Here is a 72,089-nt window from a genome sequence, read left to right on the forward strand (position 1 = left end):
ATCTAGAACCAGAAATACCCATTTGACCCAGAAATCTTATTACCGGGTGTATACCCAAAGGAATATAAATCATTCTATTACAAAGATACAGGCATGTGTATGCTCATTGTAGTGCTATTTACAATAGCAAAGACATGGAATCAACCCAAATGCCCATCAATGATAGACTTGATAAAGATAATGTGGTACACCATAGAATGCTATGCATATGTAAAAAAGCAAATATATGTCTTTTACAGGGATATGGATGGAGCTTAAAGCCATTATCTTCAGCAAACTCACATGGGAATAGTTAAGAACACATGGATATTGGGAGAGAAACAACACACACTGGGGTCTGTTGGGTGGTGGGGTTGTGGAAGGGAGAGCACTAGGAAAAATAGCTAATGCATGCTGGGCTTAATCCCTAGGTTATGGGTTGATAGGCACAACAAGCCACCGTGGCACACATTTACCTATGTAGCAAACATGCATTTCCTGCACATGTACTCTAGAACTTAAAATAAAAATTACAATAAAAAATAAAGAATAGTCTGGAAAAAACAGAAAAACCAACAATGAAAACAGACCCTCAACAACACTGAGTTTGCTGGCATCTTGATCTTACACTTCTTGTCCTCCAAAACTATGAGAAACAAATGTCTTTTGTTTATAAAGCATCCAGTCTACAGTATTTTTTAATAGCCTGGATGGATTCAGGCAGTGAGTAAAATAAACAGATGAGAGGCAGTGTTTGAAAAACAAGATAATTTAATATTTTGTAAGCTATAAAATTACTGGAAATAAAAAATAAAGACACATTAGTTTGAGGACAGGTGAGTAAAGAACATAGAAAGTGGAAAGCCTAAAGACCTAAAAGACCATATAATTGGAAAGAGAGGGAGAGAAATATTCGGGAATTAGACAGAATCCGAAGTGGTATCTATCAAGGTGGGATAGCAGGTGATATTGCCTGACAGACTTAGCTTGAAAAGGAGATGTTAGGAAGGAGAGAATAACAGTACTATGCACATGTAAATAAGGAGGTATATGACACTTTCCTTACAGTGAAAGATTATCAAGTTGTACTATTGTGCAATGCAATATTGTCACAGGACAGCTAGATCCCTGTTAGAGTGAGAAAGTTAAGGAAAGATTCAGACAAGACATTAGGATACAGATAACGTTGGTAAAGCCGTATTATGAGGTCCAGAGGTCACATAGGAAAAGTTCAGGTCATTGGGAGATGGGATATGGAAACAAAAAGTTTTTAGAGACGAATGAAGTATAAACTATAAGCAATGAATTTTCTGTGGCTACATGATTAGCATGGATATAAGGCAGAATAAATTCACCCTTAAAGTCTCTTAGAGAGGGGCAATGATCCATTATAATTATAACCTCCTTCCAGGAAATGGTCTCCTACAGATTTCAATAGTTATGTGTATAGTATTGGGAGGGAAAAAGGGAAGTCTGCCAAAATTTGCAGACTTTATGGGTTCTTTTTTTATACTTGCCAGTAATATTGTCAATGCCAAGCAATTAAAATATTTCTCAAATGCAGAAAATTATAATGCATTTGCTATATTTATGTTTTTGTGCATATTTTGAAATATCTAGCTAAAGAATTTCAAATATTCTTCCATTAAGTATTTTTAAATCACAGTGTAAAGCACTTAAAAATGATAACTGTTCATTTATTTGCCTGTCCATTGAGATAATTCATATCGGTGTTTCCTAGCAAGAAAAATCTAAAGGTTTCCTTCGTATTTTCACTTCTTCTACCTTCTTATCATTTGATTTAGGTTGAAATAAAAAAAAAGATATCTCATCCATGACCAGAAACTTCAAACACTTATTATATTATATATCATAAAAATTTAAAGGTCTAAAGAGAAAATACGATGTGTATACTAGATCAGATATTCTGAAAATATAGCACCTGAACCATCTTCATCAGAACCATCTAGTTTGTTTATTTAACATTCAGATGTCTCTATACCTCAAAGCACTTCCTGAATCATATTCTCAATGTAAAGGATGTCAAAAATCTAAATATATATGTATGTATATACATTAAGTATTATATATATATATATATATATATATGTAATACATTTATTAAAGTTTTGTATGTGTCCTAAACTACATCTATTGCAGTTTCAGAAAGTCTAGAGTTTGGAAGATAAAGGGCCACATATTTATTTTAACAATCATCAAGAAAGATTGCTCTGACTAGAAGTATTAATATTTTTTTCATTTTTACTACATACTAGGTAATGTTATTTAAAAAGTAGGTCCAACACTCAGAAAAAAATATTCAATCACAAATAACTTATTTTGACAGTGAAAGAAATACTAGCCAGGGTAAACAAAGTGTGGTGATTTTTGTATCATGTCAATGACACTTCCCATAATTATCTTCTCTGTGTGTTTTTAGGTTAAATTCGTCGACAAGGTAAATATTTACAAGATTGTGAAGGCAGAAGTGAAATATCAGCTTTAATGCTTAGGGGTCAGGTTAGAATGCCAGAGATTTATGTTGCTTAAGCACATTTCATTGATCTTTTGACTCACTTTGCTAGAGTGTGAAAGCAGCCAGGTCTTTCCTGGATGAGCACATGTACAGTTCTGTGGCAAATAGCTGTAAACCTTTTCGGAAGATAATCTGCGGCATTGGGGATAGAGACAATGAGAGACAAATGTGAGTTTCTGTCTATATTCATGGGTTCCAATCAGCCTTTTTTCTCTCATTTCCTGTCAGGCTTCTTTTCCTGACCTCCAAACCTGCAGAACTAGGACAAATCAGGCTCATCACACAGTGCAGAAGCAATAGCATTCCATAGGCTTTTTGGCCAGTTCTCACAAGGTTATATATTCTAAAATAATAAATCTCTTATTTCCTGTGAGAAGATAAGGCTCATAGTGGTCTTATCTTCTTAACCACACCCTAACTCATGAGACAGAAGAGAAGAAAGGCAGTGTATTAGTTTCTTCTCACACTGCTATGAAGAAATGCCTGAGACTGGGTGATTTATAAAGAAAAAAGTTTAATTGACTCACAGTTCTGCATAGGTGAGAAAGTCTCAGGAGGCTTACAATCCCAGTAGAAGGCACCTCTTCACAAGGTGGCAGGAAAGAGAATTAGTGCCTAGTGAAGGCAGAAGCCCCTTATAAAACCACCAGATCTTGTAAGAACTCACTCACTTCATAACAACAGCATGGGGAAAAACCACACCTATGATTCAGTTACCTCCATCTAGTCCCACCTTTGACATGTGGGGATTATTAGGATTCAAGGTGAGATTTGAGGGAGGACACAGAACCAAACAATATCATTCCACACCTGGCCCCTCCCAAGTTTCATATCTTCACATTTCAAACAACAATCAGCCCTTCCAACAGTCCCCCAAAATCTTAACTCATTCCAGCATTAACCCAAAATTCCAAGTCCAAAGTCTCATATGAGATAAGGCAAGTCCCTTCTGCCTATAAGCCTGTAAAATCAAAAGCGGGTTAGTTACTTCTTAGATACAATGGGGGTACAGCCATTGGGTACATACACTGTTCCAAATGGGAGAAACTGGCCAAAACAAAAGGGCTACTGGCTTCATGCAAGTCTGAAATTTAATAGGGCAGTCATTGAACCTTAAAGTTTCAAAACAATCTTTTTTGACACCATGTTTCATATCTGGCTCACACTGTTACAAGAGGTAACCTCCCACGGCCCTGGGAAGCTTCACCCCTGTGGCTGTGTAGGGTATAGCTCCCCTCCCAACTGCTTTCATGGGCTGGCATTGACTGTCTGCAGCTTTTTCAGGTGCACAATGCAGGCTTTCAGAGGATCTACCATTCTGGGGTCTGGAGGATGGTGACCCTCTTCTCATAGCTTCATAGAGACTATGTGTGGAGACTCATAGACTCATACCCCACATTTCCCTTCTGCACTGCCCTAGCAGAGGTTCTCCATGACAGCCCCACCCCTACTGCAAAGGTCTGCTTGGACATCCATGCTTTTCCATACATCCTCTGAAATCTAGGCAGAGGTTTCCAAATATCAATTCTTGACTTCTGTACACCTGCAGGTCCTACACCATGTGAAAGCCTCCAAGGCTTGGGGCTTGCACACACTGAAGCTGAGCTGTATGTTGTCCCCATTTAGCCACAGCTGGAGTTGAAGCCGCAGGGATGATGTCCTGAGGCATCAGCGAGCAGGGGCCCCTTACCCACAACACCATTTTTCCCTTCTAGGCCTCCAGGCCTGTGATGGAATGGCTGCCACAAAGGTCTCTGACATGCCCTGGAGACATTTTCCCCATTGTCTTTGAGATTAACATTTGGCTCCTTGTTACTTAATGCAAATTTCTGCAGCCAACTTGAGTTTCTCCCCAGAAAATGAGTTTTTCTTTTCTATCACATTATCAGACTGCATATTTTCCAAACTTGTGTGCTCTGCTACCTCTTGAATGCTTTACCACTTAGAAATTTCTTCCAACAGATATCCTGAATCATCTCTTTCAAGTTCAAAGTTCCACACATCTCTAGGGCAGGGAAAAAATGCTTCCAGTCTCTTTGCTAAAGCATAGCAGGAATCAGCTTTATTCCAGTTTCCAACAAGTTCCTTATTTCTCTCTGAGACTATCTCAACCTGGACTTCATTGTCTGTGTCACTATCAGCATTTTGGTCAAAGCCAATGAACAAGTCTTTAGGAAGTTCCAAACTTTCCCACATTTTTTGTTTATTTTATAGAAATACCCCACCCTCTGTGGTACCAATTTAGGCATTAACACCGAAATTATCAAATTATTGCTATGGGTGACAGAAGCTGAATTCTGTGGAGACTTTGGGAGCCAGTATCTAACACATGTCTTTGAGTCATCATACCCTAGCAGACAGCACAGAATTATTTGTTTACCAACTTCCATCAATCATTAGTTAACAGCTACTTGCAAGAATGATTCACCAGATCTTTTAACCTCCCACCTCTATAGGTTAAGCAGGCTCTAGTGGCAAGATAAAGGCCTCCAGCAAAGAGACAAAACTGCTCGCAGACAGAAGTTGAGTGACCTGAACAGAAAGGTTGGAGTCACAAAGATATATGGGTCATTGACAGAATCATTTATGATAATGTAATAAGCACTATCTCATTTGTCCTCACAGCAGCTCTGCAGGTATTCTATATTATTTATACTTACCTTATAAGGATAAAGAAAAAAGAGATTTAGAAATTCTAGGCAAATTTTCCAGAGTCACAGAGCTGTTAAGCGAAGAAGTTGAGTTATTAAACTCAGGTGTGAATGATTTTAAAGTCTTTGCATTTAATGCAATATGGTAGCTGTCAAATATATATTTGGATTCTTTATTTCAGTATGGCAGCAGCTGTAATTCTACCCAATTGTGGCAGAACGGCTTTCACATTGGGACTCATTGCAGATTATTTTGAGTTGATTAATTCCTCTGATCCTGTCTACACTATAGAAACACACTGCAAAATATGTGGGCCTCCCATTGAAGATTTTGCCTAGCGTGAGCGCAGAAAATGGTGTGCCTAGAAAACCAGCTGATGCATAAAATACAGGACATGGAATATGTTTAAAGCAAATTACTTCTCCTTTTTATTAACGCTTATTTTGTTTCACCACAGGATACATCTGCATGATGGGACAACTTAGAAGATGAAAGACTCTGATCAAAAGTTAAAAGCAGCTGTGTGTTTGAGCCAAGCTTACAAGATAGGACTGAGATATATAAAGTAAGAGATCATAGGTGAAGACAAGGTCCACCAACAAAGGGAGAATTTATAGGAACTATTGAGTCAGAAGTAAATCTGGTAATTGAACTAAGTTATGTTCGGCAATTAAGGCAGGGACCGAAAATAGAGACAATTCAAGAAACTGACTAAAGAGACTATATGGGGAACAGACACTGAAGAAGTTCTCTCATGTCTGGAAATACTGTTTGACTTCACATCTCTTTAATCTCTGCTTTACACTATCTGCTCTGACTTTATTAAACCTTCTGAAGATTCATCATCATAGTGTAGAATACACTCCTACCTCTGAACCTCTGAATATATTAATCACTTTACATAGAAAACACTTCTTTCTACAACTAATAACAAACCCAATGATAAAATGTTGGATGCTCGTCTCCTAATATTCGGAACAAGGTAAGATGTCCACTATTATCTCTTCCATTTAATCATATAAGGAAGTTCTAGAGAGTGAATAAAGCAAGTAAAATAAATAGTATAAAGATTAGAAAAAATAAAATAATACTAACTTTATTTCAGGTTGTGATTGTTTATCTATAACATAAACAAATACTAAAATAATTACTACAACTAATAAGTAAGTTTGCGAAGTTTGAATTTTCAATATTAAAAAGTCAATTACATCACTTGCATGCTTGGAATACAGCCCACTCGATAATAGGGTATTAATGTTTCATTTGCTGCTGTATTCAACTTGCTAGTATTCTGTTGAGGATTTTTACATCTATGTTCATGAGGGATATTGGTCTGAAGTTTTATTTTTTTTGTTGTGCTCCTGCTAAATTTTGATATCACACTGATGCTGGCTTCATTAAATTAGTTAGGGAGGGGCCCTTCCTCCTTAGTATTTTGGAATTGTAAAATAAGATGGGTATCAGTTCTTGTAGAATTTGTGAATCTAAATGAATGACCCTGAGATTTTTTTGGTTGCTTCTTCATTATTGACTCAATTGTGGAAGTTGATGTTAGTCTATTCAGTGTTTCAGTCTCTTCCTGATTCAGTCTTGGAAGATTATGTGCCTCCAACAATTTATCCATTTTGTCTAAATTTTTTGATTTGATGGTATAGAGTTGTTCATAGCAGTCTCTAAGGATCTTTTATGTTTCTGTGGAATGAGCTGTAATATCATCTTTGTTGTTTCTGCTTATTTGAATTTTCTTTGTTAATCTAGCTAGGGGTCTATCAATCTTATTTATTTTTTTGAAGAACAAAGTCTTACTTTCATTTATCCATTTAATTGATTTTTGTATGCCAAGTTCATTAAGTTATTATCTAATTTTCAGGTTATTTTTTTCTTCTACTTGCGTTGGAATTGGTTTTTTTTTATCCAAGTTTCTTTGATGCAAAGTTAGATTGTTAATTTGACATCTTTCTAACTTCAAGATAAAGCCATTTAGGGCCATAAACTTTCCTCCTAAAACTGCATCCCAGATATTTTGAAATGTTGTGTTGCTATTTTCATTACTTTCAATTTTTTTTTAATTTCTAACTTTATTTAGATATTCACCAAGGGAGCAGTAAATTGTTTAATTTCCATATAATTGTATAGTTCTGAGAGATCTTCTTGGTATTGATTTCTATTTTTTTTACACCATGGTTTAAGAGTGTGCTTGGTATGATTTTAATTTTTTTGAATTTATTGAAACTTGCTTTATGATTAAGCACATGGTCAATCTTAGAATATGTTTCATGTGCATATGAGAAGAATGCATATTCTGTAGGTGTTTGGTGGAATGTTATGCAGATGACTATTAGGTTTAATTGGTTACATGTTGAGTGTAAGTCCAGCGTTTGTTAGTTTTTACCTCAGTGATGTGTCTAACACTGTCAGTGCAATGTTTAAGTCTCTCACAATAATTACGTAGTTGTCTGAGTCTTTTTGCAAGCCAAGAAGTTGATTTAGTAATGTGGCTGCTCCAATGCTGGCTGCATATATATTTAGTATACCTAAGACTTCTTGTTGGGCTTGCATCCTTTATCATTATGTAACGTTCTTTGTTGTGTTTTTAAATTTTTCATTAGTTTTAATCTGTTTTATCTGATTTTATCTGTTTTATCTGATATAAGAATAGTGACCCTGCACATTTTTATTTTCCATTTGCATAAGAGATTTTACTCTACCCTTTTACTTGGAGCTTGTGGATGCCATTCCATGAGATGGGTCTCTTGAAGATAACAGGTGGTTTGGTCTTGCCTTTTTTATCCAGCCTGCCACTCTGTGGCTTTTAAGTGGGGCACTTAGCCCATTTATGTTAAAAGTTAGTATTGATACCTGTAATTTTTTTCCCTGTCATCATGTTGTTAGCTGGTTGTTACACAGACTTGATTGTGTGGTTGCTTTATGGTGCCTGCAGGGTATGTGGTTAAGTGTGCCTTTGTGGTCACAAGTGTCATTCTTTCAAGTCTATATTTAGCACTCCTTTAAGGACTTCATGTAAGACTGGTCTAGTTGAAATGCATTCCCTTAGCCTTTCCTTGTCTGAGAAGGATTTTCTTTCTTCTTCACTTGTGAAGCTTAGTTTGGTAGGTTATAAAATTTTTGGTTGGAATTTCTTTTTTAAGAACACAGAAAATAGGCCTCCAGTCACTTCTGCCTTGTAAGGTTTCTGCTGAGATGTTTTCTGCTAGTCTGTTCGGGTTCTCTCTGTATGTGACTTGTCCCCTTCTCTGTAGCTGCCTTTAAGATTCCTTTTTTTTTCATTGACTTTGGTGAATCTGGTGACTATGTGCCTTGGGGTCATTTTATATATTATTTGACTGGGATTCTCTGTATTTTGTTTTTGCGTGTTGACCTGTCTAGCAAGATTGGGGAAATTTTCATGGAGTATATTCTCAAGTATATATTTCAAGTTGCTTATTGTCTTTTCACCACTCTCAGGAATGGTCATGAGTAATAAATTTTGTCTCTTTACAAAATACCATACTTCTTGAGGTTTTGCTAATTTTTAATTCTATTTTCTTTATTTTTGTCTGACTGTTGAATTGAAACATTGGTCTTTCAGCTCTGAGATTCTTTCCTCAGCTTTTCTGTTCTGCTGCTAATATTTCTGATTGTGTTATGAAATTCTTGTACTAAATATTTTAGCTAAAGAAGTTCAGTTTGAGTCTTTCTTAAAATTAGTATTTTGACTTTCAGCTTTAAATAATTTTACTGGATTGCTTGGCTTCTGTAGATTGAGTTTCAACTTTCTCCTTGATCTTGATGAGCTTTATTGCCATCCAGATTCTGAATTCCATGTCTGTCAATGCAGACAATTCAGACTGGCTACAAATCATTGTTTGGGGAGCTAGGGAGCTCCTTTGGAGGTAAAGGGATATTCTGGCTTTTTGAATTGATAGTTTTTATGCTGATTTTTATCTGGGAGGGCTGATATGCCCCTTTAATTGTGGTATAAAATTGGGTATTGTCAGTTGGCTGTATTTCTGGACATTTATAGAAGGCAAAGTCTCTGTTCAGGGACTTTTTTGTTGAATTCTTTCTCCTTGTTTCTCAAGGGGTGCAGATTAGCAGTGATTTCTGGTGTGATTTGGGCTGTGATCCAGTGGATGGTATTTGAGAGCAATGGGTTGTAGCTAGACTGTTAGCCAAGAGGTTTATTTATGCATCATCCCCTTTACAGCTGTGTTCCGTGGTACAAAAAGGAGAGAGGTGACCTATTAAGTAAGTTTGTTTATGGATCTTATGGAAGCCATCTGAAATCACCGGCACTGTTCCTGCAATGATTAGTTGTTATTGTTAGGTCTTTTGGGCCATGGGTCCCATGGGGAAAGGTCTGGTAAGGAGATAGGTCATACCCTTACTAGAATAACCCCATGAAGGGAGGCATGCCTGGATCCCACACCAGCCTATAAATCTGTGCGATTCAGCCTTTTCAGTTTTCTGAGTGTGAGATCCTTATCCATTTCGATGAGGAGCCAGATCCCAGCTCAGCATTCCTGAGCCACAGGCCACAGCCCTGGAGCTCCAGGACATACCCATTGCATCCTCTTTCAGATGCACACGGTTGGGTTCCCCATGCAGTGGGAGAACCAAATGCATTGAGGTGGAGCAAAGCACCCAGGCTGGGCAGCAGAAGCTGTATCAAGTACATGCTCCTAAGGGGTGGATGTACTGTGTACATGCTCCAAAGGCGTGGCCAGGCAGGATTCCTAAGAGGGGTTGGTGGGCAGGCAGGCCTGCAGGACAGATGCTCCAGTGCTATGGGGAAGCAAGCTGACTTTTTCCCTGTGGTTAGCTGGGCCCAGAACCTCTCAGTGCTAGAGGAGAAGCACTGGGATGTGGGCATTTTTGGCGGTGTTTCACTGGAGCTGACCTGCACTCAAAGGTCCCTGGCTCTGTGCCTGCTGCAGCTCCATCTCTGCCTAATCTCTTGAGAGTCCCCATTGTTAGCTCAAACATCCATAGGGGTATGAAGTCGCCTACAGCTATGATCCCAGAGTCCCTGCAGTGAGAATGAGCACTCCCCCAAATCCTTCACTCACCCCTTCTCCAGGTGCAGTTTGGAGCCAGGAACCAGCTGTAGGATTCAGGCACTGATTCTAAATTTTTTATGTGCATACAGATGTTCCAGAAGACCTAAAACAGTGAAAAAGAGAGCAAAGTTGAAGAATGTACACCTGTTTCAAGATTTAATAAAATCAAATAAAAATCAAGACTATTAATGGTATAAAGATATACCTATAAATCTAGAGAAAAAAAAATAGACTTCAAAAGTAGACTCACATATACATGGTCAAATAATTTCCAGTGAAGGCATCTAGGTAACTTATGGGAAACATGACATCTTTTTCACAAATTACGTTGAAATAATAGTCTTAATGGCAAAAAATTAAAACTGTAAAATGTCTCGAAAAAAATAGAAAGTCCTTATGAAATTGAAAAAAGAAAAGACTTCGTAGATGGGCACAGACACAGAGATCATAAACTAAAAACAAAAAAATGCATATATCCTGCCTTATTAAAAAAAAATCTTCCAGAAACACTATGAGGAAACAAAAATGACAATTCACCTTAGAAGAAAATATTTACAAAATATATATCCAACATGTGTTTCTCTACAGAATATCTGTACCTATATGTGTGTATAAGTTTACCACTCAGTAAGGCATACCAAACATGAAAAACAACCAAATATAGACAGTCAAGTAAAAATATGCAAAATATGTGAGCAGACAGTCTGCAAATGAAAACATATAAATGAACAATTAGCATTATAAGGACATACTCTAAGTCAGTAGTTATCAGAAAAATTCAAATTCAAATTCAAACTCCCAATTGTTTAAGTGTTTATCAAGATATGGATCAACAGCAATTATCACACATCATTGATAAGAATGCAAGATAATAAAAATAACATTAGCTTCATAACATTTTAAGATATATTTACACCACAATCTAGCCTTTCCAGGTATTCTTAGCTATTTACCAAGAGAAATGAGAACATATATCTAAATAAAGACATGTATTAATATTCTCTACAGTTTTATTTACAATAGCTCAAAGCTAGAAATTACTTAGATGTCCATCAGAAGGGGAATGATAAGTTCAATTTGGTTTGTTCATACAATTAACTACTACTCAACAATAGAAAAGGAAGACAATACTGATACAGAAACATACATGAACTCCAAAATCAGGATGCAGTATAAAAGAAGTCACAACTTAAAGAATACATGCTATATATTTTCACTTATATAAATGTTTAAAAATAAAAAATATTATAATTTATGGTGACAAAATTCAAATCAGTGGTTTCTTGAGGCTGGGATGGGGAAACAACTGGATTTCAAAGTGGAATGGGGAATATTTTGTAGATGACGCGATTGTAGTTCATCTTGATTATAGTGGTAGTTTCATGATTATATACAACAGCTAAAATTCATCATGTTGTATACCTTAAGTGGATATAATTCCTTATATGTAATTTATATTAAAAAACTTGTTTAACTCTCAGTGAATAAAATTTTTATTTTCAATTCAGCCAAATTATTTTTATAATAACAAAGGTCTTTTGGAAGTATCTAAATTGAAATTATAAAATACACCATTACTTGGCATTGACAAGGTCTGATATATTTAGAATTAAACTTCATGTCATTAGTAGAAAGAGTAATACTTTGCTCAGAGTGTTTACTATACCACACATAAACACAAATAAAACAAATTAAAATCTCTCAATCACCTTCCTAAATAAGTCTAACAATACTCTAATAATAAAAAATGGTATTATACAATTATACAGTGTGTCACACCAAAATAACACTATTAAATTTGCTGCACTCTTAATATCTATGCAATTATAATTATGCATGCTAAGGTTGCTAAAGTTAATAAATATTTGTTAATTGCCAAAGGCAATTTTTCACATTCCACCTGACAGTAACGTGTAGCTATGCCAGGACAGATTTTGCAGCATTAAAACTTCTGCTATAAAGAGCTGCTGAGCATGTCATTACACTAATAATTAATTTTTTCCTTCATTTTCAAATTCCTTTTGGTTGAAGAAACATTTATGAATAAATTCATGACACCACCGGTAGAGATCTTTTGGGATGTTTACTTGTGATACTGAAATCCTTTTAGACTTTATCTAAATAACTCTATGTATAATGCCATATGTCTCTAAGAGATCTAGGTTTTAAAAACATAATTTTCCTCAGTGTAAGAAAAACAGTTGCTGATTTTAATATTATTTTTCATTTTATTTTATTTATTTATTTATTTATTTTTTAATTCTTATTTTTTTTATTGCATTTTAGGTTTTGGGGTACATGTGCAGAGCATGCAAGACAGTTGCATAGGTACACACATGGCAGTGTGTTTTGTTTGCTTTCACCCCTTCACCCACATTTGGCATTTCTCCCCAGGCTATCCCTCCCCACCTCCCCCTCCCACTGGCCCTCCCCTTTTCCCCCCAATAGACCCCAGTGTTTACTATTCCCCTCTCTGTGTCCATGTGTTCTCATTTTTCATCACCCGCCTATGAGTGAGAATATGCGGTGTTTCATTTTCTGTTCTTGTGTCAGTTTGCTGAGAATGATGTTCTCCAGATTCATCCATGTCCCTACAAACGACATGAATTCATCCTTTCTGATTGCTGCATAATATTCCATGGTGTATATGTGCCACATTTTCCCAATCCAGTCTATCATCGATGGGCATTTGGGTTGATTCCAGGTCTTTGCTACTGTAAACAGTGCTGCAATAAACATTCGTGTGCATGTGTCCTTATAGTAGAATGATTTATAGTCCTTTGGGTATATACCCAGTAATGGGATTGCTGGGTCAAATGGAATTTCTATTTCTAAGGCCTTGAGGAATCGCCACACTGTCTTCCACAATGGTTGAACTAATTTACACTCCCACCAACAGTGTAAAAGTGTTCCTTTTTCTCCACATCCTCTCCAGCATCTGTTGTCTCCAGATTTTTTAATGATCGCCATTCTAACTGGCGTGAGATGGTATCTCAATGTGGTTTTGATTTGCATCTCTCTGATGACCAGTGACGATGAGCATTTTTTCATATGATTGTTGGCCTCATATATGTCTTCTTTTGTAAAGTGTCTGTTCATATCCTTTGCCAAATTTTGAATGGGCTTGTTTGTTTTTTTCCTGTAAATCTGTTTGAGTTCTTTGTAAATTCTGGATATCAGCCCTTTGTTATATGGGTAAACTGCAAAAATTTTTTCACATTCTGTTAGTTGCCGATTCACTCTAGTGACTTTCTTTTGCCGTGCAGAAGCTGTGGAGTTTCATTAGGTCCCATTTGTCTATTTTGGCTTCTGTTGCCAATGCTTTTGGTGTTTTGTTCATGAAGTCATTGCCTACTCCTATGTCCTGGATAGTTTTGCCTAGATTTCCTTCTAGGGTTTTTATGGTGCCAGGTCTTATGTTTAAGTCTTTAATCCATCTGGAGTTAATTTTAGTGTAAGGTGTCAGGAAGGGGTCCAGTTTCTGCTTTCTGCACATGGCTAGCCAGTTTTCCCAACACCATTTATTAAATAGGGAATCCTTTCCCCATTGCTTGTTTTTGTCAGGTTTATCAAAGACTGTATAGTTGTAGATATGTTGTGTTGCCTCTGGTGCCTCTGTTTTGTTCCATTGGTCTATATCTCTGTTTTGGTACCAGTACCATGCTGTTTTGATTACTGTAGTCTCGTAGTATAGTTTGAAATCTGGTAGTGTGATGCCCCCCACTGTGTTCTTTTTGCTTAGAATTGATTTGGCTATGCGGGCTCTCTTTTGGTTGCATATGAACTTCATGGTGGTTTTTCCAGTTCTGTGAAGAAAGTCAATGGTAGCTTGATGGGGATAGCATTGATTCTGTAAATTACTTTGGGCAGTATAGCCATTTTCATGATATTAATTCTTCCTAACCATGAACATGGAATGTTTCTCCATCTGTTTGTGTCCTCTCTGATTTCGTTGAGCAGTGGTTTGTAGTTCTCCTTGGAGAGGTCTCTTACGTTCCTTGTGAGTTGTATTCCAAGGCATTTTATTCTTTTTGTAGCAATTGTGAATGGCAGTTCGTTCTTGATTTGGCTTTCTTTAAGTCTGTTATTGGTGTAGACGAATGCTTGTGATTTTTGCACATTGATTTTATATCCTGAGACTTTGCTGAAGTTGCTTATCAGTTTCAGGAGTTTTTGGGCTGAGGCGATGGGGTCTTCTAGGTATACTATCATGTCGTCTGCAAATAGAGACAATTTGGCTTCCAACTTTCCTATTTGAATACCCTTTATTTCTTTTTCTTGCCTGATTGCTCTGGCTAGAACTTCCAGTACTATGTTGAATAGGAGAGGTGAAGAGGGCATCCTTGTCTAGTGCCGGATTTCAAAGGGAATGCTTCCAGTTTTTGCCCATTCAGTATGATATTGGCTGTTGGTTTGTCATAAATAGCTTTTATTACTTTGAGATATGTTCCATTGATACCGAGTTTATTGAGGGTTTTTAGCATAAAGGGCTGTTGAATTTTGTCAAATGCCTTCTCTGTGTCAATTGAGATAATCATGTGGTTTTTGTTTTTGGTTCTGTTTATGTGGTGAATTACGTTTATAGACTTGCGTATGTTGAACCAGCCTTGCATCACTGGGATGAATCCTACTTGATCACGATGAATAAGTTTTTTGATTTGCTGTTGCAATCAGCTTGCCAATATTTTATTGAAGATTTTTGCATCTATGTTCATCATGGATATTGGCCTGAAGTTTTCTTTTCTTGTTGGGTCTCTGCCGGGTTTTGGTATCAGAATGATGTTGGTCTCATAAAATGATTTTGGAAGGATTCCCTCTTTTTGGATTATTTGGAAAAGTTTTAGAAGGAATAGTACCAGCTCCTCTTTGTGTGTCTGGTAGAATTCTGCTGTGAACCCGTCTGGATCTGGGCTTTTTTTGTCTGGTAGGCTCTTAATTGCTGCCTCGACTTCTGACATTGTTATTGGTCTATTCATAGTTTCAGCTTCCTCCTGGTTTAGGCTTGGGAGGACACAGGAGTCCAGGAATTTATCCATTTCTTCCAGGTTTACTAGTTTATGTGCATAGAGTTGTTTGTAATATTCTCTGATGATGGTTTGAATTTCTGTGGAGTCTGTGGTGATTTCCCCTTTATCATTTTTTATTGCATCTATTTGATTGTTCTCTCTTTTCTTTTTTATCAATCTGGCTAGTGGTCTGTCTATTTGGTTGATCTTTTCAAAAAACCAGCTCTTGGATTTATTGATTTTTTGAAGGGTTTTTCGTGTCTCTATCTCCTTCAGTTCAGCTCTGATCTTAGTTATTTCTTGTCTTCTGCTGGGTTTTGAGTTTTTTGATCTTGCTCCTCTAGCTCTTTCAATTTTGACAATAGGGTATTAATTCTGGATCTCTACATTCTCCTCATATGGGCACTTATTGCTATATACTTTCCTCTAGAGACTGCTTTAAATATGTCCCAGAGATTCTGGCATGTTGTGTCTTCGTTCTCATTGGTTTCGAAGAACTTCTTTATTTCTGCCTTCATTACATTATTTACCCAGTCAACATTGAAGAGCCAATTGTTCAGTTTCCATGAAGCTGTGCGGTTCTGGGTTGGTTTCTGAATTCTGAGTTCTAACTTGATTGCACTATGGTCTAAGAGGCTGTTTGTTACTTCTGTATTTCTGTTACTTGGTTTTCCTTCTACCAGTCTAGCCCCTTCACTGAACGACTGCTGAGGTCCACTCCAGGCCCTGCTTGTCTGGGGTGCACCTATAGCAGCTGCAGAACAGTGAGGGATGCTACTAGTTTCTTTTTCTGCTATCTTTGTCCCAGGATGATGCCTGCCAAATGTCAGTCTTCAGGATATAGAGGGGTCAGGGAGCTGCTTGAGGAGACAGTCTGTACTTTATAGGAGCTCAATTGCTGAGCTGTAAGCTCTGTTGTTCATTCAGGGCTGTTAGGCTGCTATGTTTGATTCTGCTGCAACAGAGCTCATTAAAAAACCCCTTTTTTTCTCAAATGCTGTGTCTTGGGGGGTTGGGGCTTTGTTTTTGGATGTCTGTTGAGGAGTCCTGCCCAGCTAGGAGGCAGTCTAATCACTATTTGACTGCCGAGGCTCCACCCTGCTGTTGTGAGGTTCGCCCTGTTGCTGCAGGCTCTTGCTCTTCTGCTGCGGTCTCCGCCACGGGCTACGCCCTGCAGTGGAGTCTCTCTGTTGTAGCGGGTTGCCTCGGCAACAACAGGCTGCGTCAGCAGTGGGCATGTATCTCAGTAGGGGCAGGTTGCCTCAGCAACTTCAGGCTGCATCAGCAGTGGGCGTGTGTCTCAGTCGGGGCAGGTTGCCTCGGTAATGGTGGACGCCCCTCTCCCATGGAGCGCCTCAGGGACCGTCTCCATGGCAAGCGTTTGGAATCGCTGTTTTGTCTGTCCCACTGCACTATCCCACAGGCTGTGTCCCTGCAATCCCCTGGCTGGCCCACTGCCCAAGTCCCTTTCAGTCTCAAGTTCAGCCCTCTCAAGTCTCAGGTTGCCATTTCAACAGGGCACCCGGACAAGCGCGCCCTGTGGGGATCGCTGGGTAGGGCCGGCCGCCGCCACCCCGGCTGCCAGCTTCTCCAGGCTGAGCCTCTGCCTGGTGTCCCGTGTCTCCTTTATACTTGGGAATTTCCTTGTTCTGTGGGGAACAAAGATCAGTCTGAAAATGCAGCTTTGACTCACCTCTCTACGGATTAACCGAGAGCTTCAATCCTGGGTTGCTCTCACAGCGCCATCTTCGATTTTAATATTTTTAGAGCTGATTACCTTCTAAACTATTCACTCCTTTTAAAATAGTAATTTCTGAATTTTCTTCTTCTTCCAAGAGTTTAAATGTGAGAATTCTGTGAATATTTAATTAATTGCTTGATTAATTGGGTTTGCTACTCTCATGTGTCACCCCAGAACTTATAATGATAATAGAAATAATTACACATATTTAACTAATTTTATATCCATGTTTTTACTTAAATGAATTTATTAAATTTTGTACATGATACTCAGTTAAATTTAGAGATATTTAAGAGACAGTTGATGTTACAAAGTATTCTGATAAGGAGAAACCAACACAAAATTATATATGCAAAATTTATACTGGGAAAATGGCTTTTGAAGATAAAGGAAGAAAGCTTGAAAACACAAGAAAAGCATTTAGACCATCGTATATTTCTAACAATTTTGAAAAAGAAAGGAAAGGAAGAACAATTGAATAGGAAGAATCACAATCTACTTCACAGTTCTAAGAAAGTTTGACCAGGTAAATGGATGGTTCTTGAGCCAGTTACATGTCAGAAGTACCTTGTATTTGCAGGGATGTCCAGAATTAGTGTGGCTACCATGCTCAGTCCTCAAAGGATGATCCTGGCACAAATGCCATTCTGATTTTATATGGGAATCTCTCGGAGCTCTCAGTCAATGAAACAACTCATATAGATTTAAACAGTACATTTTCAGGACCACTGCCTTTCTCATCCCCTGAACTACATAGATTACCTCCATACCGTCTAGAGCAGACCTCCTAGATGATTTCTGTTGGCCTCTTTTTCTTAGGGGGAAATTTGGAAAAGGGAGAGGAGAGAGTAATAGGGCAAATAGCTTCCACCACTGCTGTTAGTCTCAAGCTACAAATGATTCTCATTCTCTCCAATCAATGGATTCTACATCTGAAAATTGGAAAGGGCTCATAATTGTGTACTGAGCTGTCATCCTCAAAGTCTCCTGTTTTGTGATTCTTCTCATTTTCAAGTTGTAGTTATTAAGTATGATCTTATCTGACTGCTCATTTATTTTGCCCCTAGGGAGGATGTGCTCTATTAATCATTTCCACAACTTCTTGCAGATCAAGGCCCCTGAGCTTCTTCTCAACATTGCTGGTAATTGAGGCCTCCAGGCTTCCGGCCTTTAAGCAATTCCATGTGACCTCTATTACATGGGGTCCCACAATTTCACTGGTTAAAAATGAGCCCAATTCTGAGGCACCTTTCCTGCAGTGAGCACTGGCCTACACTTGAGAGTTACCATTAACATTTTTTTTTTTTTGAAAGATACTCCTTTCAACAGAGCATACCTGATGGCTTCAGTGCAGGGTGTGCTTTTTGAACTCCTTAATGGATATACTACTCTAGTGGGTCTTCTCTTCTTGGATAACTACTTATTTCAGCAGCGCCACTCAGCCTCTTCAGTTCTCCCTCTACAGTATGCCAGGGCAATTCAGACACCGCTTCACTCATTGTTGGCCAATTCTCCTGGCTTTTAGGATCCACCCAAGGAACAAAAATTTTCCATTCCTTGAGGTTTTGCCTGGACGTTTGTTTAGATCCTGTATGCTGAGACATGCACAAAAGTCAATGGATTCTGGCTGCTTCTGGCCTGCTTAATTAAACAACCTCAAAATCCAAACCTAGGATATTTTTATGGTGCTGCCAAAGCATGCAAACTAATTTCTTCAGTTCCTTTGTTGTATAATGTATTTCTTCCCTAATTACAGCCAGCCTGCTCCTGGACAGTTTATGCTGGGACTTTGCCCAGATCAGCCTGATTGTATAGGGTGGGGAGATGCAGGCAGCTTCTAAGGGAGACATCTGTCACTTTTCAGTGGAGAGGTTTCTGAAGAGGGGTCTCTTAGCAGAGGGGTGGCACTAATGATTATTAGAAAAGGGTTGACAGCCTCTCCAAGCTGAGATTTCACGGAGATCTGCTGAGATTATATCATTGGGGATTCCACCCAGATATTTCTATGTTTCAGGGACCCAGGTTTTCCCAAACAGATTCCTGAACTTACAATAAGAGATCTACCCTGGCTGAGCACTTATACATTTTAGAGTTCTGTGACTCTAACTATTAGATCTTTGATCTGCTGCTCACCTATTCTGGCTTTTCTACTTCAGGAAATAAAGAGTTATTTTAAGCTATCAAAGAGCTCCTTTGGCTCTCGCGTTTAGGTCTTGACTTCTTTTTGAAGACCCCAGTCTCTTATTAAAACAATTTAGTAGTGACTAGATGTCTCTTGCCTTTGTCTGTATTGCCCTCTTCATACATTTTAACTGCTGGATTCATTAAATCTATAACATGCTTCTCCACATCACCACCAGTGACTGCAAGGGTTCTGTCACCTTGCTTCAGGGGCCATATAACTCAGGATGGTGCTCTCTTTGCATGGGGATAGGTATGTGAGCAAGTCACCAAACCCCGTCTTGTTGCCTATCTTCCTGTACCACTCCTGGCTCCACTCATTTTACTTCAAGTCCTCTGAAAAGTCAATGATAAGGTAAAATTATACAGGCAAGAACTATATTGAGAAAAAGGTTCATGAAGAATAAAGGGGAAAAAGCATGAGAAGGACTGGAAAACCCATACTCCACACTGCCATGCTGATAGCTGTGAAGAAAAGATGCGGTGAAGGAGGATTGCATAGGAAGAATCTCAGTTGGCAGCACAGTTATGAGAAAGTTTCAGAGGGGGCAGCATGTAGTTCTCCAGCTTGTTTCCTATCAGAATAATGCCCCATCTTGTAGGAACAAACCTCTCTTAGGAGCTTTGCCCAGTCAATGGTTGAGAGTGGAAGATGAGAAGCATAATTGTTGCATGGGCACATTGATAAATCTAAGAGAGCATCAGCTGGAGCTTTCACATATGCTCCCTGCAGTAGAAGATCTGAGTGACACATTTTTATGGCCATCACATAGAAGAAGTAATTTATGCAAATAAATTTTCAACTACACGGTGTAAATAAGAACCCCAAGGGAAGTACAGATGAAATTAACTGCCTGTTTAGAGAAGTAGAAATTATTTGATGATTGAACTCTGGGGAAGGATTAGATTGGAAGGAAGCGAAGTTTACAAACCATTTTGTATAGTGGTAGCATTGGAAATGAGACTTAATGTAAAGAGGAATGGGATTGGATGTGGAAGAAAAGCATGAACAGGCATTCCAATCTGAGGGAAAGGTCAAAGCAAACCTTAAGTTTCTTTGGAAAATGGCCAGAATAGGGCTTGAAGTGTATGAAGTGGCATCCCAGAGGATATGTATGAAAGAGAAGTTGTGAGTAAAATTTTTCTTTTTTTTCTTGCATTTTAGGTTTTGGGGTACATGTGAAGAACATGCAAGATAGTTGCATAGGTACACATGTGGCAGTGTGATTTGCTGCCTTCTTCCCCTTTACCCACATCTGGCATTTCTCCCCATGCTATCCCTCCCCAGCTCCCCCCACCCCACTGTCCCTCCCCTATTCCCCTCAATAGACCCCGGTGTGTAGTGCTCCCCTCCCTGTGTCCATGTGTTCTCATTTTTCATCACCTGCCTATGAGTGAGAACATGCAGTATTTCATTTTCTGTTCTTGTGTCAGGTTGCTGAGAATGATGTTTTCCAGGTACATCCATGTCCCTACAAAGGACATGAACTCATCATTTTTGATTGCTGCATAATATTCCATGGTGTATATGTGCCACATTTTCCCAGTCCAGTCTATCATCGATGGCATTTGGGTTGGTTCCAGGTCTTTGCTATTGTAAACAGTGCTGCAAATGAACATTCGTGTGCATGTGTCCTTATAGTAGAACGATTTATCTATTGTTCATTCTGGACTCTGAGAACACTTCCTAGAGCACTCAATCACTTAATTTTTGAGACTTTTTTCAACCAATCTTCTACTGTCAACACTTTAAGATAAAAAATTTGATTTAGATATTTAAACTCTTGCACCTAAGGCAATGCCTAACAATGAATAACATTCAATAAACATGTGTTGACTGAATAAATGATCATATACTAATGAGGATAAATGCTGTTGGATGACAGGCTCAGTTTGTTCTTTTTTGGTTGTTGCTACAATTATTTATTTTTTCTCTCTATGAGTTAATTCAATACTGAATTAAAGTTATTTAGATAAAAATGTCTCGGATAAGTCTTAATAATTAATTTTTCTAATTTTTAACTCAAAAAGTAATGACTCATTGTAATTTTAATTCACTTCCTCCCATTACTGTACTGATGTCTCTTAAATTAAAGTCTTAGCTACTTCTTAAGTATATATTTGATTTAAAATGTAATATTCTTTTACTGATTATAAATGTAACACATTGAATTAAATGAAATCACCATAATATCACTACTGAGAAATAATCATTTATATTTTAATAAAGTTTCTTTAATATTATATTGAAAAAATTCTTATTCTCTAATAAGACTTAATTAGGTCAAGCACACTTTTCTTTATATTAAAAATATAGTATAAGCATGAAGGCACTATATTAAATATGTGATACTTTTTCTAAAATTAATAAAAGGCAAATTATAGCTTTTCCTTAAGTAACTTGCACAGTTCTTCCATTTTTATAAACAGATGCATGTTAGCTTATAATTTTCTTTTTTCATATTGCTTTTTGAGGAAGCTCGAAACAAATATGATGCCAATATTATAGCATCTTCTCTTCCTCATTCTTGAATTTTTACCTAATTAGCCTCATTATACAAGCTTTATTCTTCTCTGAAGGTTAATTACATAGCATAAAGGATCTTTAATGTGCTCACTTCTGTTTGCCCAGAATCATCCTGGAATAGCCAGCCCTATGCTAATATCCATACAATGTCAAATGCAAACGCAAAACAGATTCTTTTTTTTATTATTGCATTTTAGGTTTTAGGGTACATGTAAAGAACATGCAAGATAGTTGCATAGGTATACACGTGGTAGTGTGATTTGCTGCCTTCCATCCCTTCACCTATATCTGGCATTTCTCCCCATGCTATCTCTCCCCAACTCCCCACCCCCCGTTGTCCCTCCCCTATTCCCTCCAACAGATCCCAGTGTGTAGTGCTCCCCTCCCTGTGTCCATGTGTTCTCATTGTTTGACACCTGCCTATGAGTGAGAACATGTGGTGTTTCATTTTCTGTTCTTGTGTCTGTTTGCTGAGAATGATGTTCTCCAGGTTCATCTGTGTCGCTACAAAGGACATGAACTCATCGTTTTGACTGCTGCATAATATTCCATGGTATATATGTGCCACATTTTTTCTGTCCAGTCTATCATCAATGGCATTTGGGTTGATTCCAGGTCTTTACTATTGTAAACAGTGCTGCAATGAACATTCGTGTGCATGTGTCCTTATAGTAGAATGATTTATTATTACTGGATGTATACCCAGTAATGGGATTGCTGGGTCAAATGGAATTTCTATTTCTAGGTCCTTGAGGAATTGCCACAGTGTCTTCCACAATGGCTGAATTAATTTACACTCCCACCAGCAGTGTAAAAGTGTTCCTGTTTCACCACATCCTCTCCAGCATCTGTTGTCTCCAGATTTTTTTAATGATTGCCATTCTAATTGGCATGAGATGGTATCTCAATGTAGTTTTGATTTGCATTTCTCTAATGACCAGTGATGATGAGCATTTTTTCATATGTTTGTTGGCCTCATGTATGTCTTCTTTTGTAAAGTGTCTGTTCATATCCTTTGCCCACTTTTGAATGGTCTTATTTGTTTCTTGCTTGTAAATTTGGCAAAATAGATTCTTAATAAGTGTTCACAGTGTTCAGAAATGTTTTACTATCTTACTTTTTACGCAAAATATATTTTATTAAATTATCTGTTTTTAGTATTTTCAAGGTAGAGTTAATTGCAAAAGCATGTAGCTTTAACTCTTAGAACTTTTATACAAAGTATTGATTTATCTCTGCCTCTGTATTGACTTTAACGAATTGTTAACATTTATTGAGTCTCCAGATCCACCATTAAAGCAATATTATCATTTAAGAGAATCATGACTTCTTGGGGTTAATCCATTGAAAGGAAACATAATTAACACAACTATGGAGTACTGTTTCCTAAGTATTATTAAAAGAGTACATGGCATTTGAGCTTATAAAGTGACTTCTGTTCACATCAATCAGAAAGCTCCAAGTTTAGTTGAAAGAATGCAAAGAGAATTGTTTTAGATGTTTTCTCAAAACCACACAATTTGAACCATAGAGAACATTAAACTGTAGAATTAAAACAGATCTTGGGAATATTTCAGTATTTAATGCCAAACTGAAATGTCAGTTTTATCTCAACTGACAAATCTACCTCATTATTAGAGCCCAGGTAAAGTTCTATGTTAAGAATAATTTTAAAGCTGATATTGACTTCAATGGAGGAAAAACTATACTATAATTACATAGCAAAACCATATTTAGTAAATGAGAAATAACTAGATGCCTCCTGGGTATTTGACAATTTTAATTCCCTTCAACCATTGAAGTAGAGAAAATTTGATTTTCCAAAGTCATACAAATGGACCAAAGATAAAATTTAGGGCTCTCAGTTCCCAGATTACTGCTGCTTTTTCTTTCCTGTATTTCCTTCTAATAATTTTCCATCAAACTAGTTTGATAAACTGCCTGCTTAGAAAACCTATGTGTGAGGGGAGTGAAGTTTTAACATAATTTATGTGATTAAGTATCCAAAGCTAAGGTTTTCATAAATGTACTTATGAAACTTAAATGTTAGATAAATTAGTGATGACATACCTAAATTAAATATTATGGCATTGAATTTTTTGGCATCTCATCTATACTTAACATTTTTGAGTATTAAAACTGAAAAAGTTTTAAATAATTCATTGCTCAAAAGCCTTAAAATATTTTATATTTATTGATAACTAATTGGTGAATTCAACTATGTCTACATATCAGTAAATAATTAATAAGTTGTTTAAAAACCCTTGCTTTATAAAAATGTCTTTTAAACTAATCAAGATATTTTGGATATATTGATATCTATAGAGGCTACTGAGACATTTCCTATGCTATTGTATTAATCCATTTCCATACTGCTAGGAAGAAATACTCAAAACTGGGTATTTTTAAGGAAAAAAAGGTTTAATGGACTCACAGTTTCACATGGTTGGGGAGACTTCACAATCATGGTAGAAGGTGAAGAAAAAACAAAGGCACATCTTAGATGGTGGCAGACAAGAATGCATGTGCAGGAGAACTGCCCTCTCATAAAACCATCAGATCTTGTGAGACTTATTCACTTGATCTTAACCAAAAGACAGAGAAGTGATGGATATTACTCACATCAAGAGAACAGCATGAGAAAAACCCTCCCCAATGATTTAATTAACTCCCACCAGATCCCTTCCACAACACATGGGGGTTATAGGAACTACAATATGAGATGAGATTTGGGTGGGGACAAAGCCAAACTATATCAACTATATTTATAATGTTTCACTTTAACATTAAATCTTTGGCACATAAATTTTTATTGACCTTGTTATTTTAAAGCACTGTTTTTATTACTGAGCATTTTGAAATGGAGTAAACACTTAAAACTGCTATTATTGTACTTTTCAATTGTTCTGTTCTCTTTATAAATGAAGAAAAAATATTAGGAAAGCCAATGTTTTTTGGTAGACTTTGAAATCAGTTTTCCAGAGGAAGCAGCAAATGTACTCCCCTTTGTTCTTATGTATTTACTATAATACGAACACATTATCTGGGAAGTATTTTCACTCACAATCAAAACCTGTAAAATTAAAACAGAGACAATTACATCTCCCAGATGGAGAGAGATGGGAGGGGCATGGCACTGGGAAGTTCTTGCCCTTAGTGATACCTTGGGCCAGTCTCCTTAAAATTGTGGCTAGAGTGATGTGGGAATGGAAGAGAATGGTACAATAGGAGGTTGGAAATGTTCTTGGGTTTCTCTTGAGAAAAATATAATAAAGGAGATTTTACACAGATACCAAAAACAAATTATACTTCAGACAGCCAAATAATGTTTCATTTTATGTGAAGGTTACAAATTTTTTGTTCTAAACATTTTCAAGTTGTGAAAGCCTGAAAAAATGATCATAGGGCCTGTACTTGGTGGTCACTTGGGCTGAATTTTTGCAACAGATGTCTGAGAATAAAAGGGGCATACAGGCAATATTAGCAATTTAAAATATCAAAAGTTCTTAATATCAAATTAAGAAATAAATGAACACCTAATAGAAGACTAAAGGAATATAGTAGTAATTTGTAGCATTTTGATTTTTTTCTTATTCTCTTTTCCTGTGTAATTTTTTTAAGTAAATGTGCATTGATATCCTCTTAGAGTCTATGAAAAACAAAACAAAGAATTTAAGAGAAAATCAGAAGCCAACTCTGATGAGACATTTGTTGGCCAGCTGTTTTGACAATAAGATAAATAAAAAAGGCTGTGCTTGGTGCTGCACTTATTCTATTTCCCAGAAACTTTTACAAGGTCCCTTACTCATCACTTCAAATGGCCTAGCTGGGAAAACTGCATTTTTACACTACAATTTGGATGATGAATTTAAATTGCTTGTATTTTATTATTCATTTGTTACTGTGGCTCTGCATCATTTAGCATTATTTTCCTGACTTTTCTCCCTGAACATATGTACGTGTTTCATTTTCATTTTTAGCTTTTCCTGTTTAATTCTGCTATATCACTTATGGGAAAATGTAGAGAATTAACATTATAATAAATATATGTAGAATTACAAATAATTCAGACCCTTTATTCTTTTAACTTAAATCCTATTGTATCATGTTTATTTCTCCTTGGAAATAAATGAAAGCTCTGAAGAGCTCTGTCTCCTCAATTTCTTTCTTTGAAAAAGCATTACTGTGTTTTCACAAATGATTACAAAAGATTATTTATTATAAAAACATAATATTTTAAAGAATTAGGGAAAATGTAATGAAATTTCTACCACATGCTAATACTATCTCATATATTTTTATATTACTTCTTTCTCCCTTTGTCTCTCTCTCCCTGAAAATGTAATCAAGATGTCCTGGAAAATTTTTCATGGTAGAAAACAAAAGCCTATCAATTATATTTTATTAGAATTTGAATACATTTTTAACAGTTAATATAAATTTTCTCCTTTCAAAAGAAGAAAAATTATATCTATGTAGCTCATTTTAGAAGAGGTAGTATGCCTTTAAGGCATCTAATTCAGAGATATAAACACAAATGTATGGTAACTTTTTATGAATAAGAAATATTAGAATTTAGTGGTTTTCAGCCAGAGAGAGAAAAGGTTCCCAACAACATTAGAAGAGGCAAGAGTCTCTGGAGAAAGATGACTTCTGTGAAATTCCTGCTTCCTGGTATAATTCTAACTAGTTTGGGATTTATGTGACATTAAATGAATTTTAATCACAGTTTCAGGTTCTGAGCAAATAGAGTAGACTTCGCTCTCACAAAGCTTACATTATTGTGTATGTTTTTGACTGGGTTCAAAGGATTGTGGAACAGGGAGAAGTTAAGGTAAGAGAAAAATAGGTGACAAATAATGTTCATATAAACAGTAACAAATAAATAATTGGCATTTGCAAAATGATATCTCATTGCATTGATTGTCCTTTTATTTTTGAGAATGATTTTTCAGAACCTGCCACCTTTTTGCAACAGTAATTGAATAAATGCTCTATTCTTGCTGATCTCAGTCCCAGCCCCAAAAATGCCACCCAGGAAGAACACTACATGCCCTGACTTTATCAAAGCAGCATTCAAATCTCTGAGTTCCTTCATAATTCAGTGAAGCTTGGCTCTGTTCTATCATAGTCTCTCTGGGAATTTTCTAACAAACTGAGAAGATCGTAATACAAAACTATACTCAACAATCAAAAGTGCATCTGCTCTTTCCTTTATAAACTGAAAGTCCTTTTTTCCTTAGTGCAATTTGTTGCCCCTTATCTCTGCAATAATATGTCTAATTTCTTGCCTATTGAACATGAACTTCCTTTTATGCAAGCTTGCTCTTAATTAAACTCTGATTTTTATGATCGAGATATTTTATCAATTATATTAAATCATGAATTTTAACCACAAATGGAACTACATCTGAGAAGCACATTCTTTCCATACTAGAGAGTAGATGAAGCTAATACAATAATTAAAAACCTTTTTATTACTACTTCATTTATCAATTTTCCTCATCACTGACTAGTATTGCATATTAACTTAAATTGTTATATTAAATAATTACTAGTGGAGGCTGTCTTTAAAAGTTTGATTGCTGGTTTTCCATATCTCACTTGTTATGAAACTCTTTTGTATACCAAATTATGACTTTAGATTAGAAAACTAAATGTAAGTATGATTCATAAATGCTTTAGATAAATCTTCAGATAAAAGAACACATTAATTAACATTTGTTAAATATTCACTGTGGTCTATATACTGCTAAAGAAACAGTATAGGATCAATTTCATGTTGTTGTGTTCTTATGGTTTCTTTTACATAGTGAGCTTGAAGTGATAGCAGTTACTGTACATCTGTTGATTGGTTATATTTCAAATTTTAGCATATACACACTTAAAAATGACACTACTTCTAAAAATGACCTAAAAGCTAATAATTCAGATTTTTACAAAATACTATATGACAGAAGAAAGAAAAACATCTCACTAAAAAAATCAGCTGAGTGAGTGAAATCTAATACTTATAATTTTAATGTTAAACATGTTATTACTATCTGTCATGCATAAAATTTGACACAAATTTGATTTTATTGTCCTTTTTATTTTTCAACATGCTATTTTTTCCTTGACTTATTTTATAATATAAAAACTTTTAAACAACTTATCAAACACATAAAAGAAAGAAACACTTTCCTTTCAAATGTTATACTCTTGACAACACGTGTTTCTTTTCAACATATTGTCTTCCAGGATTTTGTCAAAAAAGAGAAACATATTTTTACAAGATGTAATGTTGGCAATTGTTTAACTTTCTATTTATTTCTTTATACATATTACTTAATATTTCATCGACAGTGTATGTATTGTTAAAGATTCTTTAAAATAAAAACAATAGATATGTAAGAGGAGATTTATTATGGGAACTGCGTCATGCAAGTAGGTCAAGAAATCTCACAATATTCACTTGGCAACCTGGAGAATCAGATAAGCCATTGATGCAATTCAGTCTGAGTCCAAAGGCTTGATAGCCAGTGGGACCCATGAGATAACTCCTATCCCCAAGAAGGCAGTGAGATAAGGTGTTAATCCCAGAGTCTCAAGTCTAAAAGCCCAAGAACCAGTAGCTCAAATATTTGAAGGTTTAGAAGAGAGAGAACTCACCCATCCTTCACCTTTTAGTTCTACTCAATAGCCCTCAATGGATTATATGGTGCCTGCCCGCAATGGTGAGGATGGATCTTCTTTATTTAGTATACTGATTCAAATGCTAAGAGTTTCAGAAACACCCTTACAGACACTTTCAGAAATGTTTTTTTAAATTATTATCTGGCATCTCCTAGCCCAGTAAAGTTGATTCATAAGGTTAAGTATTACCTTAGCTTGTAAATGTAATGGCTGAATGATCTTCCAATATAGTGACAGAATAATTTATTTCACCATTATCTAAATGTAACATAATAATTTATTAGTTAATTAGCACTAAAATAAGTATGAAGTAGGCTATGATTTTTTGCTTTTCTCTTATGATTTCCTTAGGATAGATTCCTAGAGATGGAATTACAGTTATCCAGAAATTCAAGTGGATTGAAGGATTCAACTAGGTAAAGGATTACAATTTACCCAATTTGGTGCAGCCATAATACATAAAATATTATTTGACAGATGAATAAATATATAGAATCTCTCATTCTAAATAAGCATTATATCTTTTAAAATTTATTTTTTACTCCAAAAAGTTATATGTGTTATATTAATATCTAATTTTATCACATTAAAGGGATTTTACTAACATTTTCAGAATAATCCAACAGCTATATGACAGAATTATATCTTCTGTTTTTAAATATCTAGTAATATTTCTATTGTCTTAACATGATCATTCTATTTTCTCAATGACACTTTTGAGTAAAGTAAAATGTGTTCAAGAATTAGAGAAGTTGTAATTTCTAGTTTGTTTATTCAGATAATAACAATATTTTTCAGCACTTAATATTTTTCATACTTTATGGTAAATATTGGAGAAACAAAAAAAAAGACATAAAGCTTATGATGTAGGGGTGATGTAATAAAAAATAAAAGTTCAAATTTCTCCAGTTTAAATAGAATCAGTAGAGTCACAGTGAAAAAGTACTAAAAGCAAAAGAAAAATTTCTGGTTATGCTATTTAATAAGTGGCCACCAACCATAGCTGGGTATATAAATTTAAATTCAAATAAATTAATCTAAAATAACATTTAAAATTTAGTTCTTTTATTATATTAGACAACTTTCAAGTGCTGTTAGATACATGTTACTAGGGTTTATTGCATTGGAGAGTACAGATTATAGAGTATTTTCATCAACACAAAAATGTCTATTCTACAACTGGTCTAGTGTGTAGCAGGCATAGGGATAAGGCAGGAAGTAGGACTGAAGAGTATATAGCTGGACCAACTCTACCTCCTACCTCCCCCTTTCACTTCCCTAGTTAGCTGCTGGGGCCTTTCCAAAGTAAGTATAAATGTATGTTTTTCCTTTTTGTTTACTATGACTTTCTCTGATCTTCTCTGTTTTCTTTATTTTTCTATTAAAACACTTTGATGAATTAAGTTTGTAAACTGTTATTTCCAAGTAATAGTCTGCTTTACTAGAGGTGGACGCTTCTCCTCTTCTTTGATGAAGGAATCAAAATTCCTTTGACTTCAGTAACTCCATGTATGGAGCGTTGAGATATTTTATATGTAAAGCAAATAAGTGTCCAGGCATGGCTCTTTGGGAAATGAGGAAAATTATATTATTTCTGGTAAAGTAAATCTGTTTGTTCTATTGTACTGCATCTTTTCTTCCTCGGAGACTCTTTGGCTTTGTTTCATTTAAACACACATCAGGCATTCACTATCATTTGTTCATATGAAACAGCGTGAAATTAAAGGCCTGATCTCAAAGGAGAAAAGGCACTGGCATGAATAGGTATCCGATCTCTTAAACCACCCTGCTTTGAAGGGCTTCAACTGAAACCAAGGCAAATATAGTAGATTTAAAGATTTCATTCTAGATTCAATTCAAATTCTCTTTGTAAAAACATATTCAGCATAAGATTATTAAATTATTAATGTCTATTATAACATAGTAATAAATTGTTCCAGCATGTGGCAATGGGAGATAGATTTTGAAATAGAAAAAATAAAATTAAGAAGTAGGAGTAGAAAGAGTTTAAAAGGAAAGAGATCAAGGTTTTTGGTTTGAAGGCAGTACAAACCATTGAAGCTTCGTTATTATATGATTCTCCTGTTTGAACACAACCACCCTGATGATGACAGACACTGGACTATAAGAAAACTAAGACTCAATTATAGAAATTGTGAGTGAGTGAAAATGAGTCACAGTCCTTGTAAATGACCACAACACAGAAGATTTGTGTCAACAGCAGCAAAATGAGAGATTAAAATCTTCAAAAAACACACAAAAAACAAAAATAAAAACAGAAAAACCTTCAGAGAAGTAGGTTTCTGTGTGCTAATTTTGCTTATTCGTTTTAGGGAAGTAAAAAAGTAATTTCTTGATATTAACAAAAAGGACTCTGAAGACTGCAGACAATGTCATATCTCTGAGCTCTGGGAGAGGAAATTGCTATAATTTAAGAGGGACATATGAAGAGTGTGACCCTGAAAAGATAGTTGCCATTGAGGCAAGCAGGTAGAGATTACATGGGGAAATGTATCTCTACAGGATTAATGCAAAAGTTAAAATGTGCTGAGTGCTATAGTAGATGCTTGAGGAAGGTGGGAGTGTTATAAAGAAAGAAATTATATTAGGGATGAGAACATAGAGGATTTGGCCAGAGATAACTTCATTTTCTTGGGGAACAAGGATAACAGAGTTAAGATGGGGTGCGACTGAGTTCCCTAAAATGTGAAATTTTCCCTAAAAATGTGGAAATAGTGACCTGGAGAAATAAGTAGTCAGAAGTCTGCTCCATATTCAACGTTAATGATGTTAAATTGCTTGAGCATCTTCTAAAACAACAACAATCCCTTTTCATAATTTGTTAGCAGGGAGAATTATTTAATTTCTTGAATTTTCCATGTTCATTGTTATAGCCATCATAGAGGCCACAAAGCTCAAGCCTTTCCATAGTGGACTGTCAAATTTTACCCCAGATATTATGGGACTTAATCAAACATTTTTATGACCCTGACATTTTTGGACTTATATTTACGAAAAGCTCATGTTCATTCAGTAACTTAATAAGAATTTAATGAGTCCCCTCTGTGTCAAGATTTTTATTCTAGTTGCTGATTTGAGTGATAAAATAATTTCAAGCACGAAACAGTCCAGTGATAAAACAATTAAGACCTTAAACAGTAAATTAAAAATTAATTCATTTATTTAATTCCAGTAATGGCAAATGTCCCATAAAGACTTACGACATGCTACAAAAGTGTGTTAGAGAAGAAGCTGGCTTAATGAGTGTGGTAGCAGTGATTGGAGTGAATGGGGAGAGGTGAAAGAGGGAAGGTTTTCATAAAGAAAGAAAATTTCAGATGAGAACTGAAAGTAAACCAGTTGAATTGCAGAGAAGGGAGAAAAGCAATGTATACTCCAGCTCAAAAAAAATTGCATGGCAAAGGCCCTCAGGTGAGAAAAACACCTTGGTTTATTTGAGTATCTGAATAAAGACAAGTTTTCCTGGGGTACGCTGAACTAGAGAATGCCTGGCACTAATGTGCCCAGTTATGCAATTCTATTCCTCTCCTTCTGCATGCCAATTGACACACTCACTGAAGGTGAGTTCAAATTATTTCACTTTCAATCAGGTGTCTCTGTCCTCTTTAGCCTAACATGATCAGTTCATCTTTAAATTTTTCTACCAATTTTTCTCTGTGCTTCTCATTCTGAAGCGTTTGCACAGAAAGCCTCATATTTTTACTTAACTGTTGTCTTAACTATATCTAGTTCCCCACTCATACTGTCACCAGGGCTTTGGTCATTTCTCATTTTTTAATGCAGTGCCTTTGGCATACGGGGCATGTAGTTCTTTGCAAACACTGGATTTTCCATTAATAGTGGCCCAATTCATTAATTGTCATTAATAACACATCTTAAATATATACAATACACATTTGATTATTCTCTCAACAAATATTTCTGAGCACCATCTGTGTTAGGCACTATGGTAGGCATTTGGGATGCAATGAGCTACTTCTCTTAGCAAGTAAATGTTTAACATCACAATTATAAGTCACCAGATAGAGGAATTGCAAATGTGTTTGCCTATCTAAGAACAAAATAAAGACGAGCAATAACATACAGTAAGGAACTGTAAGACATGAGCATGAAGTAAAAACAGGCTCACTGCCTTATCATTGTGAGTTAAGGTCCTGTGAGAACACGAGGGTCTACGTACTTTTCTTTTTTCAACAGATACTTCTTGATGTACAATATGTGTCATTATTTTAAAAATAAGGGCTACACAAGGGAATGAACAAGTCTAACCCATAGAGAACTTGCATTATATTTGAAGAAATCCTTAACTGTGCCAAAATTGCAAGAATCCACATTCTATTTCTTATTCATTTGTCCTACACTGTACTTGGCCAGTATCCACTGCAGAGGACTAAGAAATTATTCCAAAGAATGGAATAATGATACTTAAGGGTTTCAAAGTATTAGGAATTGGCATACTGTTCTCTTCTCAACAGCTGCAAACACTATGATAGTTTAACACTGACCTACAGAAAAGCAGAGTGCAGAATAGAAAGAAGCGATCACTGAGTTGCTTTCTCTTTAGGGAAATATCTCAAATGTCATTCCCCACATGTCTCAATGGCTGCAGTTTGGTTTTCAAGTTTGCCCTTTGGGGCTGTTCTTTGTGACCTGAGAGTAACTACTGTTATATGTTCCTGGGGCTTTTTTTGCCCCATTAAGAGAACTATAACTTGAAGCCTTCTATAATATTTCTGTAACAGAGAAGAGGTATTATCTCAGAAAGGTTAAGATGACAGGTAGTTAACACAGTATTTGCTTAACCTACTCAACTCCAGAAATGCCACTGAAGATGTGTGAGCCCTTAAGCATACCTGAGCTTTTTCCTTTGTATGTGAGATGCCTCAAATGTAACATTTCACTAGGTTATAAAAACAGTGAATGGTTTTTATTTCCCTGGAGCTATAAATGGAAATAGTCAATCTGGGTCATTTTACTTAGTCTTTGGAAGCATTTGCTAATACTTTCTCACTATGTCTACTCTTCCCTACATACGATCTATACCCACAAACTATATCAGGAGTTACAGGTAAACTAAAATTGATCTTGAGTTAGGCACAACTGAATTTGAATGTTAATGTGATAGAGTAACTAAAATCATCTGATAATGAGATTCACAGTCCACAGAGCCTCTCCTCTTTCATGGCATAGTTTTCTTCAGTTCATTTTAGGTGTCTTTGAATCATTGTCACCTAGGTTCATCTTTCTCTCCAGTTTTTGTATTTCTTTCATTCTTTTTAGTTTTATCTTCTGGCTTATGTCGGGCAGGCTCGGCAGCTATTCATTATCTATTTATTTACCTAATCATTCAATAAATAATGTGTGTTCTATGCCGTGGGTACCCGGGATATGACAATGAAGAAATCAAATAGAAATCTTTACTGTAATGAACCTTGTTACGTTGATATCTGTGTTGGCTATCACCTACATGGGATTTTATTTCCTTTGCCTTGCATTCAGAATGAGGATTTCTCTTACATTTTTAAAAATATTTTCTTTTGATTTCTGCTATCTGCCAATACAACCTAAAAACTTATAGACCTTAGACACTTGCTGTTTTTGTCTTTATTTTCACAGTATACAATCTATTGCTTTATTGAATCCTCTGCATAATTGGCCATCTGTGTATAGCACAAAATAACTGACAAAATACTTCTGGAAAAGAAAGTATTGCCATTGAGAAACACAACCTTATGTTAGGATTTTCAAAATTCCTTTTTGGAAAGCTGATAGAAAAAAATTCCCATTAATTATTATTTTTTGTATCTTTTTGAATGATGTGGCAATTCTATTTGCTAGATTAATGTCAGAATCACATAATGATTCCACTTAAACAAAAATAAAAAAGTATTGCCCATTGTCAGAAACATTCTTATTTGTTGTCAAATCAAAATGACAATAGAATCTTCACTCAAAGCCTGTGTTCTGGATAATTTAAATCTCAAAACTTGAGGAAAACTACAAGAAACGAAGTTATCAATGTTCATGTAAGTTCTATCTTCCTTTTTGCTTTTGTGTTCTATATCTAGATTTTGGTTTTGTGTTCCTTCAAATTTCTTTCACCAGTAAACATAAATACACTGTTGTATTTCAACATAATCTGTGAAATGTTTTATGATCCAAATAAGTCCTTTATTAAAAACATGGGACTTATAAGTTTGCAACTTCTGAATTTTTTGAATTTACTCCTGGAAGACTGTATTCAAACTATGGTTAGAAAGCAGTAGGGTAATATAAAGCAATACAAAAAGAAATGGACTTTATATATGTATATCAACTTATATAACTTGATAAGTTAAAAATGGAATAATAAAAATGATAATATTAGCTGCAAATGTGGTCACTATTTTGAAAATAAAAACTGTAATATAAAATATTTTTATTTTAGAGACATATTTTTATTAAAAATTGTATCAGTTCTTAACGATTAAATTTTATGTACTGATTATCTTCTTTTGAGAACCTGAATTTTTTGCCTGCAATTAAATGGCTATACTTTCAAAATTAATGACAAATATATACAAGTAGGCATGAAAGAGCAAACAGGGTGTGTTTTGTGGCTATTTTCACTGATGAAAAATAATTTAGGAAGTTACCAGAATTTCTATACTGTTTAACAAGATAATGGGTTGATAAATGAGGAACATCTCAAATTTAACTCATATTCCTCAGTGCATTTTTCTTTCTTAGCCAAAGACTTTGTCTAGATGACAAAGTTATAAAATAAACAAGAGGGTCACTCAGACCACCAACACCTGACCTCTCAAAATATTAGAGCTGAGATTATTTCAGGTGATTTTTTGTAAGCACAAATTTAAAAGCACTACAATTTTATGAGATCACTTGTGTCATTTTCAGATCAAGCTCAAGAAGCTCTTTAGAAAATACTACAGTCAACAGATAAACATAAAATGTTGTGATTGCAAAACTGCGTATTTCCCCAGCCTATTGAAATTTTTTATGCTTTGTTTCATACAAATTTAGCAAAGAAATAAAACATTTATTGTTGAAGCAAACTCATATGACGTGGAGCAGCAACATGAAAAATTGCATAAAGACAACACAAATACAGATAATCATGAGATTTAAAAAGCTTACATTACATTACAGCTCTTAGTTCCTAAGCACAGTTAATAGCACTAGCTAGAATCTCAAAAAATAAATATTTAAGATCAATGTGTTTGTTCTACAGAAGTATGCCAAAAATTTTGAAGCAGTTAATGAATCCTTTAAACATGCCTGTAATTCCAGCACCTTGGGAGGCTGAGGCAGGCAGTTCATGAGGTCAAGAGATTGAGACCATCCTGGCCAACACAGTGAAACCCTATCTCTACTAAAAGTACAAAAATTAGCTGGGTGTGGTATCCTGCACCTGTAATCCCAGATGCTTGGGAGGCTGAGGCAGGGGAATTGCTTGGAGGCAGGGGAATTGCTTGATGCCAGGAGATGGAGGTTGCAGTGAGCCAAGGTCATGCCACTACACTCCAGCTTGGTGACAGAGTGAGACTCCTCAAAAAAAAAAGTTATTATGGAAAGCTGTGTGTGTAACAACAGTGTTATGCAATGAGAGGAGGGAGATATGTCTTTACAATTTTATTCAGGAAACATGGAATTGCAAATAAAACAGGATTTTAGTCACAGAGAAGCTCTCATACGTAAATATAACCTTGTAGATATGAATACTTAAATAAATACATCAAACTGATTAATCTATAAAACCCAAAGTGCTAGACTTGCCTCTTTTCAGCTTTGATGTCAGAATATAAGCTCAAAATAAGCACTCTACTGCTTCATGCAAAGTGCTGGTTTCCAGAAGAAAGATATTCAAGAGTTATGTGCTCTATCTATTCATTTATAAATGGACATTTAGATAACTTTCATGTTTTAACTATTCTGAATACATCACAGTAAATATGGTGTTGTGCAGATATCTCTATTGTGCAGATATCTCTACAAGATTCTGATTCGAAGAGTCAAATGGAGTAGTGGTTGCCAGAAGCTGGAGAAGGGGAAAATGAGTTATTTTCAGTGGTATAAAGTTTAATTGTGCTAAGTGAATAAATTCTAGAGTTCTGCTACACAACATAATGCCTATAAGTAACAGTAGTTTATTGCCACTTAAAATTTGTTAAAAGGGTAGATTTTATGTTAAGTGTTTTTACCACAAACCAACAAAAACAAAGAGACTTGAAGAAATTTTTGGAGATGATGAATATGTTTAACTTCATTGTGGTGATCGCTTTAGGAATACATGCACATGTCCAATCTCATAAAGTTATACACATTAAATATGTATGGTTATTATATATTAATTTTACACCAGTAAAACTATTTTTGGCCAGGCATGGTGACTCATGCCTGTAATCCCAGCACTTTGAGAGGCCAAAATGGGAAGATCACCAGAGGTCAGGAGTTGGAGACCAGCCTGGCCAACATTGTGAAACACCGTCTCTACTAAAAATACAAAAATTAGCTGGATGTGGTGGCACATGCCCATAGTCCAAGCTACTTGGGAGGCTGAGGAAAAAGAACTGCTTGGACCCAGGAGGTGGAGGCTGCAGTGAGCAAAGATTGTGCCACTGTACTACAGCATGAGTGACAGAGTAATACTCCATCTCGAAAGTAAATAAAATAAAATAAAGGTACTTTTTAATTAAAAAAATAAAAACACAAAGAGTTTATGCTCAAAATTGCAGAATGACTCCCATTTTGCAGATTTATTAAAAGATACTTATTTTCCTTGAAAGTTGGTTACTGCTGGCTAGGCACAGTGACTCTTGCCTGTAATCCCAACATTTTGGGAGGCTGAGGCCAATGGATCAAGTGAGCCCAAGAATTTGAGGCCAGACTAGGCAACATGGCAAAACCCAATCTCTACAAAAATTACAAAAAAATTACCCAGGCAAGGTGGTACATACCTGTAGACTTAGCTACTAGGGAGGCTGGGGTGACAGGATCACTTGAGCCCAGGAGGTCAAGGCTGCAGTGAGCTGTGAGTGTGACACTGCACTCTGGCCTGGGTGACAGGGTGAGACCCTGACTCAAAAGAAAAGAAAAGAAAAGAAAAAAGATTACTAAAGTGACATATTTTAATCTGAATACATGGATCAATTTAATAGAAATTAATAAGATCATGAGAATAGACTAATGTATGCCAATGAAGTTTATGAATTCAGATGTGGAAGAAATATAATTTTGAAGAAGGTACTTAGAAATTATTAAAAACAACAACAACAGACTATTAGAACAACTGAATATGCTTTAGAGAAACCGCTATGATTTTCAAATTATTGATATGAAGAAGTTCAACTGATTTTGGAAACTATATTCATAAAAAATTTCAACATAACACATTTTAAGTGAAATGTTATATATAAAGAAAAATGATAACCTGGCACATAATCTAAAGAAATAAACTTAACCACATTTGGATTAATGGTGAGAAAGATGTCCCCGACAATAAATAATTTGTTTTTCTTTTTACTATTTTTGCTTTATACTGGTGTCAAATTTATCAGAGATGATAGTGGGAAATAGTGAAAAGATTATTTAAACAGCTTTGATCAGAATTACATTTAACCACTACAAAAATAAAATTCATATAAAATTATATTCATAAAAAATTGCTCCACTTTTTCCAAAACTAAAAAGATTTTATTTGGAAGTTTTATATACTTCAATATTTAATATCTTCTTTAATATTTTTTTCTTATAATGATATAAATTTTAAGAATATTTTATAAATTATGTAATCAGCTTTCCTATAAAAGCCTCCAAAATTTCTTTTATTTTGGTTAAATCTTTCATGCAAACATTATTTTTCATAGGGGCAATGATGTGAAAGCTTTGAGCAATGCTGTAAGAGTATATGCTGTTCTTCAATTATCTAGAAATAATAATTATATATGGGATACTAAGTTGATTAGCAATGAATAAATTATGTCAAAATACTTTTGTAGAGTGTTATAAAATAAGAATATGAATCTTTTGGCAAAACCAAAAGCAACAATGGAAACAGACAAACATTCACTTGCCCTAAGCCAAAGGAATAACTTTGTAGAATAAGCCATGCAAACTTGGTGTCTGACTCCAAAGATATTGAGATTTAAATAGAAATAAAATACTCTATATTAAAGTTCTAAACAAACAAGCTAGAAAATTTCTTCCAAACAGGCTTGAATAAATTGATTCAGAGAATGAAAGAAGTGGCTAACAATTTTATCAGTAAGACAAAAATAAACCAAGACTGCCCTGAGCAAACCAAGAAATAAGGTCACCCCAGCATAAATCGAAATATTAACAACAGTTAATTTACAACATGCTGAGCAAAGAGACCTTAATCACCCTTAAGCATCTATGATTGCCTCTCCCTTGAATTCCACATTGCATTTCAATAAGAGAAGTAATGGCTGGCAGACCAGGCACCACCTTTTATTACCCTCCTATAGATTGCAGGTATGGTACAAAGGAATCTTTCTGGAAGGCATTGGTTTTACTTAAACCGGATCAAACCCTCACCTAAGTCACGTACCCCAAGCCTACTCCATGGACCAAGACCCTTTCACATGTAATTTCTAGAGTTGTAAACCCAAGACCCTTTCACCTGTAATTTCTAGAGTTGTAAACCCAAGACCCTTTCACATGTAATTTCTAGAGTTGTAAACCCAAGACTCTTTCACATGTAATTTCTAGAGGGCAGGAATTTTCTTTGTTAGAGGAGCTCAGCTATTTGGGGCATTCAGATCCACCACCAGCTCTAGGCTGAATAAATCACCACTTTCTTACCAGTTTGGTGTTCTAGAGGTTTGTCTTGCGGCCCTTCCTGCTTCGTTATTTGGTTCCCTGACCAGGAAGTGAGAAGTCCAGTTGAACTCATCAGCCATGAAATGTGGTGGCCACAGGCCCATTAGAGGGGACCCCAAGCTCTGAATTAATTGTGAGGCCAACCAGGATTAGGGGCAATCAGCATACAGCTGGAAGGAGGCACCCTCAATCTAGGCATTGAGAGGGGATTAACAAACACTCCAATGTCAAGGGGCTTCTGATACACTCCTTGAGAGGGGGATGATCCACCAGGCCTGAAGCAAAAGCAAGAGAGGGTGTGTCATGCTATGCTGGCTGAGAACAACTGTGGGTGGACTAAAATTCTCTTAACTGTCTGTGAGGACTGTTTTTCTGTGCAAAATATGGGTCATACTCATAGCAAGCCTAGCCCTCTAGGGACTATGCTGAAAAATTTCAAGAAGGGATTTTGTGGGGATTATGGAGTAACTATGACACCAGGGAAGCTAAGGAACTTATGTGAAGTAGACAGGCCAGCATTTGGGGTGGACTGGCCCTCAGAGGGGAGCTGAGACAGGTCTCTTGTCTCAAAGTATGTCATGAGGTTACATGTGGTGGGCCAGGACACCCTGATCAGTTCCTGTAGATAGATTCATGGCTGCAGCTCATTCTAAACCCCCCACAGTGGCTGAGAGGACAGGCAGCAACCATACTAATGGCAAAGGGACAGGCAACTAGGGAAAAACCCTGCTCCACCCACCAAAGGACACTGACTCCTAAGGTCCTGGCAGATTCAGCGGCAGGAACATTGACTCCTAAGGTCCTGGAAGATCCAACAGCAGAAGAGCTTTTATACCCCCTCCTCCTGGTCTGGAGGAAGGACTCCTTGTCCCAGGCCTGAAACCTCAGCCCCCAGCCAGAATTGCACACCCTTAAACCAACCAAAGTAGACAAGAGAGAATGTGGAGGGACTCCTCCCATAGCCACCCACTTCCCAGGAGGAACTCCAACCCTATCTCTAGCAGCCCATCTGTGACCCAAGGCAGGGGTGCAGATGCCTTTAAGAGACCAGAGGTATACAGGAGTGGATGGTCCACATGGTGGAAAGGCATGTTTTCATGTACTTGCCATTTACCTCAGCTGATCTTATCAACTGGAAAAATAACACCCCATCTTATACCAAGAAGCCACAAGCTCTCATTGACCTATTGCAAACTATTGTCCAAACTCATAACCCCACTTGGGCTGACTGCCAAGAGCTGCTTATGTATCTTCTTAACACTCACTGACAAAAGGCAATGAGTACTCCAAGCTGCCTCCAAATGGTTAGAGGAGCATGTTCCTGAAGATTACCCGAACCCCTAAGAGTACGTCAGGGTCCAGTTACTGAGGACTGACCCCCAGTAGGATCCAAACACCCCAGAGGGCATGCAGAGGTTAATCTAGTACAGAGAGGCCTTACTGAAAGGATTGAAAAAGGGAGCCCAGAAGGCTACAAATATCAATAAAGTCTCTGAGGTCATTCAAGGGGAAGAGGAAAGCCTGGCACAGTTCTGTGAGAGGCTAGTGAAGCCTATCGCATGTATACTCCTTTCGATCCTGAGGGCTCCGAAAACCAACTTATGGTAAATATGGCTTTAGTCCATCAGTGTGCAGAAGATATTAGAAGAAGACTGCAGAAGCAGGCAGGATTTGCGGGCATGAATACAACACAATTATTGGAAATATTTAACCAGGTGTTTGCGAACAGAGATGCAGAAAGCCGTAGAGAAAGTCATAGAGAAAACGAGTGTCATACTTGATGAAATGCCGACTTGATAGCTGCTGCTCTTAAAGGAGCTCCCCCAAAAAAGTGGGGAAAGGGAGGCTCCTGGAAAGTTACCCCATCTAATTGCCTGTGCCTGCAAGGTGACCAGTGTGCTTACTGTAAGGAAATAGTACACTGGAAGGACAGGTGCCCCACTTAGCAGGCAAACAGGGAGATCTTAAGCCTGAGGCTTCAGACAAAGGTAAAGGACCACTGTTCAATCTAATGGAAGGGCCATTGGACTGAAGGGGACAGGCTTGATTGCCTCCAAAGAGCCCATGGTCCGGATGACAGTGGGGAGCAAGGACATCGACTTCCTCGTCGACACAGATGCTGAATATTCAGTGGTAACCACCCCTGTAGTACTCCTATCAGAGGAAACAACCAATATTGTTGGAGCTACTGGGGTGTCAGAGAAACAGTCTTTCCATTTGTCTTAGACTTGTGAGTGGGGGGGCACAAGGTAATTCACCATTTCTCACATATGTTCAATTGCCCTTTGCCCCTGCTAGGAAGGAATCTGCTCAGTAAGCTATGAGCAACCATCACCTTCACCAAGAGTGGCTCTTTATGGCTGGCATTGAGTCATAATGGCCCTCAGTGTGCCTCATGAAGAAGCGTGGAGGCTTTTCTTAACCAAACCAGACCAGGAGATAGAATCTGCATTAGCAAAATGATGAATAAGGTCTGGGCAGAGGACAATCTGCCAGGGCTGGCAATCAACCAGGCCCCTGTGCTCATTGAAGTCAAGCCTGCGGTTCAGCCAGTTAGGCAGAGGCAACATTCAGTTCCCCAAGAGGTCCTAGAAGGCGTTCAGGTCCACCTAAAATGCTTAAAGAACTATGGAATTGTAGTTCCTTGCCAGTCTCCATGGAACACTCCCTTCTTGCCTGTTCCTAAACCAGGGACCAAAGACTACAGGCCAGTGCAGGACTTGTGCTTGGTTAATCAGGCCATGGTACCTAACCCATACACACTGCTGGGATTATCACCAGCGAAGGATAGCTGGTTCACCTGCATGGACTTAAAGGATGCTTTCTTCAGCATTAGACTGGCCTCAGAGAGTCACACACTATTTGCTTTTCAATGGGAAAATCCAGAAACAGGTGTAACCACCCAGTACACCTAGACGAGGCTCCTCCAGGGGTTCAAGAACTCTCCCACCATTCTAGGGAGGCACTAGCCCATGATCTCCAGAAGTTTCCTGCTAAGGACTTAGGCTGAGTCCTGCTCCAATATGCTGATGGCCTTTTACTGGGACACCCCATGGCAGCCGAGTGCGCAAAAGGAACAGATGCCTTACTTCAGCACCTGGAGGACTGTGACTATAAAGTGTCTAAAAAGAAAGCCCAGATTTGCCAACAGCAAGTGTGACATCTGGGGTTCACCATCCAGAGGGAGAGCACAGCCTAGGAGCAGAGAGGAATCAAGTCATTCGCAACCTGCCAGAACCTGAGACTAGAAGGTGGTGAGGGAGTTATTGGGAGCAGTGGGTTTCTGTAGATTGTGAATTCCAAACTTCACAGTACTGGCCAAACCCGTATACAAAGTGACAAAGTGGGGAGACAAGGAACCCTTTAAATGGAGATCCCAGCAGTGGCAGGCCTATGAGGAACTGAAAGTGAAACTTATGTCAGCCCTGGCTTTGGGGTTACCTGACTTAACAAAGCCCTTCACATTGTATGTGTCAGAAAGAGAAAAAATAACAGTGGAAGTTCTAATACAAACAGTGGGACCTTAGCCCAGGCCTGTATCTTATCTCTCCAAGCAGCTGGATAGATTTTCCAAGGGATGGCCCCCATGTTTAAGGGCCCTGGCAGCAACTGTTCTGCTACCACAAGAAGCTGATAAGCTAACTCTGGGGCAGAACTTAAATATCAAAGCACCCCACACAGTAGTGACTCTAATGAATATCGAAGGACATCATTGGTCAACAAACACTAGGCTAACCAAATACCAGAGATTGCTATCTAAAAATCCTGTCATCATTGAGGTCTGAAACAATTTAAACCCCGCCACTTTGCTCCCAGTGTCAGAGGGCCAGGTTGAACCCAACTGCGTTGAAGTATTGGTCTCAGTTTATTCCAGCAGGTCCTATCTTCCGGATCAACCATGGACATTGGTAATTGGGAGCTGTATGTGGATGGAAGCAGTTTTGTTAATCCACGAGGGGAAAGGCGTGCAGACTATGCAGTAGTAACTCTAGACACTGTAACTGAAGCCAAGCCACTGCCTCAGGGCACTTCAGTTCAGAAGTTAGAACTCATTGCTCTGGCACAAGCCCTAGAACTGAGTAAAGATAAAGCTGTAAACATGTATACTGATTCCCAGTATGCCTTTCTAACTCTTCAAGTATATAGGGCACTGTACAAAGAAAAGGCCTGTTAAATTCAGGGGAAAAATAAAGTACCGACATGAAGTTTTTTAGATGCTAGAAGCAGTCTGGAAGCCCCAGAGGGTAGCAGTTGTACACTTTCAGGAACATCAGCAGACCCACAGCTTCGTGGCCCTGGGACATTCCCAAGCTGATTCAGCAGCTCCTAAGGCAGCTTCTACTCCCTAATGAGCAGCAGTTCCAGCCCCTCTGGTTCTCCAGATACCTGACTTGATGCCCACTTATTCTTAGGAAGAAAAGGACTTTCTCTAGACAGAAGCAGGGCAACTAATTAAAGAAAGATGGATCCAGCCGCCAGATGGAAGAGTAGTGGTGCCACAGCTATTAGGGACGGTAGTTGTACAGGCAGTCCATGAAACCACTCATTTAGGTCAAGAGTCACCTGAGAAGTTGTTAGGCCAGTATTTTCACATCTCACGCTTATCAGCCCTGACCAAAACTGTGGCACAGCCATGCATTACATGTCTGCAGCACAACGTGAGGCAAGGTCCAACTATCCCCCCAGGCATTCAAGCTTACAGAGCAGCTCCATTTGAAGACCTCCAGGTAGAGTTCACTGAAATGTTCACACCCAAGAACAACAAATACTTATGTCCCACACCTGGGACATAAGGTGTGGGACATAAGTATTTGTTGTTCTTGGGTGTGAACATACTCTGGGTGGGTAGAGGCCTTTCTGACTAGGACTGAAAAGGCCCATGAAGTAACCTGTGTGCTTCTTCAAGATCTCATCCCTAGGTTTGGAATTCCATTGCGCATAGGATCAGACAACAGACCAGCATTTGTGGCAGATTTGGTCCAGAAGACAGCAATGGCACTGGGTATTACTTGGAAGCTACACGCTGCTTACCAATCACAGACTTCCAGAAAGGTGGAGTGGATGAACCAGACTATTAAAAATAGCTTAGGGAAAATGTGTCGGGAAACAGGATTAAAGTGAGTGCAGGCACTTCTCTTGGTGTTATTCAAAATTAGATGTATTCCCTCTAGGAAGACAGGATATTCCCCCTATGAAGTCTTATATGATAGGACCCCACCTACACTCTAGGCATTCCTGGGAGCTTCTCGGGAATGGGGAGGTTGAGCTAGGACTACAGTTACAAGCTCTAGGAAAAATCATTCAGACTATTTCACCCAGGTCAATGAAAGATGTCTTGCAAGCTTATTCTCCCCAGTTAATCGGTTAATCCTTTCTCACCAGGTGATTGTGTATGGATAAACAACTGGAATGTAGCCCCTCTGAAGCCACTGTGGAAAGGAGCCCAGACCATGTTCCTGACCACTCCCACAGTTGCAAAGGTAGAGGAAATCCCAGCCTGGATCCACCACAGCCACATGAAACCTGCAGCAGCTAAAACTTGGGAAACTAGAGCAGACCCAGGCAACAACTGCGGAATCGCCTTAAGATGGACAACAAGCCCTGCCCAGCCACATACCAGAAGCTGGCTGGTCCTCGTATGGCCGAAGCATGAGGAAACTCATCATGGGACTTATTGTTCTTAATATTTGGACTTGTACAGTAGGGACATTAACTGATTTCAGAGAATGCTGTCAGTGTGTGCACCAGGTTACTGAGGTAGGACGAAAAGTTACTGCCATTCTTTTGTTCTACAGTTATTATGAATGCACAGGGACACAGCAGGGAACCTGTTTATATAATGATACTCAGTATAAGGTGTGTAATCCAGGGGATGGACAACCTGATATCTGCTATGATCCATAAGAACCCCCTATGCATACAACTTTTGAAATTAAACTCATAACACGGCAATGGAACAGCCCTACTAAGTTAATAGCTAAAAACAGAGGAGAAGGGAAGCCCAAAACAGGTCATCCTAAAGTATGATGCCTGTGCAGCCATCAATGCCTATCCTTCCAGTGGGGGGCTGTGGTTCCCTCAGATCGGAACGAAGTTACACAAAAGAGCATAAGTATATCTGCCAGAAAACCTACTGGTGCAATGACTGCCCTTATTGGTCATGTGTCACCTGGGCCACTTGGAAAAATGATAAAAATGATTCCATTCACCTTGTAAAAGGGAGAGACACCATTCCATGGGGTAATATCCCCCTGCATCTCAGGACATTATAACCCAGTAGCATTGATAATCACAAACCCCCAACTGGGAAAAAAGGGGAGAGTGTAGTGCTAGGAATAGATGGAAAAGGATGTGACCCTGGAGTCAGTATCCAGATTCAGGGAAAAATCCAGAAAAGCTCAGTCCGGCCAGTGTATCAGCACTTCCATTAAATGATCCAATGCTAGAGCTTCTGAAAAAGACAAAGAACTTGTACCTCCAACTTGCTGAAGATGTGGCCCATTCCCTTAATGTCACCTCTTGCTATGTATGTGGAGAAACTACTATGGGTGATAGGTGTCCATGGGAAGCCCATGAGTTATTACCCTCTGACACTGTTCCTGAGGTGACCTCAGTTCAAAGAATTCAAACCAACAGTTTCTGGGTTTTAAAAGTTTGGATTATTGGATAATATTGTTTGGCCAGAGAAGGAAAGTCTTCACTGTTCCAGTTGGAAAGCTTAGCTGCTTAGGGCAACAACTGTATAATGGAACAGTGAACACTGTAACCTGGTGGAGCTCAAATTACACAGGGAAGAACCCCCTCCTAAAATTTCCAAAATTACAGGATGCTTGGAATCATCGTGGGTGTCAAAGAGACTGGACAGCCCCAGCTAGGTTGTACTGGATATGTGGACAAGGAGCATATGTACAACTGCCTGAAAGATGGTCAGGTAGCTGTGTCATAGGCCTCATGAAACCTTCCTTTTTTCTATTATCTGTTAAGATAAGTGAACTGTTAGTATATCTGGTCTACTCCACCCGGGAGAAAAGAAATATAAATATAAATGAATGGAATGATGATGAGTCACCTGAGAGAATTATTCAGTATTATGGGTGGCAGAAGATTTCTCATGGGGATACCAGACCCCTGTTTACATGCTCAAGCGGATCATCCAATTTCAGGCTGTTTTGGAAATACTCACTAATGAAATGGGAAGAGCTCTGTCCATTTTGGCCCGACAAGAAACTCAAATGAGAAATGTGATTTCTCAGAACTGGTTAGCCTTAGATTATTTGCTAGCAGCTGAAGGAGGAGTCTGTGGAAAATTCAATCTTACCAGCTGCTGCCTACACATAGATGACCAGGGTCAAGCAGTTAAGGATATTGTAGGAGACATGACTAAACTGGTACATGTGCCTGTGCAGGTACGGCATGGATTTAACCCTGAATCCTTGTTTGGTGGTTAGTTCTCATCCTTAAAAGGATTCAAGACTCTGATCAATAATAATTGGTGTTTGCTTGCTTCCCCTTGTTTGCTTCTCCTGTTCCTTCAGATGATTAGACGATTCATCACTGTTATAGTTAACCAGAAAACCACATCACATATACATTATATGTATCATTATCAATCAGTTTCTTTAGAGGAACATGAAAATGAGAATGAGAGTGAGAACTCTCGCTAATGTTATAGATGAGATTCTCAAATGGGTAGTGAGGAAGGAGACCATAAATCACCCTTAAGCATCTACGACCACCTCGCCCTTGACTTCCAAATTGCATTCCAATAGGAGAAGTAAAGGCTGGCAGACTGGGCACCACCTTTAATCACCCTCCTATAGACTGCAGGCATAGTATGGAGGAATCTTTCTGGAAGGCATTGTTTTTACTTAAACACAATCAAACTGCCCCCTAAGTCACATACCCCATGCCTACCCCATGGACCAAGACCCTTCACATGTAATTTCTAGAGTTGTAAGACTTTCTAAGGGCAGGTATTTTTTTGTTAGAGGAGCTTGGCTGTTTGGGGCATTCAGACCCACGGCCAGTTCCCGGCCGAATAAATTACCTTCTCAGTTTGGTGTTTAAGAGGTTTGTTTCGCGGCCTTTCCTGCTTCAATGCTACACAAGACTGTTTCATAGCAGAATGTGAAAAGACACCAGTCACATAATATGCTTTGTTCCACCAGGCACAAATCACAATGAATTCAACCCAAACGGTGACCCATTGTGCAAAGTAATAGACCTCTTCTTACTCTAAGGCAGGCACACTTCTAAGAGCTCTACATTAATTACTTTATTCTCAAAGCAGTCCTAGGCAGGAGCTGTTCTTATCCCATTCTACAGATGCAGGAACAAAGAGAGCTTGAATATCCTGCCAGACACACACATTTAATAGTGGTGGTAGTGGTGCTGTGATTTGAATACTGGCAGTGTAACATTCTATGACTAAGCTATATCAACTCTCTATCAACATTTTTCTTCAGGGTATTTTTTAAGCAAACAGTAAAATGATCTGAGTATATGAAACTATGAGATATGCAGTGCCTCCCTAGAATTTATTTCTTTCAAATAGTTTCCATGGCATTTACTAGAAAATATGCATGCAAAATATACTCAAATGATTTGAGAACATTTTACAAAGACTAGTTTGAAGCAACAGGTTTTTTTCACCTATGAACATTTTAGTTTGAAAAAATGAATCAAAATAAACAAATCATATCATATATCTTCTCTTAGAATTATACTCTTTATTTAGTAGTCATGCTTTATATTCCCAGTCTCAATAAAGATGAAAGGAACATCCACGATAAAAGATCCATACCCTGCTGCCTCCTGCCAGTTGAACAGACCATACTTTTGAAATAATAACACTCTCCACATATAATATGTGCTTACAATAAAATAAGTTCCTGAAGGAAGATTTTAAGTCATCTTAGTTTAAAACTCAGACCAAATGTAAAGTTAAAAGGCTTGCTTATTGCTCTTGAGCCTGTCTGTTTAAGACTCATATTCTCCATAATTTGTTTACCATATTGTTCTCAGCCTCAGATTAAATATGCAAATCACCCCAAGGGAAGAGTAGATGCTGAATTTAAAGAAAAATTAACTGGTGAGAGAAGATGATCCTATGCAGAAAACAGCAAATACTTGAAGTAAGAATTAGCATGTTTACAATGTGGGACATTTTCGTGAGAGTTGTTCATTTCCCTAGCCATTGTCATATTATTAAGACTTCAAGCTTATAAAGAAACTATAATTTTATCTACTAGACATACTTCCTTTGAGTAAGGTACTTTGATTATTTAGAAAACGTTCTGTGCTCCCTAACCTAAATAAAAGCATATCATTTCTGTCTGTATATAAATCTTTTTAAATATAAATCAAATCAGATAATGGACAAATAAAAACTTTATTTTTTTAAAAAAGTTTCTGTTTGTCCATAGTTACATCACATAAAAAAGACCAGATGAATTTTTATTAAGTCTGAGGGTATTTAGGATGGTTTTCTCAGAACATAGATTTGGTGGAATACCAGAAAAATCACTTTGGGTCTCTAAATAAATCTTCAGGGCCTTGAGAGAGATTAGCAGTCACACTTTTGAGTGCATGGAGAAATCCAGGGGCCTTGAGTGCTTGTCAAAGAAAGAGGCCATAATCAAATCTACTCAACCTTGAAAGAGAGAGACAAATAAGAAAGTTCCATGAGATTGCTTACTCCAGGAGACCTAACCTAGCATTAATATGTCACAAATAAAGAAAACAATGGTGGTTTCAAATAAGAATGTCAAATAATTTTCCCAAGAACAAATTATTTGGATTTTCTGGGATCAATTTTGAAGTCATTTTGCTTCAGCAACTCTATATAGTAGGCACCAAAGTGACTACCATTAAGACGCTTAAAGTCTCCACAGGAAAGCCCAGGAATCATCCAGCCTGCCTATAAAGTTCTTTTGAAGCCAGTGTGTTTATCTTGTAGCACAAGGACACAACCTGTTCTGGAAACACTTTAGAAAGTATTTACTCCACTGATGGTGATAGGTACAGTCCAGCAGATTCTGTGCTGTTAGTGGGAGTTGTATTTCTTCAAAAGGCATTACTGTTTTTGGATTGTGAAACGCCTATTTTTAAAACATGGAAAATTCAGATACAATGTAGAAATAAGAAAGAATGCTGAATCCTTCTTGTACTAATAAAGAAAAAATTCAGTATTAGCACTTATTCTCCAAGAGAAATAGAGCAATAAGACCTAATTAACATTTTATCCATTTTATTTAAATCATTATTTTCTTTGCGAAGACTTTGTGGAATTTTAACATATTTTCAGTTATAACCATAACAAGTAAATTTGAGTAATAAATGTTATGTTGAGGTAAGTATTTCTACATTTATTCGATGTACTAAATTTGCCACATGACCTAATAATATTAATACATTATAAAATGTAGCTAGCCAGATACTTAAATCTGAGAGAACCCCTATTGAACACTGGCATACAATTAAATGAAAAAACTATCATAAGAAAAAAATAATACACGTGATATAGAAAGAAAATGTTTTTTAAAAAGTCAAAGAAATTCCAAGTCCCAGCTCTCTTAGTATGACAAGGATGTACACAAGTGTGGGATCTAATATCTCTCTCTAGATAACTATGACTGTCTAAGGAATACCAATATTAATAATGTTATTTTAAAGAATATACTTTTATGAATGCAAGTTATATTTTATCAAATCCTATTGTTTTGAGAGCATAGAATGAATAATTTTAGGTGAATATTTTTCAAGTAAAATTTCAAAGTTTGGTAGCTTGTCACATATTTTGAATAATTTTATATGGCTACTGAAAAAATATATATTCTGTATTTCCAGCTGCTTCTTTTAGGAAAATTACTTCATTTGATTTTTGAATATTTTATTATATCTCAGTATAGTTATATGCTCATATCTGTGAATTTTCAGCTCTGAAGATAAATACCACATATGACAAGCTAACTGATGGGGCCCTACTTCCAGATCAATCATTTTAGTCAGACCCTCCACAGCCTGTACTGTGACAGAGAATCAAAAATGCATCTAAAGCCTACTATAACATCTTTGAAAACGGAAAGCGAAGACAAAAAACACATTTTTCAACAGTGTTCTTTCCTCAGAGAGATGAATAAGCCATAAGCATGCCCATTGTAACAACAATATATGTGAGTTATAGTTCAGCCTGGGCTCCCAATGCATAATTATTAAATACATTTATAACCTAGAGGAAGGGGGGCAAGGGTAGGTATAGTATGCATTGAGGGGACACAACTGACAATAATAAAGCTACCTTCAGAAAACATGGGTGTATGAGAGTGCCAGTCTCTATATAAATAAAACTAGATATGTTTTATTTTATATAATTTAGATAAAAATAAATAAAATATTCATCATGCGGCTTAAGGGATCACCATGTACACTCTTAGTTTGGAAACCACTACATTACATTAAAAATACTTTTTCTTTAAGCACTAGCAGATTTTTATATCTAGCTATTGAATATATATATATATGTAGTATATATAATTATATACATATATTATTCCAATTTGGCAGTATATATCAAATTGACAAGATAATATTAATAAACATCTTTAATTTTTAGCAAAAGGTTAATAATTCTAAGTGGCTGGATAATTCCATGGGTTTCGGAGAGCTTTGTTTTGTCTTCTAAACAATCATTGTATTCCCCATATCAGTCATACTTTAATCTGCAAGGCAATCAAGAGGCGGTGGGAAGTATGATACACTAGTGTTGGGCTTAGGTTTTAGCTCTAGCTTTGCAGTTATTTTACCGTTTATTTATTTATTCAACAAAAGCTCCAACCTAGACACTGAGATACAGTACTAAATAAAATGTACCCGTCTTCTGATATCACAAGGCAATGAGCACTTCACAGCATGGTCTTATTTTCTTAATGTTTTTTTAACTAAATTCTGTATAAGTTTTAGTGGCATATTCTTGGCATTTCAATTCCTGACATCTTGTGAATAAATATTTTTTCAATGGGTAAAATAATATAATGAAGTGGAAAATTTAAAGTATGATTAGAACCACTGTCTTTGTCTATTCAAATTAATCTTAAGGAAATAGTTTACATTTAGTAATTAATAAACAACAGAAATTTACTGCTCACAATTCTAAAATCTGGGAAGGCCAAGGTCAAGTCTCCAATAGATTCAGTGTTTAGTGAGGATTCATTTTTTAAAATGGTCCCTTCAGTGTGTTCTCACATGGAAAAAGGTGGCAACAAACTCCCCCAGCTGTCTTTTATAAGGGCATCAATCCCATTCACAAAGGCGCCACCTTCATGACCTAGTCACCTTCTACAGGCCCTCCTCTTAATACCAACACATTAGATTCGTTTTCAACATATAAATTTTAGAAAAACACAAACATTTAGACCATAGCAATGCATTTTCAGCACAAATTTTCTATGAACCTAAATACGTTTCATAAGTAGAAACAAACTCAAAGCTTATCAGTAAATGTGCTTTTCTGATGCTAGGGTAGTTACATGATGCATATGTATATACACATGGTACATATTAAAAGACAAGAGAGTTTCAAGGGATGTATATCTGCTCACTAAACACATTCATAAAACTTAAAATGTATTGAAAACCAAAGCTGTATAAAGCCTTGTAGTTAGTAGAGAATTTATAAAAAAAATACCTCATCTTCAGATATTATCAACAAGTCCATAGAGTTAAAGGAGAAATTTCAGATGTTATGCTTTGAAAATCAATTACTACATCATAAAGACTCACTGAATTTTCAAGAAAAGATTTTGAAAAGGAAGTTGTTTTTAAAAATTAAAATCTGGAATAAAAACTCTAGATTTCAATCGATATAGAATTTTAGCAAGGGAGGCTGTGTAGGTAAAATCTGTTAAATAGAGAAGTGATCAAATAAAGACTAATCTTAAAATGTTTGTTAAAAATATAAAGTTGATCATCCATAAAATGAAAATATAAATGGAAATAGAAGTTTGAAGGAACAACCATAGTTATACCAGAAATGGTAGAGAATAAAACAAAAGGCAGAAACAGACATGATAACCAGAAAATATAAATTAAGAAGACAGATCTCACGTCAAATATATGTGTGTATACATAATGGATTCCTTATTTAAAGTGTCAAAAACTTTTAACCCGTAGACCTAAAAGGCATCATGTATAACTCTCTCTTTCTTATCCTCTATCCAATTTATCATTAATCCTTACAGATTTTCTTCACTTAAATATTTAACACAAGTGCATTTCTCTACACCCGCCTCTTCTAACTTATTTCAAGATTTTTTTTTTTCCTGCAAAGCTGCAATAGACTTGTTAACAGTTTTGTATCAGAGGTGACCAGGCATTTATGAGTTCAGCTAAACGCACAAATGACTCTCTATTCTTTCCTCATATCACTAAAACTGTATAATATGCTTAATTTGCGAAACTAAAGTGGAACCATTGACGTGAAATGTTGCATCCTCTTGCTTATAATTTAAAACCCAGGGACTTTAACGAATTTAGGTAACAGGTTGGTGATCAAGTAGTCCTATTAATGGATGACATTCATTTGGATCATTCAGGTTGCAAATAAAAGTTTGTTGATTTTTTTCATTTTTGGATATTTGAATTAATATACACAGGAAAGATAACCAAATAGTAAATACAATGTTATAAAGCCATAGTTTTGAAACACAATTTCATCTGAGCTTTGTTATACTTCTTTTTATCCATCTAGTGTTCTATACCTCTCTTAATGGTTAGGAGATTTAAAAAAGGCTTCCAGCTCTTAGGATAATTTATTTTCTCATAATACGGATTGTCAACAAAAGTCCTAAACCTCAGAGCATAACTAACACTTTGATACAGCCCAGCTTCCTTCCTTTACATTGTGAAGTTCAAGATTTACATTAAGAGGGTCATTACGTACTTTTCTTACTAAAACAAATGTATTCATGTGTATATGAAATATGTTTGTGTGTTGTGTTTCAAAGTAGATTTGAAAGAAAATTCCTACTTTCCTAATTTTAATTTATGTCAACCCTATAATTCAAAGAGTTCTTTGAAATAACATATTGAACACAGTAAGCTACCTGCTTGCTATGAATAAAAACAAAATAGTTCTAAGGGGGCAGGGAAGTGTTAGTAAATGATATTAAATTAAAATATAGGATAATTTACTATATTTAAGGAAATCATGGTTTCCATATTTATCATGGACTCTTTGGAACGTTTAATTAAGAAAAATGATGGATGATATATTCAAAAGGGAAGGCTGGTGTTGCTAGGATAGTCCATTCCATTTGCCCTGGTTATTGAAACAGGTTCAGTGAATAGATCCCACCAACCAAATGCAAAAAAAAAAAAAAGTTTAAAAGTGAATACTTAAGAATTTTTTTCTAATTAAATAATTACTTTGGTGTTTTCCCAATGACAAATGTCCTTATTTAGTGCCTGTATTACCTTTCCATTATAAATGTTAACAACCTAGATTTTACTCTCAAATATCTGCATAACAAAAATGATACAAAAACTTAACAGATTATGAAAATACATATTAGCACAAGAAAAAAATATACATGTTATATAAATGGACAAAATTGCATTTGTCTGTTATCTACACAAATCCTTCTGGGGTAAGCCCTGGAAGAATTACATATTTACCACTGTTTGACATTTACTGCTACTCATAAATAGTTGTAATATTTTACTATTATTAGTAAAAAGTGAATGTTTCTTCATCACCTCCTTAGATTCCAGGAAAACACACACACAAACACACACATACAAACTAATGAAGAGAATTGTTCTAGTAGTGCAGACCACATTTTAAAAAGCTATTATATATTTCCTAGCAAATTAACTCTCTCGTGTTGAGATGACACCAGAAGAGGAGGAAATGCATAATAGTTTAATAAAAAATAAAATTGTGCCCACGTGTCTCCAGAGGAATTATCTCCTATTTGATGAGATAATTTCCTCTAATCAAGAATAAAGTTTACTACCTTCATGACAAAACAAATTTAATGGCAAATTTTTAGGCTTCCTCTCTCCCCTATGATTGAATCATAATCAATACTTACTTAATAGAAATAGCGAAAAAATTGAATTATGGAATGCTAAAATAGCCCTGTAATATTTCTTAAAATTTACAATGGTCTTTGAATGTATAACATTTACATAAACAATTATGAAGATGTGTTTTAGAATAGTTCGTCAGTGAAACCCAAAAATAAATAAATGTGTTATTCTCTTGACTTGGCTTATATTTTAAGACCTTAATAGAACATTAATCTGATATTTAAAAATTGCCAAAGAAACTTTTTAAAGATATCACCTACAATCTGAGAATAAGATATTGATATTCTGAGTTAAAAAAAGTCATAATTCTTTTTAAATACCTTCAATATTCATGTAAACCTCTATTGTTTGAGGCCTAAGGAGAAAAGAGTCAGAAGTAGTATAATGCCTTAGACTCTCCCCAAATAAGACTCTCAAAGGTAAGAGGCCCAGCAATGTTGCTGTTTCAAGTGAGGTTCCCTAGCAACCAAACCCCATGCTCCACAGTGGAGCTTTCTGAATGCATTAGTGTCAAAATCAACCAGCCGGAAGATAATTACAAAGACGAAAAATGAAGACAAAAATGAAAATGTTGGTGAAGTACTCCATGGAGTAAAAGAGTATTTGGGTATCACAGGGTGAAACTACTGTAAAATACCTCTAATCATATCTTTTCAAAAGTCACAAGCATTGGTGAGCTATAAGCAAAAATTGGTGATCTTTTTGTATTGTGTCTGGCAACTTCTGAATTGACAAAGATGTTTGGTTTTTTTGGTTTGCTTCTTTTAAAATGCAGCTTTTGTATGTTATGGAAACTTTGAAAAAATAATTTCTGTGATCATTAAGAAATGGTTTAAACTGATATATTAAGGAAGAAACTATTTAGGCTATGCATTAAGCAGCCACTCTATTCCTTTGCTTCTTAAGTTTTTTAACCTCTCCTTGGAGCTATTAAGCAGGGGACCACACAAGTGACAGTGAAGTTAAAACCAATCATAACCCAAGTCTGAATGTATATTTTATCTATAAAACAAGAAGTTTGGAAGAGATGTTTATTCTCCATGTTCCTTCCAGCCATTTTCCACGCTCCCAGCCTACTATAATATTTCATTTTACATTTTTCAGAAGTAATTTTTTTCTCTTATTAGTATTCTCAAACTATAAGATCTCCATTTAAAAATCATAAAATAAATTATCAAAACATTCAGTGTTAATTTGAATTATTATAACCACAAATGTAAATAAATATTAATATATATTAGAAATATGTAATAGTTCACTAGCATTGCCAGCATAAACTATTATATACTTGGTGCTTTAAAATAACATTTACTTATTTTTTCACAGTTTTGAAGTCAGAAGTCTAAAATCAAGGTATTGATATTGTTAGTGTCTTCTGAAGGCTCGAAGAGAGAATGTATTTTATACCTTTCTAATTGCAATGGCTTTTACTATTCTTGGGATCCTTGGCTTGCAGATACATCACTCCAATCTTTACGTGTGTCTTCATATAGCTTTCTAATTTGTGTCCGGGGTGTGTCAAATATTTTTTTTTTTTGAATTCTGGTCATTAGATTTAGAGTCCATCCTAAATCCAAGGTGCTAACGTATGAAGATTCTTAATTATTTATGCAATCACTCTATTTCAAAATAAGGTTACGTTCACAGGTATGGAGAGTTAAGGCTTGGAAATATGTTTCTGGGAGTAGAAAATTTAATTTATTACAGTAAAATTTCCTTAATATTCTAGTTATTATACAATTTGTAGAAGAAAAACAGTACCAGAGGGAAGTACAAGCAAAACTACCAGGCAACAAGCTTCATATTGATATTTTAATATGATAAATAATTTTACTTTGTTTTAATATATGAACAATAAAGTCTCTGATGCTATTATATAGATAATATATTTTTCTATTATGGCATCAACACAATGCAGATAATAAGGTTTCTAATAATTACATTTTGGGAAGTGATAGTTCATACTTTAAAATCTCCCAGAGAGCAGTATTAAGACACCTAAAATTAACCATCACATAAATCATGATATACCTTAATATGAATGTCCACCCAGAATTTTTGCTTTTACTAGCATAGCTAGTAAATTGAAACTTCATATGATTTTTATAAAAGCAAAGAAAGTGTGTCTTTAATTAAACAGCAAATACTGCTAGGTTGCTTTAATCTCAGCAGAAACCACGGTCAGAAATAAAGGATAAAGAAACCTGCTTTGCTACATAAAGAATTAAAATGCAATATGGCAGCTGCTAAAATAACATGTGTAAATTACAACAGAAATACCACAGAGATTAAAACCAATTGCAAGTGATAGAGAAAGTTTCATGGTATAGATACTTTGAAATTAGGCCTTCGTATAGAAAAGTAGGATGGGTGGCAGGACAGATAAACAGCATGTGCACAGGTAGGAATGAGGAAAGCGAGACAGCAGGTGAAGGAAAGACACAAATTTAGTGAGAAGTAAGTAAATGATGGAATGAGAATAACCTGGTAGATTGATTCCTGATTTTGAAAGACTTTGTTCTTGAACAATGAACTTTAAGAAATAGAATACTTTTAAGGTAGAGAAAGTTATTCTCAAAACAGGTGTTTTAGAAAGACACTAACTTTGTTGACACTGTTTAAATTGTATTGGAACATAAAGCATCATGAGTAGTAAAGGCAACAAAAATTAAAAATAGAATTTAAAAAATTATGTATTAGTTATTAGGATTACCATAGCAAATTGCCACAAATAGCAGCTAAAAACAGAAATCTATTCTCTCACAGTGTTGGAAGCTAGCTGTCAGAAATAAAGGTGACCACGGACCGTGCTCCCAGTGAAGGCTCTAGGGATGAATTCTTCCCTATTTCTTTCTCACTTCTGCTGGTTCACAGCAATTCCTGGCATCCATTGGCGTTACTCCAATCCCTGTGTCAATCTTCACAAGGTCTCTCTCCTGTGTTTATGTCTGTGTCTCTTCTCTTTTTATAAGAACACTTGACATATTGGATTTAGGGCCTACCTTAGTCCAGTCCAACTCAATTTTAACTTGATTACTCCTGCAAAAATCTTATTTCTAATTAAGATTATAGTCTAAGGTTCTGGGTAGCCATAATATTAGGGGGAATGTGCTATTCAACCTACCATAGTCCTTCCTGTGTCTCCTCAAAAATTCATATTTGCTTACATCCAAAGTTTATTTTACTGATCCTAACATTCCCATTTTATAGCTAATTCGAAAATCTCATCTATCAACCCAAATGTTCCAAATATCATTATCTAAATAAATCTAAGTCATGTATGCTTGCCCAATTTCATCTGCACTTAGTGAAGTAACTATTTTAGTGGTCATTGTAACTATATAATTTAAATTTTAAAGAATTAATAAAGAGTACAAAAATAGATTTTTGGTCATTTATGTCCAGTGAGATAATATGCTTGACAGAAAAGAATATATGCTGTATAATTCCATTTATATAAAGTTCAGAGCTAAAAATACAAACTTGTAATGATATAAGTCAGAAGAGTGGTTACTTCTTTGGGACAAAGACATAAAATGTAAGACATAAGAAATATAAGGAAGACTTCAGACGTGAAGGAAATGTTTTTTATCTTGAGTTTGGTAATAGTTACAGAAGTGTATACATTTGTGAAAATATATCAATGTACCTAATTAAGCTTTGGGCACTTTCAGAAGTTATCATTTAAAAATAAGTCAGTCAGGCACAGGGGCTCACGTCTGTGATCTTGGCACTTTCAGAGGCCATGGCAGGCAGACACCTTGAGCCCAGGTGTTCAAGACCAGACTGAGCATCATGGCAAAACCCTGTCTCTACCAAAAAAATGCAAAAATTGGCTAGGTATGGTAGCACGTGCCTGTAGTCCCAGTTACTCAGAAGACTGAAGTGGGAGGATGGATTATCTCTAATGGTGGAGGTTGCAGTGATCTGAAATCATGCCACTGAACTTCATCCTGGGTGACAGAGCCAGACCCGGTCTCAAAAATAAATAAATAAATAAATGAAATAAAAAATAAAATAAAAAAGTCAAAATAATAAATATTTTAAAGTATAAATTTTCAATATGAAAACCTTTCTCAACATGTTTAACAGACTCAATAAATAAAAGGGATACATAAAAGTTTTGTCAAGAAAACATAGGAGAAGCAAATGAACATGACTGATAGAAAGTCATACTCTAAAAAATTATGTTTCATATTGCTTCACAGAGCCTCTATTTCCAGCAGAGAACACATTATGTCTATGGTTTATTAAATAAAAACCTCAGAACATCATTTATCAGAACTTAGTTCAAATACCATTTACTGATATTGGGACACATTTATCTGTTTTAAGTTAATATATTTTATTTCACACTTATATTGTCACTTTAAAATATTATTTCTCACTTATCTGATTTTTTATTTATTCACAAACTTTCTGCAGGGATAGTATTAAAATGGGAAAGTTTTCAGTATATACACTGACATTATTCCATTAACATATATGAGAAAAATTGACTTAAAAAGTCTGACAGCATTTGCAATAAGTGACAGTGAGGATGTAAATATAATATGAGGTCCTTAAACTCTTAGTTTTTATTCTTAACTTCTTTTCAAAATTGATCTGATAATTTTATATAATTTAGGGAGGTCAGGATTAAGATATAGGATACAATTGACAAATTCCATTATATGTATTTTGAAAACTCAACATTTATTCAAATACATTTAATAAAGTAAATCTGGTTTTATTTTTTTAAATGTGGCTTGTTAAGCTAGTTATTCAGTCAAATTATTACATAAGAAATTAATTTAAAATTTTAAAAAGTGCAAATATAAAGCTGTAAAACAAAACAAAAATGATAAGGGTTAACTAAGATGATGTAATCAATTCTAATGTGGAAAAAATGATTTTTTTATTCAAAGATAATGAATTAGAGGCTTTTAGCATACATCAGCCACTTGGAAATAGCAAGGTAGTGAATAAAGACCAATTCCATGAAAAGAAAAATTGAAATCCACCAGAATTGTTGTAGGGGAAAACAAAGAGATCCAAGAAAAGGTTAAAAATCAACACAAAGAGATTTCTAAAGAAATTCAGGAAATGGGGTAATAAATAAGCCTCTTAAAATAAAAGATGAATGTCTGGAATTAAAAAGAGCTACTAGAATTGAAAAACTCACTTAAAAAATTTCAGAATACAAATGAAAGCTTTATCAAGAGACTAGAACAAGCAGAGTAAAGAATTGCAGAGCTTAAAGATTAGTCTTTCAAACTAATCTAGTTAAGCAAAAAAAAAAAAAAGAATTTTAAAAATTAACAAAGTTATTGAGAATTATGGGATTATGTAAAATGACAAATCTGTGAATTACTGGCATTTCTGACAGGAGAAAAAGTAAACAATTTAGAAAACATATTTGAGAGAATAATTCAAGAAAATTTCCCTAATCTTTCTAGAAAAGTATACATCAGATACAAAAAATATCTAGAGAACACTTTGAGATATTATACATATTGAACATCACCAAAGAATATAGTCACTAGACTGCCCAAGATTAACATTGAAGAAAACATTTTAAAAGCATATATCAGAGTATGCAAACTTTAAACCAACAATAGTAAAAAGAGACAGAGAAAAGTGTTACAAAATAATAAAACATTCAATTCAACAAGAAGACTTAACTATCTTAAATATATACTTACCAAACACTGGAGCTCACGGATTCATAAAATGAGTACTTCTAGACCCAAGAAAAACTTAGACAGACACACAATAATAGTAAGGGATTTCAACACACTGACAGTGTTAAACATATTATTGAGGCAGAAAACTAATGACGAAAATCTAGACTTAAACTTGACATATGACCAATTTCACCTAATATACATCTACTGAATACTTAACCCATCAACTGTAGAGTATACAACTTCTCATCTGCACACAGAACATACTCCGAGGTTGACCACACAGACCATAAAATGAGTCTCAATAAATTCAAAAAAACTGAAATTATACCAACATACTATCAGACCATAGTGGAATTAAAATAAAAATCAATGCCAAAAAGATCTCTCAAAATTAAACATGGAAATTAAACAACTTGCTCTGGAGTGCCTTTTGCGTAAACAACACAAGTCAGAAATAAAAAAGATTTTGAAATAAATGAAAACAGAGACACAACATACCAAAATCCCTAGGATGTAGTCATAGCAGTGTTAAGAAGAAAGTTTATAGCACTAAATACCTATCACAAAAAATTAGAAAGATCTCAAATTAATTATCTAAAATTGTTATGTAGAGAAACTAAAAAGCAAAAACAAAAACAACCCCAATGCTAGCAAAAGGAAATAAAAAACTAAAATTAGGGAATAAGAGAATGTAATTGAGACCAAAACAAAATCTATAAAATGAATTAATGAAATCAAAAGTTGCTTTTTTAAAAAGGATAAATTGATTAACTACATTAACAAAGAAAATAAAGAAGTGTCAAATAAGCACAATTAGAAACAACAAAGGTGACATTACAACCAATCCCACAGAAATATAAAATATTTTCAGAGACTATTAACACCTCTATTCACACAAATTAGAAAATCTGGAGAAAAGTAAATAAATCTATATAAATATAAATATAAATATAAATCAAGAAGAAGTTGAAACCTGAACAGAAGATTATCATGTTCTGAGACTGAATTGGCAATAAAACTTATAAACGAAAATAAGTCCAAGACAAGATGCAGTCATATTCAAATTTTACAAGATATACAAAAAAGAGCTGGTACCAAGTCTCGTGAAACTACTTCAAAAAATTAAGGAGGAAGGACTCTTCCCAGACTCATTCTATGAAGCCAGCATCACCCTGATATGAAAACCTGAAAAATAAAAAAAAAATAAAAAAAAAAAAAAAGAAAACTGCAGGTCAATATCTCTGACAAACATGGACACAAAAATCCTCAACAAAGTACTAGCAAATCAAATCCAGTAGCACATCAAAAACTAATGCACAACAAATAGACTTTATTCTTGGGATATACGGTTGGTTCAACATACACAAATCAATGAATATAATTTACCACAAAAACAGAGTTAAAAACAGGAAACATATTATCATCTCAATAGATGTGGAAAAAGCTTTTTATTGAATCTAACATCCCTTCATGTTAAAACCCTCAGCAAACTAGATATTGAAGGAGCATACCTCAAAATAATAAAAGCAATTTATGACAAACCCATAGCTAATATCATACTGAATGGGCAAAAGCTAGAAGCATTCCCCTCATTCACTGGAACAAGTATGCTCACTCTCATCATTTTTATTCAACATACTCTAAGTCCTTGACACAGCAATCAGGCAAGCGAAAGAAATAAAAGGCAACCAAATAGGAAAAGAATTCAAACTATGTTCTTCACTGACAATATAACTTTATACTCTATCTACAATCTCTACCACAAGCTCCTGGGATGGATAAAAGACTTTAGTAAAGTTTCTGGATACAAAAACCAATGTAAAAAATCAGTTCTATACAGCAATAACTTTCAAGCTAGGAGCCAAATAAAGCCTCCCCCATCCCACACACACACAACCTAGAAATACATCTAACCAAGACTCTACAAGCAGAGCTACAAAACACTGCAGAAAGATCACAGATGACACAAATAAATAAAAAAACATTTCATCCTCATGGATTGGGAGAATCAATATTATTAAAATGGCTTCTCTTCCCAAAGCAATTTACATATTCAATGCTATTCATAGTAAACTACCAATGTCACTTTTATAGAATTAGGAAAGAATCATTCTAAAATTCATGTGGAATCAAGAAAAGCTCAAATAACCAAAGCCTAAGCAAAAAAAAAAAAAAAAAAGCTGGAGGCATCACATTACTGGAACCCAAACTAATACTGATGAGGAGGGAGACCCAGGCATTTGGGATTCCCTCCCCCTCTGTCATCCACTGTGCATCTCAATAAAAGAGAGAATAGGCCTGCTGGTGCCTCCTGAATCTCCTTCCTGAAAACAACAGGCTAGGTCTTGGGGAAACTCTCCAGAAGGCACTATTTTTACTTAAAACAAGATCAAACCAGAAACCTTTTCACATATGAGTCCTAAAACTGTAAACGGGAACCCTTTCATATGTGATTCCTGAAACTGTAAACAGAGACCTTTTTTTTTCACATGTGAGTCCTAAAACTATGAACCTAAGATTCTTCCACAGGTAACATCTAAAGTATAAGCCTATATGAAGGCTGAACCTCCCTTTGTTAGACGAGCTTGGCTGTTAGGCACCTATGCCACCTTGCTCTCAGCTGAAATAAATTCCTTCCTCCTGTATTTGGTATCCGAGAGATCCTTTCCCATGGCAGCTCCTGCTACACTATAAGGTTATAATGTCCAAAACAGCATAGTACTGGTCCAAAAACACATTGGCCAATGAAACAAAATAGAGAAGCTAGAAATAAAGTTGCACAGCTACAGCCATATTTTACCATATACAAAAATTAACTCAAGATAAAGTAAATATTTAAATGTAAGATCTTAAACTATAAGAATCCTAGAAGAAAACCTAAGAAACACCATTCTAGGCAATGGCCTTGGGAAGTAATTTATGGCTAAGTGCTCAAAAGCAACTGCTATAAACAAGAACTGACCAGTGAGACTTAGTTAAAGTAAAGAGCTTCTGCACAGCAGAAGAAACTATAAACAGAGCTAATAGACAATTTACAGAATGAGAGAAAATATTCACAACCTCTGCATATGACAATGGTCTAATATCCAGAATTTATAAGGAACTTAAATAATTAAACAAGAAAAAAAATCAACCTCATTAAAATGTGAGCAAAACACATAAGCAGACACTTCTCAAAAGAAGACAGACAAATGACTAACAAACATATGAAGAAATTCTCCACATCACTAGAGAAATACAAATCAAAACCACAATGAGATTAGCATCTCATGCCCATCATAACAGCTATTATTAAAAAGTCAAAAAATACCAGATGCTGGCGAGGCTGCAGAGGAAAGAAAATGCTTATAAATTTTTGGTGGGAATGTAAATTAGCCACTGTGGAAAGCAATTTGGAGATTTCTTAAAGAACTTAAAAGAGAACTACCATTGAACCAAGCAATCCCATTATTGAGTATATACATAAAATAAATTATTCTATGAAAAGGACATCTGCACCCATATGTTTCTCACAGCACTATTTACAATAGCAAAGACATGAAAACAACTTAGGTGTCCCTCAATGGTGGATTCGATGAAGAAAATGGGTTTCATAACACCATGGAATATTATGCAGCCGTGAGGAGAATGAAATCACGTTCTTTGCAGCAACATGGATGGAGCTGGAGGCCATTGTCTTTAAGTGTAGTAACACAGGAATAGAAAACGGAATACCATATATTCTCCCTTATAAGTAGGAGCTGAACATTGGGTTCTCATGGACATAAAGATGTTAACCAGTAGACACTAGGGAGCACTAGAGTAGGGAAAGAAGAAGTGGGCAAGGCTTAAAAACTTCCTGTCTGGTACTGTGCTCACTCCTGAGCATCACACAATCTACTCATTCCAAATGTTCACTTTTAGTCAATGATCAGTCATTCCAGGGCTTATCTATAGAATGTGTTCCCACTACATAATTATGGTTGTTGCCTTATCGTGGATGCAATAACCTGAGTCAATACAATAAATAAAGATCCAGAATAATAAGCTTTTGGAAGATCATATGAACGTGTGAAGTTGTTCAACTAAAAAATTAAAACAAGAATACGCTTGTTTTCATTATTCCACAGAATTCATTTATTCTCAGTGAGCTATTTTCTATCTTGGTTTATTCTCTTTGCCATCTACAATGTTTCTGCTGCAGTGTCTTTTTACTAGATAGTAGTTTCAGTTTTCTTTGTTCTTAAGTTTAATTAGAAATTTCATTAAGAGAGTTAAATATTGTTTTTGTCAATTTTACCCTGAATTCAGCTAGCCTCTAAGAAGTGATACACACAAGGTTAAAGCACTTGATAATTTCCTCAACATAAGAACTGTGATCTACTAAATGCTGGTAACTACAGTGAAAATGAAAAAGACCTGTAGTACTGGTTTTCAAATTTTAATGTGCATCAGAATATCTGAGAAGATTGAATGTTAGTTTTAGTTCTCTAAAATATCCATGTATACCTCCTGTTTCTTGCAGCATTCCTGGCATTACTTGGGTTTATTAGGGTCTTCTAGTGAACTGATGTTAAAATGAAATTTTAGGTACAAGATAGACATTGAAGGAAATGACTGTACAGATGAAGAAGAGAGAGTTGAAGAGGGCAGGATGCATTCTGACTAAGATGTAAGAGTGACCCCAGTGAGTGGGGGGAGTATTTGATATGAAGGGTCTCAGACTGCAGCACAGTTCTTAACATGTTTTGGCAAAAGTATTATAGTGGGCCAAAATTGCCTGTTCAAGGTCTTGCATCTTGCAGAATTCTGCCTCCTTTAGTACACCTGCTCTACTCAAGTCATTGGCTAGGAGCAGTCTTTATGCAAAAGTGAGTCCAAATCCAAAAGCAGAACAGTTGAGGCCATGAGTTAACCCCGCCTCTGCAGCAGGAGATCTGAGCCTCACATTTCCTTGGCTAACACAGCTTGTCAAAACGCACATTTCTGGGCTCTACTCTGAAGATTTCCTGATTTAGTAAGTCTGGAGGTGGGTCTTGGGATTTGCATTTTCAACAAATTGCATATACTGCAGATCCAGAGACCACATTATGAGAAGTGATTATAAAAATAACCAACGGTATTCATTTGCTAACTTACTTCTTAGGATATCTTGGGGTTGAGACTTAAATATGTATACTAAAATGAACTTTTTCAGTATGAAAAGTTTCTGCGGAGCTTGACCTTAGTAAAATATTGAATAGTTCAATGAGTGTGAGTGTTAGTTAAGAAAAATGCATAAATTCTGCTGAGATGAAACTGCTTTCTTTAACTGCATGTGTCTGGTACAAAAGAAAAAACCTGGGACTCCTTTCTGGCTTTGTCTTACTTCTCAGCAAAGAAAACCCAACTTTTCTTTGTTACATTTTAATAGTTAACATCCTGTATATTGAAACAATACATTGAAAATGCGTAATGCATACAGGAACCAAGGTTGGAGTGAGATTATGCTTGGGGAAATAAAAGTTATTTAATTCACAGTTATAAAATCTGCTAATGATGAGACCAAAATCCCAAAGTATTGTATTCACAGTAGGTATTAAAAAAAAAAAAAAAAACTGACTCAAGGATTCTCTTACATAAGAAAGAATTATGGGGAATAATTCAGATAATCAGGTATTATATTTAGGACTTTGGAAATAGGCAATGTAATTTTACTCAGCAATATTCAGGTAGGAAAAAAAAGACCTAGCATCTGAGATGAGAATGAGAACAAACAGGTTGAAAAACAATAAAACCTATGAGGCGACACAGGTATTCAGCGCTCCTCAACTGAAGATCGAGTCTCTTCTTATTGTTTTAAACAAATGGAATAGTAAAGCAAGTGTGTAGTCCATCCCCAGAATCAGTGGGGTACCCAATTACTAGGTCCAGTAGAAGGACTTATGCTATGAGTAACAGCTCAGACCAAGAATTGAAGGAAAGAGGGAAGGAAATGTGCTAGTAACATTAATTCAACCTTAATTAGGCAGAAAATAACTAGCAGTTGAGGAAAGTCACCTGTAGAAAGGGACTGGGCTCTTAAAAGCCTTCACTAGAGGCAATACGTAAGTAATAACTGAGAACATCCTACAATTAAGAAGAAGATTCCTAAGACTAGAAAAAATAAAATAAGAAGATAACCAGGAAAGTACAAATTATATTCAAGGAAGAGGTGAAGCGTCAACCAGATACTATTCCTTTAATAACACAGTTTAAGTCTTATCAGTTTATTCATTTGTTTGTTTTTAGTGAACAAGTTTAAAAACTGTCTTCAAAACAAATTGCATAATTCCTGTGAATCATAACACAAAAATATGGGTGGTAAATGGTGAAGTTTTCACTATGAAATGTGGGCATGCTATTGTTAGTTTTGATTTATTTCAGAAAATCTAAGTAAAGAAACTTCTGTATTTTGGCTTTATTTTTGTAAGTTTATATCCAAGTTTGTTCATGTAAATAAGATAATATTTTAATATGGAAATATAAACAAAGTAAATTCAACTAAATTCTCACTATAAAGTTTCCAAATCTTGAAATCATGAAAAACCAAAGACTGCTAAGAGCCATGAATAACTGAAGAGGAAAGAGAAATTCTTCCACAGGACTTATAGAAGGAGCCTGGCCATGCTGACACCTTGACTTAAGATTTTTACTTTCCACTAATGTGACAGAATACACTTTTATTGCCTTAAAACACCTACTTTGTGGTACTTTGTTATGGAAGCCCCAAGAAACAAATATAGATTTTGGTAACAGTGGTGGGTACTATTGTAAAAAATACCTAAACATGGCTAATTGGTTTTGGCATTTGGTAATGGCAAAGACTGAAAGAATTTTGAGATGCATGCTAGAAAAAGTATATATTGCTTTGAAGAAATTGTTGTTAGAAATATAACAATTAAAGGCAATTTTGGTGAGAACTCGGTTGGAAGCGAAGAAGATAGGGAAAGCTCCCATTGTCTTAGGGACTACATATATCATCATGAATAATATGTTTGTAGAAATGCAAACATTAAGGGTGCTTCTGGTGAGCTCTCAGAAAGAAATGAGTAGCATGTTATTGGACATTGGAGAAGAGGTGATCCTTGTTAAAAAGTTTCAGAAAACTTGGATGAATTAATATCCAGTGTTGAGTAAAAATTAAAATTGGGGTATTTAGTTGATAAGATTTCCAAGCAATGTGTGAAAAATATATTATGTGTTCTCTTTGCTGCTATTAGTAAAATGAGAGCAGAGAAACTTAAATTGCATAACAGGTTATTAAATAAAAAGAAACAAGAATTTGATTATTTGAAAAATCTCTCGCCTATCCATATAACAAAAGATGTTAAAGCAACTAGAGAGAATGCCTAGAACCTTCAGAGAGAGCATAATCTTGTTAAAACTATCTTTCAGACTTAGTCTCTAGAAATGTGTGAATGGTTTGTAATCTATTGTTTTAAGCAACCCAGTAGCTGGTAATTTACTATGGCAGCCCTAGAAAACTAACTGAAGGGAATGTATGCACTGAATTCCAGAAAGTAGAATGAATTATGCAACAAAATTTTCACTGTAGAAAATGTTAAGTAATCTCAATAAAACAAGGATTAACTAAAGGAGCATACACAGACTTTTACTCTTGGAAACAAAGGCATTAACAATCTTACTAATGGTCAGCATTAACTCTGGAGATTATTTCCTCAATCCTTGTCAAGACACTAACAATGAGGACTATGGACTTAGAAGAAATTGTGTGTTGACTAATAGCACTGAAGGGAGTTTAGAAAGCATTTAGTATATATACAATCTTTTCTCCTCTTATAGTGTATATGAGAAAACAGAGTTCAGAAACAGTAAGTGCCATATCTAAGATGAAACAGTGAGTTAGGAAAATGGGAGGAAAGGAACTGAAACCTATGACTTCAGGTGAGGCCCTTTCCCTTGAATAGTATACTACATTTGGAAGAACAAAAGCTTTGGGAAAAGTTGGTATCACAGGAATAGCCATCTTACATTTACGATGTAAAATGAGTGTAATACTGGAGTTGAATATGACTGTTTAAATAATGAATAAGGTTTGGCTAATAATAACACTACTGCCTTCATATACAACTTTATTTTAAAGGTGCCTGGCATGTACTCAAAGACCTATATTTAACACAGTAAAAACATATTTGATAGAAACTTTTAGGTACATAATTGTCAACAGTGTTTCAATAAGAAAATCTTGTAGAATACTTCTCTATGCCAATTTATGTGATCAAGAAAACTAATAACATTTATTTGCATGTGGTATGCAAACAAACTTGAAATCTTACTTCATATTTGCATATGGTTTGCAAAAGACATAAATTGAACAAATTCCTAACCAAGAAACTTAAAAATAGCCTTTAATTATGTGACACAAACTACTTCCTAAAATTTACCTTTTATTTGCCCATGCATGAACAATTAAAATTTATGATAGCATTGTAAATGTCTCATTCAATGAGGAAAAATAAACAACAGTTGAATCATATAAAGTGGAATCATTTCTGGAACAAAAAACACAGTATTAAAAGCTAAGGTAGAGTTAGATAATTTATGAATTTCTAGTCTGCATTGTGGGTTAAAATCATTTGGGAATTTCGATCTTTATTCATTTTTGTCTCTTCTGGCATAATATTGAGATTCCTTTTTTTAAACCTAAAATTTCTTCCAATAAACATTTAAATATACTCAAATGTCAACTAAATTAAATATATCTTATATATGTGTAAATGCAATCACACAAATCTTTCTTGAATCTGGTTTCTGCTCAATCTCTCTCCTTTTCACAGGTGGAAAGGTGTTCATTTTATTTCCTAATTCAGTGGTAATCTCAACCTTGTTGAGATGACTTTGATTGTCATCTATATACTGATTACTCATAAATTTGATTTCCAGAATTTAACTCTGAGTTCCAAACCCAACCATCCAACCATTTAATTGTTATTTCCACTCCAGGATCAAATATTTCTACTTCAAAGACATATAAATGAGATGTTGTTAAACTAAACCATTTCCCTGAAAACCTGGTTCTCTTCCACTCTTTTCTATATTACTCCATGTCACTGTACAAATTAAAAAGCCAGAATTCAACTTTGAAATCTCCATATATTTTGCCAGGGAATATTAGTACCCATCTCCCTAGCTTCACTGGCCTCCTTCAGGGATGTGCTTGTATGAACCACCCATCCCAGCAGTCCACATGTCTTTATGGTGGTCACTAAAGGCATGCAGACGTTGAGCATGAGTACCCATGGCACTGGTTGATGATTAAGCCCAGCACATGGGAGGCCCAAAGATGATCATCCATCTTGGGCATATGGAAATGGTGAAGTACTGACTGAGGGACACCCCAGATCTAGTGCCCTATCTGAGATATGCCTCAAATCAATCAATTGCAATTAATAACCAGGGATACGGGCATCCCTTGTGTTCAATTTCAGATGGGTGCTATTCTTTCCAAAATGAAATTACCATTAAAATGTATCCTGGAGAATTGGGACCAATTTGACACAGGATCTTTGAAAAAGAAGCGGTTCATTTTTCTCTGCCGAACAGCATGGCCGAAGTACCCCCTGCCAAGTGAAAAAACCTGGCCTCCTAAGGGAAGTATAGATTATCACGCTATTCTACAATTAGATCTGTTTTCTAAAAGCAAGGGCAAATGGTTTGATCTCCCCTATGTGCAACTTGTCTTTTCTCTAAGGAATAAGCCTCAGCTATGTCATACCTGTTCCCCATACCCTACCAAGCCCTCCTTAGGACTGCCTCCACATTTGGGACTCCCTGTGGCTTCTACCTCCACCAATGCCAACCAGGGTTCCTCAGCCCCTATACCCCAACAGGAGTTAGGGAAGGCTGAGATGGTCAAGGCATCTCAGGCTACCAGGATGCCCAGACTCTGCCCCCTACAGGCAGTAGGAGGAGAATTTGCCTGACCAAGGTGCACACACCCTTCTCACTTTCTGACTTAAAGCAAATTAAGGTGGACTTGGGAAAGGTTTCAGATGACCCAGACAAATACATAGATGTTCTGCAGGGCCTGGATCAGTCCTTCGAATTAGATTGGAAAGATATCATGCTATTGCTTAATCAAACCCTAACCAGCAATGAGAGGCTGTTCTAGCTGCAGCTCAAGAGTTTGGAGACACCTGGTACCTTAGTCAAGTACATGACCTAATGACACCAGAAGAAAAGGATCGATTTCTTATAGGTAAACAAGCAAGTCCCTAGCATGGACCCTCACTGGGATCCTGATTCAGAACAGGGGTACTGGAGCTGTAAGCATTTCCTGATCTGCATACTTGAGTCATTAAGGTGAACTAGAAAAAAGCTCATGAACTATGCAATGTTATCCACCACAACTCAGGGAAAGGAAAAACACCCAACAGCTTTCTTTGAGTGATTGTGGGAGGCCTTAAGAAGGTATATTCCCTTGTCACCAGACTCCATCAAGGGGCAGTTAATACTAAAGAACAAGTTTATTATGTAGTCAGCAGCAGATATTAGGAGGAAGTTCCAGAAGCTGGCCTTGGGGCCAGAACAGAGTCTAGAATCATTACTGAACCTGGCAACCTTGGTGTTTTATAAGAGACCAGGAGGAACAGGCTAAAAGGAACAGGAGAGACCAGAGGAAAGCTGCTGTCTTAGTCATGGCCCTCAGGTAAGTAGACCCCAGGGGCTCAAACGAGCCACTGGGGTCATTTGTTGCCAGTCTGGCAAAGCTTGTTACCAGTGTGGGCTGAAGGGACATTTTACGAGAAATTGTCCCCAGAGGAATGGACCACCACCTCGCCCTTGCCACTGTGTCAAGGGGATCACTGGAAACGCACTGACCCAGAGGACAAAGGTTCCCAGGGCCTGAGGTGTCTAACCAGATGACCCAACTGCAGGACTGAGGGTGCCTGGGGCAAGTGCCAGCTCACATCATCACCCTCAAGGAGCCCCGGGTAAAGCTGACCATAGAGGACCAGGAGGTTGATTTCCTCCTGGACACTGATGCAGCCTTCTCTATTTTACTCTCGTGCCCTGGACAATTGCCCTCTCAGTCTGTAACTGTCTGAGGAGTCCTAGGAATAACAGTCTCCAGATATTTCTCCCAGCCCCTAAGCTGTAACTGGGGAGATATACTCTTCTCCCATGCCTTCTCATCATGCCAGAAAGTCCCACTCCCTTACTAGGGCAGGACCTGCTAGCCAGAGCAGGAGTCATGATCTATATGAACCTCATCAGGGAGGAAGTCCCTCTCTGCTGCCCATTATTTCAAGAGGGAATCAATCCCAAGGTTTGGGCAATGGACAGACAATTTTGACGGGCAAAGAATGAATGACCAATTTGAATAAGGCTAAAGGATCCCACCTGTTTTCCTTACCAAAGACAGTACCCCCTAAGAACAAAAGCCAAAAAGGGGGTACAGGATATTGTAAAGGGCTTAAAAGCTCAGGGTCTAGTGAAGTCTGTAACAGCCCTTGTAATACTCCAATTTTAGGAGTGCAGAAACCTAGTGGACAATGGAGGCTGGTGCAGAATCTCAGGCTTATTAATGAAGGTGTAATTACTTTATACCTGGCTCTACCTAATCCTTAGACCTTGCTCTCTCAAATACTAGGTGAGGCACAATGATTTACAGACCTGGACCTTAAGGATGCCTTTTTCTGTGTACCATTACATCCTGACTCTCAGTTTCTGTTCTTTGAAGACCGTTTAGACCAGAGTTCTAAGCTCACCTGGACAGTATTGACTCAGGACTTTCAAGATAGCCCCCACCTGTTTAGCCAGGCTCTAGCTCAGGATCTTAGTAATTATTCACATCCAGCTACCCTGGTTCTTCAATATCTGGATGACTGAGAAACCCAGTGTCAGCAGGCCAGTGAGGACCTCCCAAACTTTCTTGTGGATATAAAGTTTCCAAACCAAAGGCCCAACTTTGTAGGCAAGAGGTAAAATACCTAGGGCTGGTCTTATCTAAGGGCACTAGGACCCTAGATAAGGGACATCTCCAACCCATCCTGGCCTTCCCCCATCCAAAGTCATTAAAACAGTTACAGGGATTATTGGGAATAACTGACTTTTGCCTATCGTGGATTCTCAGATATGGTGAAATA

General features: G+C 36.3%; 1 long non-coding RNA gene across 1 annotated transcript; it reads right to left on the minus strand.

Annotated features, from left to right (window-relative positions):
- Positions 1 to 37,751: 37,751 nt before the first annotated feature.
- On the minus strand, positions 37,752 to 54,910 carry LOC144577947 (uncharacterized). The gene is made up of 6 exons (XR_013522782.1): positions 54,631 to 54,910; positions 49,224 to 49,320; positions 48,747 to 48,872; positions 47,327 to 47,573; positions 45,690 to 45,695; positions 37,752 to 38,738 (listed from the first exon to the last, which is right to left on the minus strand). It is a non-coding gene; the product is annotated as an uncharacterized LOC144577947 (long non-coding RNA).
- Between the last annotated feature and the right edge of the window lie 17,179 nt (positions 54,911 to 72,089).

This window comes from Callithrix jacchus, chromosome 10, assembly GCF_049354715.1.
Source record: "Callithrix jacchus isolate 240 chromosome 10, calJac240_pri, whole genome shotgun sequence".
NCBI lineage: Eukaryota > Metazoa > Chordata > Mammalia > Primates > Cebidae > Callithrix > Callithrix jacchus.